The 72089-nt window shown below is 34.7% G+C and overlaps 5 protein-coding genes across 5 annotated transcripts; all 5 read right to left on the bottom strand.

Moving 5' to 3' along the window:
* Positions 1–19235: 19235 nt before the first annotated feature.
* LOC133184780 (uncharacterized) lies at positions 19236–21818 on the bottom strand. The gene is made up of 2 exons (XM_061319842.1): positions 19765–21818; positions 19236–19651 (listed from the first exon to the last, which is right to left on the bottom strand). Exons 1-2 carry the CDS (start codon positions 21778–21780, stop codon positions 19517–19519), a joined length of 2151 nt encoding a protein of 716 aa, XP_061175826.1. The 5' UTR covers positions 21781–21818; the 3' UTR covers positions 19236–19516.
* A 48-nt stretch (positions 21819–21866) lies between these two features.
* Positions 21867–30553, bottom strand: LOC133184854 (uncharacterized). Its single transcript, XM_061319929.1, has 7 exons — positions 30550–30553; positions 28620–28788; positions 27490–27649; positions 26954–27118; positions 26570–26801; positions 21997–22808; positions 21867–21872 (listed from the first exon to the last, which is right to left on the bottom strand). The coding sequence occupies exons 1-7, from the start codon at positions 30551–30553 to the stop codon at positions 21867–21869; spliced, it is 1548 nt and encodes a 515-aa protein (XP_061175913.1).
* An 886-nt stretch (positions 30554–31439) lies between these two features.
* On the bottom strand, positions 31440–32401 carry LOC133184853 (uncharacterized). The gene is made up of 2 exons (XM_061319928.1): positions 32184–32401; positions 31440–32094 (listed from the first exon to the last, which is right to left on the bottom strand). Exons 1-2 carry the CDS (start codon positions 32399–32401, stop codon positions 31440–31442), a joined length of 873 nt encoding a protein of 290 aa, XP_061175912.1.
* A 1925-nt stretch (positions 32402–34326) lies between these two features.
* On the bottom strand, positions 34327–36329 carry LOC133184852 (uncharacterized). The gene is made up of 3 exons (XM_061319927.1): positions 36174–36329; positions 35145–35797; positions 34327–34975 (listed from the first exon to the last, which is right to left on the bottom strand). Exons 1-3 carry the CDS (start codon positions 36327–36329, stop codon positions 34327–34329), a joined length of 1458 nt encoding a protein of 485 aa, XP_061175911.1.
* A 3026-nt stretch (positions 36330–39355) lies between these two features.
* Positions 39356–55468, bottom strand: LOC133184851 (TPR and ankyrin repeat-containing protein 1-like). The gene is made up of 8 exons (XM_061319926.1): positions 55255–55468; positions 54802–55151; positions 54183–54640; positions 53791–54040; positions 53545–53714; positions 47116–47323; positions 40625–40736; positions 39356–39579 (listed from the first exon to the last, which is right to left on the bottom strand). Exons 1-8 carry the CDS (start codon positions 55466–55468, stop codon positions 39356–39358), a joined length of 1986 nt encoding a protein of 661 aa, XP_061175910.1.
* Between the last annotated feature and the right edge of the window lie 16621 nt (positions 55469–72089).

Here is a 72089-nt window from a genome sequence, read left to right as displayed (position 1 = left end):
AGGAAATTTTGAATATTATCTACAGGTATAGAAAAAATTCGAATATAGAATGAATGTACATGTATGATTCAATTAAGACATTACAGTATTAAGAATTTACTCACCAATTTATTTCTTCTTTCGCGCCTATCACATCAACACTTTCAAAACAGTTTCAAATGGTTTATTGACAAGTCTTTTGAAGGATCATCACACTAAACTCGCAATGTAATAATCAGATCAAAAACAACAATATAATAGTCAGAAATGGGCGGAGGGATGTGAGCGACCAAACCTAAATCTTAAGAACTAAAAATTTTACTTAAAATGATAAACGTACTTAATTTAAACCCTTACGCAAATTTTTCATTGCCTAGATTAAAAAAAAATCTAAAAATTATATGATCCTTTAATAGAAAAATTTTCATTTTCTGATTGGGTGAAAAAGAGGATTTTTAAATAAAACCTTAACAATTACAAGAGCCACTTACAGAGATGTTCAGTTTCTGATAAGATGAAAGGATAGGTTAGGTTCTAGAGGCTTTTGAAACTCAGAAGTATTGAGCATAAAATTTACAATGTTTATTCAGAATGAATTTTATGTCCCATTACTTTTATTAATGTTTCCTTATTCATACAACAAGAATACAAAGAAACATTCTGTTAAAAGTAATGCTGTAAAAGGTGGTTAGAGATAGACAATAAGGATAAAACATGTATATAACATTCAAACTTCCTTTTTCTGTATGAATATTGCGTCTTTTTAATGGAAATCATCTTATTCATGTAACCAACTGATTTTTTTTTATATATATAATGAGCTTATAAGAAGGTATTTGCGTATTAGGTCAATAAGAATCGACAATTATATACAGTTGTAGTATAAAATTTATAGATTTTAACAATATTGATCACAGGTTTTTTAAAGTTAAAATAGTTTACACTGTTGTCATATTCTGTCAAACCAATATAGGGTCGCCTGCGTAGCGCAGTGGTTGGGGCATTTTCTCTAGAGTCGCGGAGTAAGGATTTGATCCTTACGTTGCGGGTCAAGATCTGAATCCCACCCCGGAACGTTTAGACAGGTCCTCCGGATGAGCCCGTATAAACTGAGGTCTCGTGTCGCATAGGTGTTGCCGCGAAAAAGATCCTTCACTGCTCAAACGCCTTTAGTGCCGAGTGCATGTCTAACTTTGCAGCCTTTCATTGGCAAGTAGCGGTGTCTCAATATGAATTAAAAATCTCGAAATGGACGTTAAACGAACAAAAATCAAACCAATGTAAGAGTACATGTAATCTGACACTGCTTTTTTCAACCGATTTCTTCTCTGATTAGAGGTCAGCTAAATTTGATACAGTGTCCTTGGATGAAGTACTTCAAGGTTATTGAAATAAAAACGTAGTACGTAGTACATTTAATAGCTACAGTTCTCCTGTTCTTTTTCTTTTTTTAGAAGAAATAAAAGAAATTAAAGAGTGAAATTAGTGCGTAAATTAGCCTATAATACTTTAATATTATAATACTATAATACTATTGTAATTATAGCGAGCGAAGCGAGCGGCGCGAAGCGCCGCTCGTCCCTGCAAGCTCTAACGACAACGCCTGGGCGAAGATAAAATTCGGACTACTGCACATTCATTCAATAGAATTTTTTTCCGCAGTATTTCTGGACCCACAATACATCGCTTGTTGTTCTCGCTGCAAACTTCATTCGCGAGGTAACAACAACTAAAATTTCACAGAAAATAAACTCACCTTAATTTAATGAATATTGCATACAGATAGTCGATTAAACGTTGCTAATATTTTTGCACTTTTCAGACTTCGTTTATGGAAATGCAGCTAACATACGACGTCATGTGACGTCACAGTCTAGACGTTCCAAATGCCGCGTGCGGTTTGAAGAGGCGGATCTTAAAACAATGTAAAATGAAGTGAACAATGCGCTCGACCCAACGGTCGCACCGTCAACATATTATATATATATATATATAGAGAGAGAGAGAGAGAGAGTACAAGAAATGTGTTTATGCTTAAGGAATGTATAGAAAACTTTCATGAAGTCAAGATGACAGCAACCCTAAGTTGATAATACGATGTTCATGAAATTAACCTCAATTAGTTTAAATCAACTTTATTCCTTACATAGCTGACATATGTGATGTTAATAGCAAGGATACAGAAAGCAGGAAATTTGTTGAAGGCTAAACAAGAAGGGGGAACCCCTGTGCAGGTGCATAGTTACGTAATGGTTAAGGGTTTGTTCGTTGTGTTACCTAATTATATAAGCATTTATTCATAACAATTTCAACATTCACTTGTCTTGAATGTAAGTGTCAGGAATATAATGTAAAAGCATAAAAAGCCACACCTTGGTACCTTTCTCTTTTATATAAATAGCAATAGGGAATATAAATGTTCTGGTCAGGTGCACACAGTGGAAAAGGGATCAGTGAATTGATGACAAAGAGAATTGAGATGGGGACCAGGAAGTTGTCCAGTTGGAGTAGACTAAATAGGAGTAGGACAATCCATTAAAAATAAACAGGGGGATAAATAACAACATTCTAATTTAACTTAAAAAAAGAAAAATAACATATAAAAACAGAAATACAGAGGAAAAAATCAGAAATCATTGATAGAGAAATACGAAAATGTAAAAGGTTGAGATATCGAACAGTGATCAATCTAATAACACCGATGATCAAAAGGAATCGAGAACAATGAAAAAAGAAGCACCTCTGGTAACAGAAGAGGTAGGGTCATGTGCCTAGGTGTAGTAAGCATTTCCTGTCGAACGATCACACCTACCGTGAGCCCTATGTATTGATCAGGTAGATGGAGTACTATGAAGTCAAATTAAGTATAAGAATAATGACCTAGCACATTGTATGACACATGGTAGACAAAAATGCCAACGATAGGTTGTATTTTCAAACATTGTTATTATAACGACCATAGAATTTGAGAAAAGCTGACTTGAAACGGGGTTCTTGAAATCTTTGTAAAGTCAACTTATTTGTCAATAGTTTGCCTCGGTTTAACATTTGATCGTACTCAGAGCACGTTATTGCGTATCGAAACAGTTGGGAGACAAAAACACCATATGCAGGTGATGCTGGGATATTGCAACCTAAGAGAAGATGACTATGGAAAAGCTGAAGCTTGTCATATATAGTTTGGTCATTGGGTGGGCATTATCGTCCACAGTCAGTAAAACATCGAAATATGAAACAGAGATGGCAGACCCTTTAATGTCTTTTATTTCGAGTTTACGGGGATCTATCGAGTCGACATATGAATGAAAGTTACTACATGTATTGTTAATTGATAAAACTTCGTCGATATATCGAAATGTTGAGTTGAAGGCGCCACAGCAAGACTCTATCTATTACATACAACTTGGAACTCTTTTTGTCTTTGCGATAATTATCAGCTGGTAAGATGCAATGTTAATGACAGTACATTTCACTTGTAATGTAATACACATGGAACTAAATACCTGTATCACAAAAGAGTTCGCTTTTTGTTCGGGAATTCTCATTGCTAGGGTGACTTAACTTAAGAACTCTAATTTTCTCAGAATTGAACTTACCTAAGAATTGTACTTAGAATTTATATGAATGACTTAAGAATTTTTTCAGTACTTAAGTACAACTTTTAATAAAAATCTAAGAGTGTTTATGAATCCCGCTCCTGGTCTCCAAAGACTACATAGATACAGTCAATGAGTAATTCCAGCATCTTTTTAATATCAACTACAGATTTAGAGTACTTGTATGTAGAATCGGAATGATTTTTAACAAAATAATTTTGTATATGACCGATATTTCCGAGTTCCATTTTCATTATGGAGCAGTTGTCTACGATATAAAAAAACCCCTGCTCTTTGATTATCTCGAGGAATGATTGTATAAAGCATTTGATATAAAATTGATTTGATATGGATAATGAATAAGGAATTGTATGTTGACATTTATGAAGATTTTTAATTCTTATGAGATTTGAAGAGATCCACAGTTTTGAATTCTGTCAGTTTGCTTTTATGTGAGAATTATAATAAAAAAAGAAAAAAAGAATTAAAAAAGGAAAACGGTCATATGATTTTATATTAAAAACTGTTGTACATGTGGTGGGGCGACAAAAAGAATATCGTTAATTTAAATGAGAATAGAGTTAACAAAAGACCTTGGGGCCATAAAGAATACAATGCACAAAAAATACTTTCATTTAGTATTGCTGAAGATAATTAAACAAACATTGTAAAATATGAAGAAAACACCTTAAAACAGAGTTCTATAAGCATCAAAATGATAGACATAGAGTTGTTAAACTATGACTTGTTTTCCGTCACTCTTCGGTGTTTTATTTTTGTCAGACCATCTGACCCGGAGGATACATCTCAAGCATGTGTTGATGAATGTCTGGATCTTGTTTGTAATTTTGACAGTTGACCTCCATGTTTCTGATCCATACAAAGGCACCGCCTTTATATTTCTCTTTAACAGTCTTAACTTTCGAGATGTTTTCGAATTGCAGGAATGCTACTATGGACATTCCGATTCTAGCTTTTCCGTCTACCTTCAATCCTCCTTTCTCAACACCCTAACAAAAATTACTATAATTAATAATGGTTTTCTACAGTTAACTTTAAATAGCATATTTTGATACGTTGATTTGCAATGAAACTATTCTCTAAACGTTTTCTGAGGTTTAGAAAATTAACTTCTCTCAAGTTACTTATAGATGATGTAATTTGTGGAAGTATTATGTAATTATACAGTCTGAGAAAATATTTAATTTTGATATAGAAAAGGTGTTTGTATGATATGGAAAAAATGAAATATAACAAAACTTTATTTATTATATATTATATTTATTATAGTAAAAACTTCGATTTACTATCGCTTTCAAAAAAAAAAAACCGTATGTATAAAAATTTTCTGTCTTTCTCAGTAACCTACAGCATTGCCACAGCAACCTACTGTATATATATACAGTATTACAGTATGTTACTGTATGCTTAGAGTTTTCTATAGTATTATTAGTTAGGACCACTATACTATCAAGGAATGTGAAATGTTCTACTTCTTCGATTCTCCCGCATTCTATATTTCACGTAGCATCTGATCTTGTGTTTCCTTCTAATATCTTTGTCTTCACTCCGTTGATTCTTCATCCTGCCTGTGCTGATATTTCTGCAACTGTGTCCACTATCTTAATTATATGGCCCTAGGAGTGTCAGATTGTCTACAAAGTCTTGGTTGTCTATTGTATTCCGTGCACCATATTATTTGTGGATGATTTCATTGTCGTCTTTTGCGAGCAGGAACAGGAAAGGTGATAATAGACATCCTTGACACACTCCAGTTTTAAAATCAAATGCTGCGTTAGATATCCTCAGTGTATGGTCCTGTATGCTAGGTGTTAATAGGAATTGCAAATAATATTTGCAAGTTTACTAGGTACTTCATTATGTCGCAGATTTTTTTCCATATTGTCTCCTAGTCAGTACCGGCAATTACCTTTTCATAGTCTATAAGGCTTACATGTGTAGGGAGGAATTCCATTCAGCACATTGTTCAAAAAATATGCGGAATGTTGCCATCTGGTTCGTACAATATCTTTTTTTTTTTACAAACACCACCTTGTTCGTCAAGTAGATTGATATACACTTCCTTTTTCATTGTTTTCAGTATTATTAAATTGAAAACATTCCCTGAACATGTAGCAGTGATATTCCTCTGTAGTTGGCACAGTTATTAACAATCGCCATTTTTAGGAATTTTGATATGGAACCTTCCTTTCATTCTTGTAGAATAGTTATTAAGTGCCATATTTTCTTAAAGAGCGGGAAGCTGAAATGCCATTAGACCCTGCCGACTTGCCGTTTCTCAGCTGTTTCAAGGCTGCCTTAATGACTAATCTAACCAGGATACGATATATAATGACAGTAAAGGTATTTGACTATGATACTTCTTAAGAGATACATCTTTTAATGAGGCAAGTCGTAGACGTATTTCTACCGGAATCTCACGGGGGAAAACTCGTATTGATATGCACAATTATCATCCAATAGTAACATTATGAAATACTATTTTTAAATAATATGTCTTATAAAAAAAAATGTATTTTAGTATTCGGTTTTATTGTTATTTTTACTTTGAGGGTTCATCTTTATCTATTCTTAAAAATATTTGTTCTTGTACCTCATCAATGACCAATGGAATTGCAGGATTATGATCATGTGGAAGTCACCTTTGTTTTTCACCCTGGGATGAGAAGGACGCTATTATGTAAACAGCAAGATTGATTGCGTGAAATGAACCCCACACCATCACCATCATACCCACCTTGATACATTTAGAATTGTCTTGTAATTGTGATGTAACTGCATGAGATGTTTGGTGTATGCCCCTTAAGTTTAACATTGATTTGCATTTGAATTTGTATATGCCACTTTATCTTGTCATTTTATACGCCAAATTTTTGTGAACATGTTTTGTACATACCACCTTAATTTTTACTCTGTTTTGCAAAATTTTTGTATATGCCACCTTAATTTTTACATTGCTTTGTTGTATTTTTTTTTCAAATCACAGAGAGATCCCCTGCCATTGTTGTGGACTAGTTTGTATATATATGTTACCTGGTGATCTCCCATCTTCTTAATGTACATTCATCAATGATAATCATGTCTTACTTAGACTTTAGGGAGATCCCGCTGCCTGTCTAGTGCTCAATAAGTCTCTTTACGTTTATCTGGGATCTCCCTAGTAGATAAGGTAGTTTATTTGTAATAAGTTGTTTATCTTAGTCATAAATAAATGACAATATTCATCAAAGCATGTCATGTAGTGTTTTATGGGAGAAAAACTTTACAAAGTTGCGGGACCAAGATGAAACTGGATTCCACTCATTCTTTACTGTACAGGCATTTGTCTAGCATAAGATAAATGGAGGGCATAAATTCACTTATGTGGTGGGACATATAAACATAAGTGAGGAATGTTTTTTCTCACATTATATACAGTTTCATCCCCTGAAAAAAAAACCAAACAAACAAACAAACAAACAAACAAAAAAAAAAAAAAACTGGCATAGTGCCTGTTTTTCATTCCAAAGATTTAGAGAGGTGAGAGAAGTACACGTAATGTCGACGTCCAAATTCAGTCTCGTCGAAAAAGCAACGTTGCGCAAGTGCGGTAGACATTGATTTCTGGGAAGCAAAATCTTTAAAATAAATGATTTATGTTGGCATTATCAAATGAGGATCTTTCCATATGTACATGTATAAATCCATTTATACAATATTATGCATTGAAATAAGCTGTTCATGGCATTGTAAAGTCATATAAACAAGACGGGTTTCAGTCATTACTTTATTCCGGGAATCTCATAAAGAAAAATGTATGTAGACAGAGGGAGCGAACATTAAAAATTAATGACGTTATCGGACGTCATGAAACACAACGGCGGGCGGTGACAGTATAATGTGTTTTTTTGGTTTTATTGATAATTTGACACATTATCAACATATCAAGCTAAAATTTTCAACACTTCTTAAATTTTGTTGTTTTATGTTCCATATCAATTTTGTAATCATCAACTACCTATTTTCAATTTTATCGCATCAGTCAACAAACTTTTTGATAACCCCATGTAAGCATACTTACACTGCATATAATAGTAAGAAAACTCATTTTTAATGTATCCAAAAATCGACCAGTGAATTTGACATTTGTATGTGGCCTTATGCACATCAATAAATATTAGGTCAGTAGCGTCGATCTTGGCAAAATTAAAACTTCTTAGTGTACTGCTGTACTATAAGAAGTAATTACCAGGGAGGATATAGAGCATATTCCAGTATAACTCCAAGAGAAGCCAAAATAATAAATTCTGTAATGATAGGAAGTGGAATCTAAGGTACAAACATACACCATTTACAGTGTTAAAACAAGGCCTTCAGGAAAATTACACTATATATTTCTCTTGTATCATAACATGTAAAGAGCAACTTTCATGTTAGCATTATACAAAAAAAATCACATTATTCTATTTTTTACTCTTTTATTTGATTAAAAATTCTAGTAAATTAATTCTAATCAACGAGTCGTCATCAGTCGGTAGGGCGTTCGCTCCGTGATGGGAAGTTCATGTGTTCGAATCACGGCTGCAACTGACCTAAGTCGATAAAAACAATAGGTAGCAATTGTTCCAAGCGCTCGGCACATTGAAGTGAAAGTTGTGGGTCCTTCGGAAGAGACCTTAAAAACCGAACGAGGCCCCGTGTTACAGTAGGCGTTAGCACGATAAAGAACCCTCACTGCTCAATGGCCCTAAGTGCCGAGTAAAGGTCTTCATTTGAAATTTGAATATGATGATGTCTTTATATGAGTGAAAAATTCTCGAACGGGAAGGCAATATACAAACCAATCAATCAATCAATCTAATCAACAAAATCGTCGAGAACCGCTATCATTTGTATGAATACCGTACGGAGTTTCTCAATAAAATGTATTTGCTCTCAAATCCATTCCTTAAAGCATAACAAGCATAAGCAACTATGGTTTCAAAGATCTTAAATAGATAAGGAAATATTTCTTGATAAAGATATGCTTCCTTGATAATTCTACAATTTTGGGATATGTTGGTGAAATCAATTAAACTACTTATCTTGCTAGACAATGTATAATTTATATCCTTCTATATCTTTTTTTTTTTTTTTTGTTATACAGATTTATGATGCATTATTTATTTACCGCGTCTCAATTTTGTGAAAGCTGATCTGAACACTTTGCCAAAAAAAAAAAAAAGAAAGAAAAGAGAAATTAAATCTTTACTGTGTTCTTTTTTACCAAATACTAAAAATTCTTGTTTACAAACGTTGAACAAGAAGAAAAGAAAGGTATAAGAATTGTTCAACTGAAAAGGAAAAGCCATGTTTTTGCATTTTGCTCAAAATCTGCAGTCACTGCAATGGAGAAAGTTATGTCAAGTTTCTTACCGTTCAAACACTTAAAAGTAAGTGTTTTCTATGAGGCGCTGTTTTGGTATTTATTGCCATTTAGTGATATCCTTACAAAAAATTTACTATAGTTAACTAAAGTTTACTATAGTTAACTATAGTGAAAACTTTGATACTTTGATTTACTATGGAACTTTGAGATTTCAAAGCTTAAAATTTCTAAAGTTCGATAACAATAATGTAAAATTTGGAAATAATGTGTGAAATACAAATGATATTTCAATTTAATATAAAGAATGTGCATGTATGAATTAAAGAACAAAAAATATAAGGATCTAAAATCCATAGTAAAAATACTTTGATTTACTACAGTGTATAGTTAACTATAGTCCTTTTTTGTAAGGGTATCGCCTATTTGAATAGGTGATATCACCTATACGAATAAGTGATATCATCTATTCGAATAAGTGATATCACTCATTCAAATTGAATAGGTGATATCACCTATTTGAATAGGTCACTTATTCAAATGGGTGATATCCTTTATTCGAAAAGGTGATATATCAAAATCAATATCACCTATTGAGAATGAATAGGTGATATCACCTACTTGCTTTTCTTACAACAATAAATAATGAATGTGCCCTTCCTCAAGACTTTCTCGATTTCCATTAGCATCAAGCAAATTCGGGCTGCCCCGTTTTCTCCTGTAATGGGACAATTTAAATACCTTATGTTATCGACCCCTGTAAAGTTATATAAATTTTATAAATTATACCAAGCTGGGGTACAACAGAGTGGCATACCTCTCTCTCTTTATTATGTAAAGTAGGGCATCTTCCATATGGAACAGTTAATATTTTTATGCGTTTTCAAGATTTTTCCTATAGTATATATGATAGATAAGTGTGATAGATATAATTTGTGAGCAAAACAAACTACAAATTCTACTGGGGTGCTTAAAAGTAAATGCAAAGAAGTAATTCATTGTCTCCAAGAACGGTAAGTTATAAAACGAAAGTGAAAGTAAATGAAAATTAAAGGCTATAGTCTTGGGAGCAGTTGTTATTTCATAAATAATTTGAATAGGTGATATCACCTATTCGAATAAGTGATACCACCTATTCAAAATGATTAAGTGATATCACCAATTTGAATGGGTGATATCACCTATTCGAATAAGTGATATCACCTATTTGAATAGGTGATATCACCAATTCAAATCAAATAGGTGATATCATCTATCTAAATAGGTGATATCACTTATTCTAATAGGTGATATCACCTATTCAGAAGCCGAGTAGGTGCTATCACTTATTCGAATATGTGATATCACCAATTGAATAGGTGATATCACCTATTCGAATAGGTGATACCACATTTTGGCAGTAAATACCAAAACGGCGCCTCATAGTTTTCGTTTTTGTAATTGGGGTAATTAATTTACATTAAATTAAGAATTCCTCAGATTCTACTGTGACAAATATTTTTCAAACCATAGGAGGTACTCTTTTTTTTCAACATCTTTTTGAATAGCGCATATTATATTGAATAGTGTACATTATATTTGGCATGATAGTAACTTTATGTGCTAGGCCGTGTTTTCTAATTAGTATTTTCTCTACTAAAGATAGAATCTTGTGTTCGTTATGGTTTCACATTTAACTGAAAGGCTCTTGATGAAATACATGTGTGTAAATGAATACATTGATATGTTTTTTTTTTAATATGGAGTAGGGGCGGATCTAGAGGGGATACCGACCCCCCCCCCCCCGGAATTTTCATAGATTTTAAATTTCAAATGTATATGTAATGGTAAAAATGACCTTAACGCCCCTCCCCAGAACAAGGACCCTAATTTAAAATCATGGAGGATTGTCATCAATCTAATTTGTTTAACATTTATTTTTTGCTTGTCAAAACAGTCTGACATTTATTACAATTTATTACAAGTGCATTTATTACAATTGATGTGGAACCCTTCCCAGGAAAAAAATCTTCGACCCGCCGCTGTCATTGCCTGTGGAGTACGATTTCTTTTCAAGTACAAGAAGCAAAATAAAACATTTATAGGAGTTAGGAATCATGCACACAGTATGAATGCACGAGACACTACTTTCATTTGTTCAGTTTTGAATGAATATAAAAATGACGACTTTATTTTTAAAAAAAAACAGAGTTTGGTCATATTCTATTTCGTTGATAGAAATATCCTATTTAGGTACCTCTCTAAAGCTTTAAGTACTAAGTAAAAATTGAATGACGTAAAATTCATAAAATTTAATAGTGAAATGAAAAAGCACTAGTTGATAACACAATATCAATAAATTACGTGTATGTACTTGTATCTTTTTTTTTCTATGCCATAAGTTAATGACAAAACCTTCAATTTAGTAAGTATTATATATTCCTTTTTTTACATTGTTCCAAAAAATAGATCAAGGGATTTCAAATTCATAAAACTGGGTATGTTTAGTTTAATCCCGCTTCAACAAATGTAAAAAATGGAGAAAGATTTCAAGTGTTGTTTAAGGAAGTTTCTCTGTCAGGTAAGCCTAAATCCCCAGTTACAAATGAAAATCAGTAGAATTAAGCTTTTTGAAACTTTTTTTTTATGAAACGGCCTCAGATAACTGTTGTATTTTGTTCAATAAGCAACCAAGATTGTACCCCAAATTTATTATGATAATTATTATTCTTTGCTGCTATATGTGTTGATTTCCGAGGGAAAAAGTCTTCCTCTGCATAAAATATCTTCAATCCCCAAAAGCCACTGGATGTCTAAACAAGATAGTGCATCACTTGGTGCAGCTAAGTTCATGATAATATCTTTTGAATTATGACCTGCGCTATTGAATTCACTCAATCGAAAAGGGCGTAATGTTCATATTTCGTATTAAGTAGATTTTAAGGCTGTCCCAGTCAACGCATAGTAACATAAAAATGAATTTACTGAATTTAGAGGAAAATCTATATACCGATTATATACACCTCTCTCTCTCTCTCTCTCTCTCTCTCTCTCTCTCTCTCTCTCTCTCTCGTAGATCATTTAAAACGTATATTTTGCCAAACAAACATTTTTAACGTTTTATTTTAACCAAATTTGATAAAGATGTTTTAAAAATAAGTCTAAATTATTCTAAAAACGAACAAAATTACAAAGAAAACACACTGCATGTCTTTTGCGAAAAATAACTTTCTCTTCTTCTGAATTTCTTTTCACCTCTTCAGAAAAATTAAAATCGTTTAAAATGTTAAAAATGCCTAAATTCGACGATCGGCAAACCAATTTAAAATGATCGCCAATTTTGCGACTTATAGGAAATGTTTAGGCGTCAATTAACGTTTTTCATACTAATTGTTAGGCCATTATTTATACATTGAATTGTCGACGGATTTATCTGTTATTTACCAATCATAACAAGGAACACAAGATGGGTATGATCGGTCGGCAGGGGATGCTCACTCCTCCATGGCACCTGATCCCACCTCTGATGTTCTTGCAGGTCCATATTTGCTCTGCTCCCGATCTGTATTGTTTTAATGGACTTGAAAACTGTTCGTTATATTCATATTTCATTATTTGGATCTGGAAACACAATGGCTTTTCAACAAATTACTGTGTACCCGTAGCTTATCTGGGACTGTCAATTCTGTAAACAATGAATTTATCATCGTGTGTGTGCTGTTTCATCATCATTGTACATGTATATGTCAAACTCAATTCTTAATATTTGATACCAGTTTTTTTTTTTTTTTTTTTTTTTTTTTTTTTTTTTTTTTACATTTTTATTTAATTCTCAGAACAAAGAAAATAATGTTTTATGTAGGAGAAAGGCCTCAAACTGTCCATTCTGTGAATTGACAGTTTTCGGCTTAGCTTAGATGCCAGATTATTATGTAATTGCTTTATTGACGTGAAACAAGTTTTAGAAGTTAGATAGTCCTCATTAAAAAGAGCACAAACAGTTGTTTTTGCAGTACGTCAAGGATCAGGGAGTAGCAATGCAATTTTTGTATTGGACTTTGGAAACCTCTAAAGCAAACTCTGAATATGGTGGAAAAACCATTAAATATATCAAAAGTCAGCTATGCATTTCTAAACATGTTATTAGTTTTTTGACAGTTTGTGAGGAAACATATTATAGATAAAAATCTAGTCAAAAGAGTTAGTAACGCCATTGAATGTGATATGCGTTTCACTGCTGCAGAACTTGTAAAAGCAGAGTAACTCAGTAAAGAATTTGATTGATAGATTGACTGTATGTTATTTTACGTCCGATTCGGGAATTTTTCGCTCTTATAGAGATGTCACCATATACCGCTGAAGGTCTTCTAATTTTGACCTTTACTCGGCACTAGGGGCCATTGAGCAGTGAGGGATCTTTATCGTGCCAACGCCTGCCGTGACACGGGGCCTCGGTTTTTAAGGTCTCATCCGAAGGCCCCGCAACTTTCACTTCAAAGTATCGAGTGCATGGCGAAGGAACAGTTGCTACCCATTTTTTTTATCGACTTAGGTAAGTCGCGGCCGAGATTCGAGCTCACCACCTCCCGATCACGAAGCGAGCGCTCTACCGACTGAGCTACCGTGAATGGTGTAAAGAATTTGATACTACTGACGAACTAACTTATGCTACACAAATTATTGTTTTTACATATGAAAATATGCCGATCTTAAATTTTGTACAAAGACACGATGAAGAGAGACATTGTCTACGTATTTTTCAATGATCCTCGTATAGATATGAAAGGACAAAAAACTAATTACACAGTTACGAAATAACTGATGAATAATGCTAAATACATGTATAAATGAAGCATAATATGTTTCTTGTTTTTGACAAAAACTGTGTTCAGTTTTGTGTCGTTTGTCCATGCTTTTCTTTCTTTTTTTCCCTTTTTTTTCTTTTTGGTAAGAGGAATATAAAATCCTTTTAAATTCAATGTTTTAACAAGAATGATTTTAATATAATATGCACATTTGCAATGTACACAATGTGACCAATTTTGCACTCAGGAACAATAGCAACAGAAAATCTCAGTAATTCTAAACATTAACAACATTTCCTATAGTGTTTATTAGCAGTAATAATCATCTGTATTTTTCAACAAGTACTTAAATTATCAATAACCGAATAAGATAGCAGAAACTGAGCACTGAACTCACAAAATGAAGCCCCGCTCCCATATGAGTATAATGGCAAATTCAATTTTTGCTATGGAAAACCAAAACATAAAGTACGAAGTGCACTTTGTTATTAAGATTCTGTGGAAGTTTCATTAAATTGTATCCCCGATATCATAGAAAGAATGGCAGTGTCTATGGTTTGCTATGGGAACCCCAAAATATGTGTCAGATGACAAAAACTGAAAAAGGAGATGACAATGGATGATGTAATAAAGATTATGTGAAAATTTCATTAAATTTTATTCAGTAGTATAGGAGGAGCTACGGATTAGAGATTGGTATCGCCCGATTTCAAAGAAAGAAGAATGGCATTGTCCATGTTTTCATATGGGAAAATTCAAATATGTGTCCGATTGCGATCAAAAAAGAAAGATGGAGGTCACAAAGGCCCTATGTCATAAAGATTCTGCAAAAAGACACATTAGATTTTATTGAGTGGTAAAGAAAAGTTGCAGATGAGATTTGGGTACCCCAAAGCGTAATAGACGGAGGGACAGATGAACAGACGGACCCCCCCCCCCACTTCGCATATCCCCAAACACTTTTCAAAGCAGGGGATATCAATATTAGTTCTTATTATCAACAACAGCACCAGCACATATCAGTACTATCAAACTTTCAACAATGAGCAGGGTTAAAAGAAAATTCCAAAATTGAACCAATCTTTGATATTATGAGATATATCAGCTTTGGTATATCAAGATAATTTGGGAGTAACAACATGAATTCTTCTGCATAATTACACCGTTTTTTCTTTGGAAATGCTTACTTTACTTGGTTATTATTTTCCAATAAATGCTTGCGGTGAAGAGAATTATATCATATAAAAGGGGCTTTCCCTTAAATTTCTAATGAATGTTAATTTCCGGTCAATGTCAAGGGTTTATGAAGCAGTAGACAGAGACTGAAAAGGAGTTATTAATGTGCATGTGATGTGTCCTATTCAATGCACTGTTACTAATATTAAACTAATCGTAGAATGAATACGGTGGCAGGGAAGTAATTTTACTTAGTCTCTGTTAAAAGATAACAAGTTGATGTGATACTCCTATAAAAAAAAAACATGATGGTGGAGATGTGTAGCTTATGAATTATTGGTTGGACAAGGCAAAATATATAACTTGTGCATTTGCTTTGTAAAGTAAAATGAGGTAAAGTTCAAGGGTTTTCCAGAAAGTTCAAGTAAATATGATGTGAAAATGCTAATGTTTCAGTTATGTAAACAGTTCCATTCATTCTAGAGATTTCCTCCCAATAAATCACTGCCATTGAATAACGTACTGGTGTATTTAGCATTCAAGCATTGATCTCAAACATTTTTAATGACAGGTTTAATCTAAACACTTCCCTGTTCTGCCTTAGATCATGGAGCATGCCTGACTCATCAAAAATTACTTTATGTTAGTGGATGTCTTACCTTAACCTTTATTCATTTGAACAGTACTAGTATTCATAATTGTAGAATACATGTATGTAAAAAGATCCTTATATTGACAGATTGCATCTATGATTGTTATAACTAATTTTTTTTTTCATTTCCAAATGTCGGCTCTCACAAATATAACTCCCCCCCCCCCCCTTCTGAATAAAGAAAAAAACACAGTTAACACAATAAAACAGCATGCAGATGGGTTTGAACAGTCGTCCATCTGAGAAGCCGTTGGAACTGTTGTACAATGTACCTTCAGTATATACTACGTACAGATCTTGAAGTGATAGCATATTAAACAAACCACTGGACATGTTTTTTTTTAATTTTCAGATCTAGAATTGATAACTGCATCATATGAATTTAGAAAAAGTAAATTCCGGGGGAGGGAGATTTTTATCCTAAAAGAAGTAAAACGTTCATAATGACATTATACTAGCAACTAGAATTATGGAAGAACGAGTAAATTTAGTTTTTTTTTTTACATGTTAAACATTTAAAGATGAAGGAAACATAATCTATACTCTGCATGTGTTGAGATATGCCTTTGAGTCTTGAGCCACTAGTCAGAGGTTATAGATCCAGAAAGACCTACTTGGAACGTGGGAACCTGAAGCGGTTGTCATGAATTCAAAAAAAATATCTGCACCTTGGCATAATGTAAGTAAACTCTTAATCATTTATTATTTATCTGGGGCTCGTAACGTAAAGCTCACTAAGAGTTTGGCTTAAGTAGGGTCATAAGTATGTTTTAGGTGCAATCTTAGGACCTGCCTAAGTACTACTTAAGTATGTCTTAAACCGTAACATAAAACGAACTAAGCCAGTCTTAGCTAAGTCAAACCTATGTACAAAATATTTCTTATGAATCACCCTAGTTTTTCACTTTATTTACGTATATTGTGAAAAAAAATTATTCATTTAGGCTTTGAATTATAATTTGAATTATATTAAAATATATATTAAATTTGACGTCCTCACTTAGTAACTTAGATTAGATTTCGTATTAATCAAATATATAATTCTGTTAAAAATTATCACAAAGTGGCAATAGTGGATCAATGTAAATGAAAGAGTTTTGTTTATCACTCGAGACTGCAATTTTTCAGTTTACCTTTTGTTGTTATTCTTTTGTTTTGGAAAAAATATTCACTCGCTTTGACATTGTCGCAGACCTGGCACGATAACTGAACATCTATCTACTTGAAATGAAAACTCTGTTAAAGAAGTGGAAACAATAGGGACTTTTTTGAATTTTTCCCCAAGATGTATCAGGAAATGTCGGCAAGGAAAGACTGTAGACGTTTTATGATATTTAAACACTTTATTCTTATCTTATTTTCAATTTAATCATTGATCGAAGAGAATTGATTTCAGATGATACTTTTTCATATGCCCTAACATAACATCTCTCTCTCTCTCTCTCTTTCTAGGAAGGTAATATGTCTGAATCCGCGATGTCGGTTCTACATTGAATCTTATTTACGAACACTCTTAATTAGTATTTTAGTCATCATCGTTGTCTCTTAAAGTTTACTTCAACTCATATTTTTACAGCTAACATACGATTTCAAGATTTTCTTTGTCCAAGTTACATATAGTAAGTAGTGTTTATAACCTATTCGATTTTTGAAACTATCCCCAAAAATATAGTTTTTCAAGGACATAATAAGCCATGTTTGGAGTGATATTGGAATCAGTGATCAATAAATCTGCCCCCCCCCCCCCCCCGGCAATAAATCTCCAATTCACATACCAGTATTACGCTACGATAAATTATTTCTTTAATGCATAATTAGAATAGAAGAATTTTTAACGTCGAGATTCAACATTTAATAGTTCTAAATTTGTGTATAAGATAGAAAAGACATACTTAAGTCACCTCCACAGGCCGCCTAAGTTTTGCTAAGATTGTCAAATCGCAGCACGCTTCTAGTTACGGTCTTAGGTCTGAGACTGTACTTAAGTCCTACTTCAGCATGGTCTTAGACTTAAGTACCTTTTATGTTACGACCCTCTGGTTCCTACAAAAACATTTAAAGATGAATTTACGATATACTACTAAAAATATAAAAGTAACAAGTTTGGCTTTCCCGAAATACTAAAAGTCATCTTTTTGGTTTCGTACATGTCACAGAATAAACAATAGAATATAAGATTTTTCCAGCTAGACAGTAGTATCGTTTATGAAAAGAGGGGCGGGGCATAAAAAAAATTCGACAACTTATTAAGAATCTTTAACAAAAGGGTGGAGTGTGTCCAAACTCGAAAATCCTATTTTATGGAGGGGGGTTTAAATTTTTTCAACAAATAAATACATTTTCAAGGACGATTTGACTATAAATCGACAAAAAGTTTAGGTGAGGTCTCCGGGGGAGGGGGGGGGGGCGTTTCAATGAACTTTTTCAATAGTAAAAGGTTATCATGGTTGTGGTTAAAAGGCATTCCAAAATTAAAATAGAAAATTTCCTTTTCATTTTGCCCTCGGGTATTGACAAAATATAACGAAATGCAAAGTTTTATAACATGTTTAATTGCAAGATTGTGAAAAATCAGCATTTTTCCATTATAAAGACGATCATGGATCACAAATAAAACGAAATTAAAACATTTAGAGGAAATACTGACAACACTTATTTACAACACAAGGGAAGTTTTCATCTTGATGATAGCAAGGCTCTACAAGGTAAATTTACCCCTCAAAGAAAATCAGTTAGAGTGTAAATTATTCGCAACAAAAGCAGGATAAATTTCCTCTAAAATGTGAAATTGATACTGTTAATATATACATGTAGTAATTCAAAGCAAAAGAAACCATCTACATGATAGAAGACTTTAGGAGATAAATTTCTCCTCAGAGAATATCATGGTACAGTATCAATGATTAGCAACATGTGGAAGATAGCAAAAATCTACAAGGTATTTTCCTCTCAAAAATGACCTTGAAGCAATTTATATAATGTAATTCAAAGCAAAAGCAACAATTTTTCTGAGAGCAAGACTTTACGAGGGACCCCCCCCCCCCAAAAAAAAAAAAAGGAAAAGAAAAGAAGAATCGGTGATACAATATTCACAATACATAGAAAAAGCAAACATTACACTTTAAAAAAAGCAGAATTGTGCAGTGTAAAATTTTCTCTCAAAAATGACATTGATATAATCTTTATATACAGTAATTCAAAGCAAAAGCGACCATCTTGATGATAGCAAGACTTTACGGGGTAAATTTTCCCCCAAAGAATATCACTGATACAGAAATTAAGATTCACAACATCTTTTAGATAACAAAAATCTACGGGGTGATTTTTTTCTCAAAGACGTTTACTAATACAGTGTAAATTATTCGCAGAAAAAAAAAACAAACAAACATTACACTTTGAAAATAACAAATACCATAAACACAATCTCTTACTTTAAGATGGTGAATGAGGGTATATGATAGGGACACGGACAAAATCACCAGTTTTCACAAAGAAATTAAAATAAACACAATCAACAGTTTTCACACAGAAATTAAAATAAACACATAAATAAGTGAACACAGATTGTTGATGTTAACTACTAGCATCAATCTGTTAAGTGAATAAAATAAATTGTGTGTGTGTGTGTGTGTGTGTATATATATATATATATATATATATATATATATATATATAGTCTTCGTAATCACAAATAATTAATTTTATTAAAAGTGAAGGGAAATATGCAGATGATGGTAAAGTCCATAAACACTATACTCATGTGCACTACATTGTAAAATTCGATAAAACTCCATGTGATATAATTTCATAAGACATAATCCTTATCACAAATAAGAAACACTTTATACATGTATGCAAAACATAAAATGAATTCCCCTGTTGAACAGAAAAATAAAATGTACATGTGTTTAAACTTGAATACATGTCACCTATTGAACTTGCAATTTTAAAATGATTACAGGTTTTAAAATGCAGATGAAGACCTTGAGAAAGTAAATTTTTGCAAGACTTTTAACTTCTTTTTCTTTTTATGAGGCTGGCCATCGTCCTTTTCTCTGTTGTTTTCGACGCCTCTTTGGTTTCGCAGCTCCTCCGCTTTCTATAAAAAAAACATTGAATATTCTACTTATAAATACTACAGACTTGCAATAATTGCAGTTCCGTTTTATTAACTTCAATACACCTTCTGATATGTACATGTACAATACATACCTTTTTTTCTTTCTCTGTTATCAATTTTACAGGTTCTTTCACAACCTCATAATTATGACGAACTCTTTCGAGAACTTCAGCAATAAGGCTGTTGCACCAATCTTTTTCCTCCGCAATATGATTTACTAATTCATTAAGCTGTCCAACATTTTTGCATAGACTGTTCGTGTAGAATGATATGCTTTCAAAACGATCGCTAAATTCTTCGTTATGTATCTGGTGAATTTTTATAAACCGTTCAACTTCATAAATAGTGTCATATATTTCGTTGCAGTACATAAGTTTAAAAGCTTCATATTCGGCTTCCTTTTTACGATGTTCAATGCTTTCTGTATGTTCTGTCAAGTTTTCTTGAGGTCTTGACTCTTTTGTGCGATCACCCCGAAATAAAAGTTCAAATGGATTATCAAGCTTTTCTAGATCGGAAGATGTCTGAAATACCTCAAATGAATCATAAACTTTGCTTTCTTCATTGACGGTTGTATCGATCGTTGTTTTTCCATTAGTTTGTTCCTCATCTGAATACGAAGAAGCAATCGCAGAATCTCTTCTTGCTGAAAGTTCTTTATGCCTATAGAGAGGACATCCACATGCGAGACATTCATTACTATTGTAACTTGAACAGCCAAGCAATGAATCTATTGCTTTTATTTTTTTCTTTAAAAGTTTTTCTTTCAACAATTTACTAATTTGAGGCACTCTTTTGTGTAGCAACACGTTACGAAAAAAATGTACGATGGTATTTGCACTCTTTTCTACAATATCTATAAGGTTTTCGTTTGAATTATGCTGTTTTATGTCAACTTTAGGATCCCGTTCATATAAAACTGTTTCTTGTTTGTTTCCTTCTAAGTTGCTTAAACTTTCACTTTCTAGGCTTCCTGTTCTTAAAGCTTTTGTACAAGGCAATGTTTTTAAGGTACCCACTTTGGATTTTGTTCTTAAACTACTCTGTGTACTTCTTATCTTTGCCTCTGTATTAGATGATAAAAACCGTTTTTGTTCACTTATTCCTATATCATTAAGTGGCATTTGAAAGTTGCCCGAACTCCATGTGTGCTCTTCCAGTTCATCGTTACATTCTTGATAAATAAAAATCAACAAAGCCTCTTGGAAATCCCGTGGCCGTGTGAACTGAATATTTTGAAAATATTCAGCGGTTTTAGTTTTCTTTCTTAATGAAGACTTCATGCTGTTATTCAAATAGCATAATTTGCAAGCCAGCATCTCTTCGATATCCGCTGCAGAATGAAACACATTTCTTATGTTACAAATCAGAAGCAGACACAACTTTAGTAATCTCTGTAAAAGTGCATACTTTGGATTGTTTTGTGTTTGTTTTCCTTCCGATTTCAAATATGAAACTGGTCTGTCATTCAATCTTTCTAATAATTGCACAATACATTCTGGAGATTTCAGGAGATCGCTACCATATTTTTTGAGATATTTCTTTTTGCACAGATCTGGAATTAAAGTGTTTTTATTGTTCCATGTCATATAAATGGACACGGCATTCACATGATATGATCTTGGAAGAACAAATTTTTGACATTCCATTGATTTGAAGATGCCAATATAGGCTGTTGTTGAAAAAAGTGCAAGACAACTAAAAAATTCCAGCCAGTACATGAGATGGGAAGAGTTTGGAAGTGGACTTATATCCTGTTGACAAAGCAAATTACAAAATTTAGAAAATTCTAATAGAGCCTCAATAGGCTTCCCGGATTTTAAAAGTATTTGACAAGACGACATATATCGACAAAGTGATGAAATGTTCATTCCATGTTCTTGATCGTAACTTATTTCAAAGCCATGAGATATCCTCCAACCTGGAGTTGTACTACATATTTCATTCATATAAGCTTCTTCTATGTCAATCAGAATTGTATCAGGATTTTCGCTTGTACGAAGATCAAAAACTTCTCTGATAAACAGGAAACTAACAAAGTATAGAATGTGATTATGTTTTACGTCACATTTCATTTTCTCGGCCATGTCATCTACAATTGATCTCATAGCTTGTCGAAAGTAGCCTTTGTGAAACTTTCGAATGCATTTTAATACTTGTATAATTCCTTCAGGTTTAAAATTTGCAAAACTTATTATACCTTCATCAGGAAACAAATCTAGCATGATATCTTTACATTTGTCAAATGATGACATGTCAAGCTTTTCTAGACTCACATTGTAGTCGATACTTCGTCTTTTAAAACTCTTGCAGCCAACTCTTACATGTGCTTCAAGTTCAACCAAATGTATATCCATTTGTATCAAATCAAGGAAGAGGTTTGTATCGGTCAGGTTTGAATCGACAAATTTTGAAAAAAGGTCATCTTTTTGTCTTGTTAGAATGTCTTCTAATATCTGCATCCATTTCTCTCCCTGCTGAATGAGATAGCGACAAATATCATTCTTCGCAGTTTCTAATTTCACTTTACATATATGATTAGATTTTTCAATTTTTGGTGAAATCTTTAGCGCAGTGGGTTTTTGTGACGGATACACAAAAAAATTTCTGTCATCATAAGTCTTATGGTAACCATAATACTCCAAAATATCCATCAATCGTTGCCTTTCGCTTTCATTTATTGGCAAAATTAAAATAGTCAATGCCTTGAAAAGAGTTTCCATACCCAGTATGCACTTAACTTGGTTTCCCTTATCCGCAAGATCTGAGTGATATATCATCCAATCCATACATTCTTGTTGTCCTGCTAAATTAGGATAAGGTCTGCAATGATTAAACTCACCAAATGCTTTATGCACATATTCTTGATTTTTTGAAACTTTTCCAATTAGTAAAGCTACTTTTCCAGCTAAAACTTTGTCTTTTGAATCATGCATAGCGTGGAAAACTCCGATTAACTTCTTACACATTTCGCTTTGAATGTTTTCAAAGTAAATTCCTTTACAAAATTGAAAATAACAATCTGCAAAAAGGCATTTGTTTCTCAATTCTCCGTCCCCAATGTTTTCTGCATATTTTAGAGCATTCTCAGTTTGACCACACTTTAAATAGAAGTCAATGAGAAGTCTTTCATGTCCTGAAATAATAAAGGTATAATGACATTCATTTTTGTTCGGTGCAAACTATATATGTAAAGAAAAAGAAAAATAAATCGAGAGTTGATCCAATTTTTGTAAAATGTCTTATTATTTTATTTAATTATTAAACGAAGTTATTGAAAATTAAAAATGGAAATATAAATGCTTCACAAGTTTTTAAATGACAATAAAAAGAATAAATATTAATAATAATAACAGTTTTGCAGTTTTCATAGAAACCGATGTTTGGGAATTCGAAAGATACATTTATTCGTACATCATTTCAATTCCTAAAACTACATGTAGTACTCACTGTAATAGAAAAAAAAACGCGTTAAGTGGCATATGAAAAGAAAATAATGTAATAATTACGATTGCATGACCTCTTATAAACCTTTGCGTGAAAGTTTTATCGATTTTACTAGGTTTTTAATTTTTCTACAGATGATTTGTTGTTTATCATAAAATCATTTGTCCATGTAAATAGATAATTATACTGACCTTTTGTTCCAATTAGTTAATTTTATGAACATTATTTTGAGTAAGTAATTGTTATAAAGGAGAAGACGTTCTAAGTGTTAAGAACTTATGTTCGATCCTTTTGTTTTAACATCTAAACAATAAAATATTTTCAACCCATCGTTAAACAACGTTGAAATTCGGTCATGTAATAATTTTTGTGAAAAGATTGAGAACTACCCGACTTGAACGCATATACTAATGACAGAGGCAAGACAATAGCTGTGAACAACTGGTTTTAAAGTAAATTGAGAAGAAATTTATGGAAAATAGAACATCCGTGGAGGAGGATGAAAGGTCTAGTTGCCGGTCGGAAAGTTGAGTTTTTTTCGTAGACAAAATGAAATCTTTAATGGACGTGGACCACTGTACTTGACATTACAATTGAAATTGAAACATCACACAGAACAAAGGAGCGTATTTTGAAAAATGATTGTAATATGGAGAAAGTGGGCGCAAGGTGAATAACTAGGCTTTTCTCGAGAGCACAAACGGAGTAAATAATACAGTGTTCCGTAGAATTTCTTAGTCGATTTGAATGTGTGTAAGATGTTCCTAGAATGTGATATATATATATATATATATATATATATATATCAACTCTAACTTATCAAATATCTCTTTTGAATTGTCATTGAAATTTTACAAACAATAACATATTCAAAAGTCTTTATATTTTATTGAATTTAAGCAGAATGGTCAAAGTTATCTTACATATACAAACAAAAGGCCCATGGGCCACATCGCTAACCTGAGCACACTGGCTAGGAAGATACAGAAATCAGTTCAGTATTGAAAAGTTTAAAGGGGGGGGGGGGGGTACACTTCAATTTACACAACCTCAGGATGCTTCTATATCAACTAACCATGGCTTCGCTGTTCTTAAACAGAAGATTTCTAAAGATCTTTCCCTATGTAAAACTCTGATTGCTCATTGTGGCCCACCCTACCCATCGTAAATTTTAACGAAGTTGAATCTACACTACCTGAGGATGCTTCTTTAATAATGTGACTAATCATGGCTTTGCTGTTCTTGAGCAGAAGATTTTTCATGAGGATTCCTATGTATTCATATGAAAAATTTTGACCTTCTGTTGTGCCCCCAAACCCTGGGGGTCATAATTTGAACGAACTTGATTCTACAATACCTTATGTTGCTTCTGTATAAATATGACTAATAATGGTTTAATTGACCTTGAGAAGAAGATTTCAAAGATATTTCCTTTGCAACGTGTATGATCAGATTCTTACAAGGGATATATCGGTTGTCCTTTTACTCTGTCTGAGTTAATGATTGGAATGATTATTAAGATAGCTCTGTCTGAGGGTGTATCACACACATATCTCTTCTCTAGAGATGGGGACTGGGTAAGGTACAACTTGCACCGTGTTTCTCCCCTAGGTCCCATTGATAGATAAGAACCAGTTGTCCCAGTATCCTTCAGATTTACTACACTCAGAGCTTAACATCAATTCCCTAGGATACTTGCCACTGGTGTTTATAACTTTTATTCTTTTATTTTGCTCTAACCCTTACATAATGTTTTCCATCCTCTAGCCTTAAATGTCCATCACATACATAATACTCTGATATTGATTTAAAGCAGTTTACAGTAGATAATGACGTACAAAGAGAAAGTTTCAAAATGGTAATTAACTAAGCTTTAAGTACTTAGTAAAGATTGCATTGAAGTTTGTGGATCAATCTTTTAAAAATGAAAATTCAATTAATAAGAATATCAATTAATAATGTAGTGGAAATATGCACTAATATACATTGGAAAAAGAATGACAATTGAAAAAGTTTTTTTTTTTTACCAGACAAGTTTCTTTTAATTGATTTTTTTATTATTTAAAAACTCTTAAAAAAAATTCAAGGTCATAAATTAGGACACATCCCACCCTTACATGCTATAGGTAATAAATGGGAATTATGTCTAAACATACTGAGTATTCAACACCTACACATCTGCTATGTATTCAATTTCATTGAATCTTTTTGCTATCAGGATGGAATATCTTGACTACTTTACTGCTGATTCATCATCTTATACAACTTCTTCCCTTAGTCTAATCAATTCCAAGGGTTGCCAGGTCATTCCACTATTTCAATGCTTTTACTCAAATGCCCCTTAACCATTACACCTATATATTTCTATGTAAACCTTGACCCACTTTTGTGGCCCCATCCTACCCCCAGAGATCATGATTTAAACAAACTTGAATCTACACTACTTCAGGATACTTCTGTATTAATATGTCTTGAAATGGCTCAGAGAAGACGAATTGTAAGGATATTTCCTACATATTCCTATGGTAAATTTTGAACCCCCCCCCCCCCCCTTGTGGCCCTGTCTTACCCCCCGAGGTCAGGATTGGAACAAACTTGAATCTACACTACCTGATGATACTTCTTTTATAATATGACTAATCATGGTTTTGCTGTTCTCGAGAAGAGAATTATTTCCTCTACATCCCTATGTAAAACTTCGCCCCCCCCCCTCTTATGGCCCCACCCTACCCGGGGGTTATGATATGAACAAACTTGAATCTAGAGAAGGTAATGAAGACTTCAAACAAGTCTTTCTCTTGCCCAGTGGTTCTTAATAAGAAGATTTTTAAAAGATGCCACAAAATTTTCACGATTTCTTAATTACCTCCCCTTGAAAGAAGGCGTAGCACTTCCACAGACTACAGACGACAGTCAGACGCCGGACACTCTTTGAGCAGAAAAGCTCACTTGAGCCTTCGGCTCAGGTGAGCTGAAAAGCAAATAAAAGATAATATTCTATAATATACTTTATTTAGATTTTTACTAAAAAACGCTATGTTTAGACTACAATTTGACTACTTTCAAAATATATTTACCTCATTTGTCTAAATATGGTGTGAGAATTTATTAATATTTTATAAAATTTGGAAACAGCAAAACTATCTCTCTATAAAAAAAAATAGTTCCTAGTGAAGCATGGAAAATATGAATCCAAACTTAGTAGCACTAGTACTGTAAATACTTCAAAAGAAAAAAAGACCATTATTCTTCTTTTAAAAAAGAATTCTTCTGCCACAAAATATAGTTACTCATTTTTTTAACATAATCTTGAGTTATGAATTATGAATGTTTTTATTAACATTGTAAAATTCTAATTTATTGTAAGAAGTAAAATATAGAGCAGAGTTTTAGAAGGAGAGTTTCAAAAAAAAATCTGCTCGAAAACTCATGATCAATATTTAAATGTACCTGGTGATTGTAGTAAAGATATTGCTTCTTCGGTACGATTCCTCTCTGCCAGAAAATCTACTCTATCTTCAAGCTCTGGAATTTGTTGAAGGAATGACAACATTTTGTCAACTTTCCCCTGTAAGTGGTACTTATCAGCAGCCATCTGACTTAATTGAATTATTGTTTGAACAGGAGTTGGTGAATTTTCTCGAAGCTTGTTCGGCAATGGCTCGTTTTTCTTTTCGTAATTCTTAAATTAACAGAAAATAATGAATCAAATTTAAAAAAAAAAAAAAAAAAAAAAAAAAAACATTAAATATGTTATCAAAATTTCAAATTTCTAAAAAAAAATTGAAAGTCCTAAACTCGATTTACCTCTTTGAACTAAAGAGGTTTTTATACCTGTTTTAGGTACAGATATCTATGAAGACACTCAATTGCAACTTCGAATTGCTTCTTAGCGCAAAGGAGATCTATTGCTTGTCTAAATTTTCCAACTTCTTCAAGGCATCTGCTGGCTTTTAATGGATCTCCCTTTGTTTCATATACTTCAGCTGCTTTTTCGAGCTTAAAAACATATTTGTTTTTAATATTATTTTATTGCATAGCCTTGTAAATCACAAAAGTCATGCATCAATATCGTATATACTGAAAAGAAAGGTTTTCCAAAAAATAATTTTGAAGTGACTGCACATGTATTACGTAATGTTGGTAAACTTTTCCTTTAAATCTGAAGGACAACATCCTGTATCGCTTTGAAATCATACTGTTCCTTTGGAATTTATTCATTAACAGTCTGAAATCTTACCGTAGGTATTCTTATAATTACCATAATTACTTTCATTTGCTCCAAAATATCATTTTTAAATAAGACAGAAAAATACAAGAATGATTTTAATAATGTTATTTGACAAATGTTGTAGGACAAAGGAATATACTTGATTCGTATTCTCGAAAAGAGTCGCAAGTAAAGAATGTTCCTTTGCGAATTCAAGATACTTCGCCGCTTGAGACGGCATTTCACACTCCAGAAAGTCGTATGCAGCAGAAAGAAACATATCCTTCATTTTTTTAGTTGTGGAAGATTTGCCTCGCAACCTGGAAGAAAACATGAAAATTAAAATTGGATCCCTGATTTAAGCTCAACCCAAGGTCAATTTGAGAAAAGTTTAGTTTGCTTAACATTGAAATTTAAATAGCAATACAGTTTAGTGTTTCTTGGGAAGAAATAACAATTTCTTTTCAATATTCCTTCTGTAAAAAAATTCTCTTATTGTCGTCCGACCTCCCCCCCCCCCCCCTTCCCCCAAATCAAAATATTAATTGTATTTTGATCAATAACTCTATACTTTTTATGCTGAATATTTACAATTTGTTATTTACTTACAGGTTTTTTTTTTTATATTTTCTGATTCCATTTTAATAAAGTGACCGTCTTGTCATAAACTCGAATAGCTGCAGAAGTGTAGCGTTATGATTTTACATGTATATTTTAGTCTGAACATAACGCTTCAGATCCCGTAATGCAAATATTGTGCGATGTGAATATTGTGAATTTCATGCCATCTGACAACAAATTCAAAATAAGTGAGTTTATTGGTCTGCAATGACGACTAGAAAGGGTTAGGAGATGGATAAAATATACATTTTGGTTATAGAATATGTTTAGAATTAGGGAATGAAAGGTCGTTGATTGACCAATGCTGGAAAGTGCCGAAATTCATCCCCAAAGTGCGCAGAAAATCTTGCGCTGTAAATTGCACAATATTTGTATTAGGGGATCTGTAGTGTTATGGTCAAGGACTTAAATATAAAACCATAACGCTACAGTTCTGCAGCTAAAACTCGAACCAACAGCCTTGTTGTCGTTGATTCCATATTAAGACCATCACACAAGTCTGTTATATGTCTTAGGTTCGACGCGGCGCGGCGAATGAAAATTGAACCCCGGCCTCCCGATCACGAAGCAAGCGCCATACCACCAGACCGGTTCCTTGTTTAAATTCGTATTGATATTGAAAAATTTGCAAATAATAAACCGTGGTTGTACATGCATATAATCAATTACATCAAAGCTTCCTGTGCTTTTTGATGAGCATTTGCGATTTTAGCCATTTTCATATCATTTCCTCGACTGAAGCAGATTGCTGCAATCTTGTACACTGATTTTTTCATGAACTCCATTCCCCGATCTAGCCAATCTTCTTGAGTTGAATCTTCAGCATGCATAAGAACACCTAAAAAGGACATAGTAATTTTAAACACACAATGTTTCAAATGATTTTATCCTTTTAAATGAGATATTTTCCCGACTTCTGTAAAGTGTTGATTATATAAATAGTACATTTTAATATAAAAAAAACCCTCCCCCCTTTTTTTTATGTTAACAAAAGATCAATTATACACTGTACAATTGTCATTGATTGGAAGAGAAAATTCTGGTAAGTACAACAATACAGTTTTCAACTATATATTTACAAAATTAGTTTCAGTTGATTAAATTATCTTAAAACCTGTAAATGAAAAAAAAAATCACTTCAGCAGTTTTGACTCATAATCTATATTGAAATCTATAATCAATTCAATACATTATTACGATACACGCACGATGTTTTGCTCACAAAGCCAAGCAATTTTAGAAAAAAGAATAATATTAGAATAAGATATAGAAACACGTATTTGAATTTTTTATTTGTATATTGCACAATGTCCGCCATATTTGTTTGTCCGTAGAGTAGCGATTCGCAATATTGCACTTGTATGGGTTACGTTTATAATTTTAATAACTCAGGTGTGTGTAATTGTGTTATCTGAGATGTCTTCCTTATCTATAAATTTCATGATTTGTAATTTTCTACATTAGCTTGTTAGTAAAACTTTTCTACGTGTATGCGGAAGTAGGTTCCATTCATTCCTCCAAAGCTCAAGAATAGTATTGAAGCCATCCAGTGCCTTCAACCCGTTTCAAATATCAAAATCTTAAGAACTTTATAAGATATCTTCCGGAAACTAAAGTGTTACACACAAACAGAATGACAGAGAAATAAACAGACAGGGCCAAATTAATACCTCCTGTTTTCAGTGAAAAAGAATGGCAGGCATTATTGATGAAAATAGATCAGCATGCCAAGCTAATATCAAACTCCTTATAATCACCTGAAATTCGCGTAATATGCTTATTAACCCCGTTATGATACCATTTTTCATCGTGACTAAATTCATGTTGGATTAGCTTTTCACTTGGCAAATGTTTGATATGCAATCAGTTTTAAGTGTAAGGTATTCACCCCCCCCCCCTTCTTGACAAATATTTCGTTATTAAATCTTCAGATAATGAAAAAAAATATGATTAAAAACTTTCATTTTTTGCATTAAAAATGGAAATAAAAATTCAATCAAGTTCACGTCATTTAAGGTTACAATGAAGTCATTTTGTATCGCTGCCAAGTCATAATATCTGGATGTAACCTAAAACATATCCTTTCTCTCTCTCTCTCTCTCTCTCTCTCTATATATATATATATATATATGTATATATGTATGTATGTATGTATTGTATATTTTTCGTTTAATTAGATCCTAAACGTTGGTGTAATTTGAAAGCGGCAGAATATTAAATATTCGTTAATTGATCAAATGCTGAAAAAAAGTGTCATGAAGCTTTCGATAAGAATTTTTTTTTTCTAATTGACTCATATTTATAGTATATGTAGAGGATATCTATATTATATGATTTCATATTTGCTTTATCCAACGATGTGAAATGATAAACTGCGTATATTAGCGAGGATTGTCGAGCGAATATAAACAATTTCAACATGCTGAATAAAGAAAATAACAAATCACACAATTAAAGATGTTCTATTTATCACAGACATTTCTCATTTTTAACAAAAACTTTGAGATAACCCGTGAAATTATGTTGATTGATTTCTACCCAAATCGATGACGCGTAAATTGATAATATAGCGTTTCTCTACTATATTCTATTACTATACCCATGGTGATGGCGGAACAAAGAAAACACTATGATAAAAATAATCCGCGATTTTTAGTGCCCGCTGTATACTATATAAATGTACAAATACAATAATGACAGAGCTGACAGAGACACGTCTGTACCCTGCAGCAGATGCAAGAGAAACACGTCTGTACCCTGCAACAGAAAAGGAGAGCGAGGATAGGTACACGTCACGGCAGGTGCGTGTCGTGTACCACGCGTGCGTGGTCGGAGGTAGCAGGGCAATCCGTGCCCAGCACCTCAGAGACCACTACGCTCCTCCCCATTTTGAAAAAAGGCGTCCCAGCCCGTTACAATGGGACAAACTATAATGTACATAAAATATAACAATTAAATCCTAGCAGGGCCTAACGCATTAAAAACAATTATACATAATCAATTACACATTAATGTCCATAATAAAACTATAAAATTAATAAAAATTAACAGTTAATAATATCACAGTTCACAGGATACATCACGTCAGTCTGATCCTGGGCATCCCTCTTCCGAGTCCACTCGGGTCCACCTCTGGGTCCATCGTTGTCTCCCTCATTAGGTGGTCCTCCGGTGACATCCTCGGTCGGCACTTCTTGATCCGGACATCCGAGCCCAGGACAGACATGATATCTAGCGTGATATCACGTCCGCGACTCCGTCGCGAACGACCTATCCTGGAACTGGCTCCAATTCATCGTCCCTGGAACATCGGGCTACATAAATCTCAGGAACATCATGATAAATGGATCTATCATCAGATCAGGGCAATATCCCTTTATAATTAAAAAGATCTGCTTTCCTAGCAGTAAGAACAAACATATATACAATCACGCTAGCAAACAGCTACACATGCTTCCGCACCCTTGCGGGATCCTAACCTAGGGATTGCTAACACTGATGGGACTGCAATTCGGGGCAAGTATATTGAGGTACTGATTTAGCATAATCCTCACTTATACCCACACACCTGTGATGAAACCAGTCCCGGCAACTGTCGCACTGGACCATCAAACCTTTAGGGTTGGATTGTAAGCATAAACAATACTGTCGGGTCTTAGCCCCCTTAGTGGCTCTACGTCGTTTGGGCGATTTGGGTTTTTCTGGTTGTTCTGACCTTTCCCTTACCCGTTTCCGGGTATCCAGATATGGACCTACTGTTTTCGCTGGTTTAGGGCTGACTTTAGACTTACCTCCACTGCCCGGGTCCCCAGGACTTGACCCTGAGTCCGCAGTTCCCATCGGTCTAACCACGTCGCGCACAAGGGAACTATTCCCACCTCGGCCTACTGACTGTCCGGGCAACTTGCTCTGATCAGTAACTAACCACTTGGGAAGTTGCCTGGCCTCACACTTCTTAAGCTTGTCATGGTGCATGACCTTGACATCGCGCCGAGATTTGACGACAAATATTGTGTCGGATTTGGCTTCGGTTATGATACCTGGATCCTTCCAGATAGACTCGACTTTCTTTCCCGCATTGCGGCGCCAATACACCAAATCTCCGACCTTGAACTTGTGGGTACGGATCTTAACGTCGTGCGACCTTTTTTCATTGCCTTTTGCGCGACCTTCAATTTCTTGCGGGCAATGTCATGCGCGCTCTGCACGTTCTGTTCCAGATCACGTACATACCTGTCAACCTCACCCTCCTCCCCATTTTGAAAAGATTCCGAAAGGGGTGGGGAAAACATCAAGGTTGCTGGTATGTTAACTTCCCTACCCAGCATTAGACGATTTGGCGTATATCCGGTGTGGCGATTCACCGCCGACCGCAATGCCCCAGCCAGTGGACCCAAAAACCTATCCCATGTCTTGGGCTGACCATCAATGTAGCAGCAGACCGCATCCATTACGGTGCGGTTACCGTTCTACTTGGCCATTCCCGGAAGGTCTGTATGGCGTTATGAATACCTAACATTGCACAGATTTTACAGAAAAGCTCACTTTCAAAATTACGGCCTTGATCTGTAAAAATTTCATAAGGGTAGCCAAATCGCGAAAAGAAATCGTTTATGGCTGACTTAGCCGTAACCTCCGCTGTTTGAGATGGGAGCGGAATGCACTCAACCCACTGGGTAAAGTTATCTACCATCATGAGTATATACTCATTTCGGTTTTTTGTTCGGGGTAGCGGCCCAAGAAAGTCTAAGTGCACTCTCTCCATCGGACTTCCGACCTGGAAGCTTTTCATTTCCGATTTATTCGGCAAACAACCCCTCTTATTCCGGACACAAATGTCGCATGTCCTGACATATAACTTAATGTCCTTGACCATCCGCCACCAATAGAGCTATTGTTTAAGTCTCTCTTTAGTTCTTTGTATACCCTGGTGACCGGACGACGGAATGTCATGACATAAGTGCATGACCTCAGACCTAAGACTCTTCGGAACTAACAATCTACGAGGCATATCCGAGTCTTCCGGTTCTCGCCAAATAACACCTGTCTCGTCCACTGTAAAACAGTCTCTTTCCAGAAGATAACATTTCTCTTCCGGACTACAGATTATCATGTCACTTTCGGTAGGTAAACTCCCAGACTCTAAGTACTGTCTCGGGTAAACCATGGCCTCATCTGATTTCTGTTTATGAGCCATATCTGCGGGGCTGTATAAGGATAGGGAAATTCCCACAGTGTCACCTTGAGTTAGCTGATAAACTTAAGGTTTCACTTCCTCAATCTCGGGACTTAAACTCGACACCCCATTGACAGCCATTTCAAAACTCGGAAGTTCAGGGGTACCTGCTGTCAACGGAACATCTTCCCAAGTACTTGTCACAATAGCCTGACCGAGAGTGGGATCTAACATCTCATAATTACCCCCCTCAGCTGACTGAGTCTCCGCTGTCAAAGGCGATTCCTCAAAGAGCTGGTGGAATTACATCGTCAATTTCGGTATTAAAGTCATGCCAGCGCTCATGTGCTCGGCGGCAATACCTGCATCCGCCACATGGCAAATCTTCTACTCTGATTTTAGTCGAGTAATTCTGGCAAGTGTCTGGTATGTCTCTGGACAGCGCATCGGCATTCACATGCTTCTTGCCTGGGCGATGGACTATCCGCATATTGTACTGGGTCAGCTCTTCTAACCAGCGAGCAATCTGATTCTGCGGATGCTTAAAGTTCATCAGTCAGACCAGGCTATGGTGGTTTGTCAGGACTGTGAACTCCCTGCCCAGCAGGTAATGGAGGAATTGTCTAGTAAACTTGACTATTCCTTTCTAGTAGTGCATTACTTACGCTGTTCTGATGACAGCACTGCGCTGCCATGCCCAATGGTTCACTTCCATTCTGGACTTGGTTAAGTTCCCCGCCTACGGCATGATACGAGGCGTCAGTATCCAGAATGAAGTGACCTGTACTGTTCGAAATAGCAGGTATTGGGGGTTTGGTCATTAACTGGATGAGTTCCCCGAAGGCACTTTGTTGTTCAGCCCCCCATCGGAAACCACTCTTTCCGGTAACCGCGTACAGCGGAGCCGATATTCTCGAGAACTGGGGAATGAAACTACGGTGATAGCTGGCGAAGCCTAGGAAACGCTCAACGCCCTTCACGTAGCAAGAAACAGGCCAGTCACGTACTGCCTCAATGTACTGGTCCCCCATCTCGACTCCGTGCTCGCTCACGGTTCTACCTAGGAGCTCAACTTTAGTTTTAAATAGCTCACACTTCCGAGGCTCGGTCCATAGGCTCGGAATCGCTCAAACATTTGTCTCAGATTATCATGGTGAGCATGTGCTGAAGCCCCCAGCAATAATGCATCATCGAGAAAAGCTAATGCAATTTTCCAGTTAAGTCTGTGCAATACCTGATTGATGGCCCTAGCGAAGGTCGGGTTCGAAGACCAAACCCCATTCTTGTGAATTCAAATAGTCCGTATTTGATAATAAAGGCTGTCTTTTTCCGGTCTTCCGGGGCTATTTTAATTTGCCAATAGGCCGCATTGGCATCCAGTTTTGAAATCCAGCGGTTTCCCGCTAGCTTGTCCATGCACTCTTCGATGAGTGGTAGAGGGTACGTGTCCTTGACTGTCACCTTATTCAGGGCTCTGTAGTCCACGCACCAGCGGACACTACCATCCTTCTTCCTGACTAGGAGCGGGGCAGACGCCCAATCTGAGGAAGATGGCTGGATAACTCCGGCCTCTAACATTTTGTCTAGATGACCCTCTTCCTCCCCCTGGAACACAGCAGGAGTGCGGCGCATCCGCTGTTTAACGGGAAGTGCATTGCCAGTATCTATACGATGCTCTATCTCGGAAAAGTTTCCGAGGTCAAGGTCTTCTACAGCAAAGACATCAGCAAATTCTTTAACTAGCTCTACAGCCTGAGACTTCACCCCCACAGGCGCACTCTTCCCTAACTGATCTAGGAGTGGGGTTATATGTTGATAACTAATTCCCCCTCCGCTGACATGCGGCGCACTGTGGGATCGGTACTCTTAACAGACATAGCAGGAGCAGCTTCCCCTACTTTAGTACCAGTCTTGATTATATGTCGGTCAGGTTTAGGATACATAGCTTGGCCTTATTTCCTGCGGCATTGTATGTCCGCGAAGCTACTATACCAGGCGGAAATATACTGGCGGGTTACAGCATAAATTCTGGCATATCGGAACTAAGGGTGCACTCGATAACTTGGGCAGTGTGCGGAGGAACCCGCACTATGCGGACTGAAACCGCATCGAGTACTGCCACTGTCTTATCAGCACTTAGGGCGAAAATCTTATCAATGCCCTTGACCTTTAATGTGCCGGCTTCACAGGAAACTTCTGCACCGTGTGCACGCAGGAAGTCAATTCCCAAAAGCATTTCGTCTTGTAAGGGGCCAACATAAATCGGGTGAACAAAATCATAATCCCCGATGCGAAGATTTAAACTTCCGAGGTACTGGGCGGTCATACCAGCCCCCTCGCCTGCCAGCCTGACATAAGTGTCCCTAACAATATCGGACTGCGGCCTCAATGACTTGTACACCTCCCCCGAGATTATCGTGATGTCAGCTGCAGTATCAATAGTCGCCATAATTTGCTGGCCTCCTATCTGTATAGGGATACGCCACGCACCAGAGCCTATACTTTGACTACCTGACATTATAGAGGGAATAACATAAGTGGCCTTGACATTTGGAGTTTCAGAAAAGGTCACCCTATTAGCACTAGACGAACGCTCCCTAAACCTAGTCTCGGCAGATTTTTGCAGACACGAGCACAGGGACTCTGGGTTGCTCCTATACGGACAATTCCGCTGTATGTGTCCCGGTTCTTTGCATTCATAACAACCTACTGTCCCTGAACTCTTTGAGCGCCCTTGACTCACTGATTTTTCCCCTCACGGTCTACGAGTGAGGCTACGGCCCCTACTACTCCCCCTAGAGTAGCGAGTGGAACCACTTTCCAGTCATCTGACTTATCTCGGCACTCGGAGTCCGAGAGCTTACGTCGGTGAGCAGGAGGCGAGCGAGAATCTTCCCGCCCTTCACGGTCCCGCTCTGAGGAAACGGACCTTACGGCACGTGGACGACGAACCTCTGCTCGGTGGCTGAACTGGTAAGTTTTTACTCTTTTTATTGCCTCCGCCAGAGTACATGGGGGGTTATTGATCAACTGTAGACCCGCCTTACCATCACTGCAGCCAAGAGCAAATCTAACAATGAGCAGCTCCTGGCATATTTCTGGCGAGGTTCCGCCACCAAAGGCTTCTGGGCAGTGTCCATGACTCTATCTGCCCACTGTTCCATCGTTTCTTCTGGCTTTTGGGCTATCGAGCTGAATTCCATCTGTGAGGCTTCCCTCCATCCGGACGACAACTTCTCGGAAACTTAACAGGGCTTTAACTTAACTGCGACGCAGGATATTGAAGTATTTGAGCGCTGCCCGCTCCAATGTCAAACTTAGGGCAAACAGACGATCGGGGTCACCCCACTGATGGTATTCAGCGATTTGAATAGAATGGTCCCCACTCTACATCCCCACTGTACTTCATCCACTTTATTTCAGCTGGAATATCCCTGCTCACGCTACTCCGAGTACCAGGAGGAATTAAACTCGGAAATTGGGATGTATCAGCAGTAGTCATTAAAGTGTGACCATGAGGTACCCAAGACCAACCGCCAATTCCAGGTACAAATGACTGTCCTCCCCCTTGTGCCACCGACTGCCCTACCAACCCACCATAGTAGCCAGAACCCTGACTACCTAAGTTAGCTGCACTAGAATACACAGATGCAGTGGGTGCTGTAACTGGCATGCCCATAACCCCAGCAACATGACCAAGGACGGGTGGGACCATGCTGGGATGTATAAGATTACCCCCCCCCCCCACTCATCGTGTCCCCTGATAAGAACGACCCAAATGTAATAGTACTCGGCAAGCCAAAGCCTAGGCTAGTGTAGCTATTGAAGAAAGTGGCTGTCCTTGAGATGCGGAAACAGACGTGACCTCGGAATTATAGATAGAAACTGGTCCGGGATTCGATAAACTAGCTACGGGCTGCTCAACGGGAAGGCACTGCTCTGGCAATGAGCTAGGAACCCAGGGACTCCCCTGGCTAGTAGTCATTACAGACGGACTGGCAGTGACCTTGAGCTCCTGCGGTTTAGATACTGACTGCGATTTATCAGATTTCATCATTCCCGCAAGCATTTGAGTTATTTCACTTAACTGAGTCCCCATATTTGATTCCATAGAACCCATTTGAGACGTCACGTCGGTTTTCAGGGTTTCCCATCTGAGATATCACATCGGTTCTAAGAGTCCCCATCTGAGATGTCACATCGGTTCTAAGAGTCCCCATCTGAGATGTAACATTGGCTTCTAATGAGCCTATATCGCCCCGCAGATCTCCTACATCCTGACCAAGGCTATCTTCTCTGCTATTAACCTCACCAAGGTCACACTGAACTTGTGTAATATTTCCTTGAATCTGACCCATTTCCCCTTGAATTCGGTCAACGACCCCCTCCGGAATAGTCTGTCGTTCCTGGAGCAGGGAATAAAACTGCTGGAAACCGGGCGTCTCCAAAGACCCATCAGAATCAGCCCCCCGTGTAAGCGACATGTCTCCGCCCCCATACCGGGTGACATCCGGGGCACCCTTCCCCTAGGGCATCGGTGTGCTACACACACCCCGAGCAAACCTAACGCTTCCGGAAGGCGGGACTTCCCGCGGACTGCGCCCTCCCGGGGTCTTCTCCAGACCCTCTTGGTCATTTCCCCCAACACGAGCGTCCCAGTCCCCACTAGGCCTCAAAGTCCCCCTCCCCAAACCAGACCCTCTTGGTCATTTCCCCCAACACGAGCGTCCCAGTCCCCACTAGGCCTCAAAGTCCCCCTCCCCAAACCAAAGGAACTGAAATCACGATCCATCTCGCCCGGCACCCTCAAAACGGCACAAATATAAATTTACATGAGGCGGTTAATCCGCTAAACAAGAGACGCAAGTATAAACGTATATACAAAATAAAATAAAACAAATACTGCTGCCTTACGTCTCGGAAAATATACAAGATGGCGACGGGCACTTACACGTGCAGGCCAGGTATTACCCCGCAGTTAAACTAAAATACCCTGGAACGCCGCGCCAATATAGCGTTTCTCTACTATATTCTATTACTATACCCAAGTACGGTGATGGCGGAACAGAGAAAACACTATGATAAAAATAATCCGCGATTTATTAGTGCCCGCTATATACTATATAAATGTACAAATACAATAACGACGGAGCTGACAGAGACACGTCTGTACCCTGCAGCAGATAACAGAAAAAGAGAGCGAGGATAAGTACACGTCACGGCAGGTGCGTGTCGTGTACCACGTGGTCGGAGGTAGCAGGGCAATCCGTGCCCAGCACCTCCGAGACCACTACAATAACGTCGCACTGTTGACGTCGACATGCCGAAAAAAAGTTATTTATAGATCAAAATATTAAATCTTGGAACGATATCTGTTGCGTCTTTTGAAACATATGTAACAATCTTTAGAAGATTCACATTATACAAACTTTTGACTGGATATTGCCGAGGAATAATGAACCCTACTCTGAAATCATTCTGTGTACGGCGACAGTGTTACTTGTAGTACCATAGTAAGTTTTATAGTTTAATGTAAGAAAGCATTGTTGAAAGTGGCGACACTTTCCTGCATAGTCAAATGAATCTTGCACTACCAACTTCACTATGAAAACGATTGGGGGATAACATTCGTTATCGCATTGGCCAGTAAAAAATGGCATTTCATTGAGGTAAAACGAGTCTCTTTTTTGTTGTAATTGTTGTTTTTAAGAGATTTTTTTTTCTTCATTGGCATTCATTTGACAACAGAAGAATTTCACAAATATAAGTTCCCATCAACGTAAAAGCGAGGATTTGTGTTTTAACTGGAAGTGCTAGTGATGATGCAAATCCGTGGATAAAACATAGTTAATCTTATGGGTATAGTATCCACCACACGTTTGAGATGAATAAATAAAGATACAGAAATTCTTCATTTACACAAACTGGACACTATATTGAAGATGATAATTCTATATATTTCGCTACATCTCAAAGCCCTAACTTATTTTTACAAATACAACTTATCAATGTTTATTAAAACATCAATCTGATGGTAATTCATCCTTTGTAAAGTATAAAATTACTTATCATAACAAATAGAATATAAACTATATACAAGAAAAGATGTGGTAAGAGTATGCATGAAGAATTCGCATATGTTTGACCTGTTCGTGACGTACATATACATGATTCAATTTAATATAGTAAATGTTTTAATACATAATTTTGTTACTAGGGATAATATGATTTAAATACCTGCTTCTTTACTATCTGTTATATTTTTAGCCACCTTCCGAGTTCTGAAATATTCAAACATTGGGGCTCGTTGCTCCTGGTCTGCGTCAAATATCCAGACACGGACTCTAGCTCTTGTGACAGCTGTGTACAAGTGTTTCAGTTCTGTATTCAGCACCTTATGCTTAATTGGGTCAAACTGCAAAGGTCTAGACCGCGTTTGCTTTTCTTTGAAGGCTTTAATATATATACAAAAAAATAGATTGTATTTAAATATAGACAAAAAAATCCGCAAAGGGCCGGACACATTTGCATTAGAATAGAATTTATAGAATAGTTAGGAATTTTAATTCACATCATAACTTTCAGTTAAACGAAATGAACTTATATGAAAATTTTGAAGACTCAATGATAACGACATTCTTCGTCATATCAAGCACGAACTCTATACTATGTATACGTTTTACCGTTTTCTCCGGTGTGCTCGTTTTGTTAACTCTGCACATATCGCTGAGCATGGACTGACAGTACTGGTGAGCTGAGTTTCTAAGATTTCTGTTCTAAATTTTCTGGATCGTAGTCAATCCACACAACAAATTTTCCGTTTTCTTAAATATAATTATAAAATCAACTTCATGAGGTGCAAGGATGAAATATGGATATAACAAACCGGATACAAGTTCAAAAGTCCATCGAACAGTACAAATTAGGAGCAGAGCAAACACGGACTTCTAAAACATCAGAGGTGGGATCAGGTGCCATGGAGGAGTAAGAATCCCCTGCCGACCGGTTACACCCAGCATGTGCTCCTTGTCATGATGGGGAAAAACAGAAGAATCAGTCGACATTTAAGTGTCTTAATAATGGCCTTACAATCAGTATGAAAAACGTCAGTCAGCGTTTGACTTAATTATATATTGTATCTGCTGACAAGGTTATTGCATCGACCATAGAACTTGCAAAATGATGACCTTGATCAAATTGTTGATATTCTTGCTTCATCAACTTTTTTCTCAATAGTTTTCCTCGTTTTAGAAATTGTTCGTTTGTAGTGCGTGTCTGTCAATCAAACGCGGCCTCGAAATTCATAGCCAAATAACTTTTATATAAAAGATGTTCCCAAACATTTTTAATAATATTTCAATGTAAAATGCTCTAGCAGCAAATAAATAATGAAATTATACTAAAAATTATGGGTATAGAAAAATTTGCTTTCTGTGTCCGAGCCCAATTAAACATATCAGATTAAAAAAAATATTATAAAAAGGGGGGATCAATATACCACCAAAGTCTATTTCAACAAAGCTTTCAACTTCATCTTGAGATGTTGATTCATTCTCTTCAGATGTTAGTTTTTCCAAAAAACTGCTCACAACTCTCCATTCCTTACCAGCCTTTAAAATAAAACATGTAGTTTTGTTTCTAGTTTCTACTCTATCATATTGTTTGTCAAGATATATATATATATATATATATATCTATCTATCTATCTATCTATCTATCTATCTATCTATATATATATATATATATATATATATATATATATATATATATATATATATATATATATATATATATATGTAAAATTTTTTCCCCAGATTATATAACATGAAGCCCAAGGGTTTAACGATCACCTGAGTATAATACAACAATTAGGAGGATCCACAGAGAGTATAAAATAAACTAGAAATATTTCCATAGGACATAAATGCCCCGCCGAGGGTATATTAGTAATGCAACATGAAAATTTGCATTAGTTAATGAAATTTGATGAGAATACCTTGAATAGTTTCTTAAAAATTGCAATTGATATCTAAAAAGTTGGATACAGATGATAAATTCTCACCAAATTATGTATAAGTGCATAAGCTTACATAAATATATCTTAAATGGTTTCTTTAAAATTAAGCAAAATGCAAATTTAAGAAAAGTGAGGTGAAGGTCACAGGAAAGTTAAAGGTCAAACGTTTTTGATGCAGTTGAATAGTTCTCATAAATACGTATAAGCATATTATGTTTGATAAAAATAATTTGAATGGTTCATTTAAAACTGAGCTAAACACTTATCTTAAATAAATGAAGTTAAGGTCAAAGGAAAGGTCAAGGTCAAAAAATGTTGATGCAGTTGAAAAGGTCACATCAGTATGTATTAGCATATGAAGTTTGATAAAAATATTAATGGTTTCTTTTACGCTGCGTTAAACACAGAAAAGTGAGTTCAAGGTCAAAGGAAAGGCTAAGGTCAAAAACTATTGATGCAGTTGAATAGCTCTCATCAGTATGTATTAGCATTTGAAGTTTGATAAAAATATCTTGAATGATTTCATAAAAACTGAGCTAAACACTAATCTAAGAAAAGTGAGGTTAAGGTCAAGGGAAAGAAAGGTCAAGGTCAAAAAATGTCGATGCATTTGAATAGCTTACATCAGTATGTATCAACATATGAAGTTTGATTTCACTCTTGAATGATATCTTTGAAACTGAGCTGAACTCTTATTTAAGAAAAGTGAGGTCAAGGTCAAAGGAAAGGTCAAGGTCAGAAAATTTTGATGCAGTTGAATAGCTTACATTAGAATGTATCCACACATAAAGTTTGACAACAATATCTTGTATGGTTTCTTTGAAACTAAGCTTTGAACTGAGCTATACGCAAAGCGTGACGGAAGGACGGAAGACGGACATGACAAACACTATATGCCCCGGCCATATTCATGGCGGGGCATAACAAATAGATGTAACTTTTTTTTTACCCAAAACCAAGAGAAATAGGATGATCAGGATCAACGAAATAATAAGTCTAGTATTCAGTAACAACCCATAAATTAAATTCCAATCTGTTCCCTATATATTTATCACCATCGCCATGCAGACTATGAACAAACTATTATAACTTCTGTACTATTATTTACTCAATAATTAAACCTCTCATATTGTCTTCTCAAGACCTTTGAAGAACATTTAATAAGATAAATTATTTTCTCTTATTTTTATTTATCTATTCTTTACAGGTCTACCTGACTTCTAAACCAAAGAAAGTACTTTTTAGATTATACGATAAAAATTCTTGCATATTTTCTCTTATTCCATTAACCTTTTAAATGCATTATTTACATTTATTATTGAATGCTGTTCGTTATCTTCATATTTTATTACATCACTGAAGAGAAATAATTTGTCGAAATGCGCATTTGGGGAATCACAATTGGTACTTTATTTCAAAATTAAAGATTATACCCTTTATACATAGTTCTGATCCCTCGACGTGTTTTGCTCCAGTCCTTGACCCCCTCCTCCCCCCCCTTTCAGCTTTTCAAAGTTTTTAATTTAGATATCTTGGGTTTCCAGCGTTTCGGCATGAGCATCACTGAAGAGACATAATTTGTCGAAATGCGTATCTGGTGAATCAAAATTAGTACCGCCAGAAGAATTAAAGTTTTAAAAAAATTGTAAGAAACATCCTTGTTCATCTTGACCATGCGCTTCGCTTATCTGCTCAACACTAAGGAGCAAACATGATTATTAAATAAAATTAATGCATTTCCACTTTATTATCAATAGAGCCCCACCCTTATACGAGAACATCTGACCAAGGAGATATGAAGTCCAAAACCTGGAGCAGAGAAGAAGATATTATCAAAGAATTAATGCATTATCACTATATAATCAATAGAACCCCGCCCTTATACCACAACTTTTGACCCAGATACACCCTGCTTCTCAAAATCATGCACACAGTTTTAGTTCAGCTGAGTCGAAGGCTCAAGTGAGCTTTTCTGATCGAAATTTGTCCGTTGTCTGTCGTCGTCATTGTCGTAAACTTTTCACATTTTCATCTTCTTCTCAAGAACTACTTGGCCAATTTCAACTAAACTTGCCACAAGGTATCCTTGGGAAAAGGGGATTCAAGTTTGTTCAAATGAAGGGTCATGCCTTCATCCAAGGGGAGATAATTATGAATTCGTGAAAAATGAATGGGATCATTCATTGAGGTAGTGTAGATTCAAATTTGTTCAAAATCATGACCCCCGGGGGTAGGGTGGGGCCATAATGGGCAATCAAAGTTTTTCCATATGAAATATCGGAAACATCTTTAAAAATCTTTCTCTCAAGAACAGCAAAATCATGACTGGTCATATTTATATGGAAGCATCCTCAGGTAGTGTAGATTCAAGTTCGTTCAAATCATGACCCCCGGGGATAGGGTTGGGCCACAGTGGGCAATCAAATTTTACATAGGAATATATAGGAAAAATCTTTAAAAATTTTTTTTCTCAAGAACAGCAAAGTAGTGATTGGTCATATTTATATGGAAGCATCCTCAGGTAGTGTAGATTCAAGTTTGTTCAAATAATGACCCCAAGGGGTAGGGTGGGGCCACAATGGGCTATGAAAGTTTTACGTAGGAATGTATAGGAACAATGTTTTAAAATCTTCATTTCATGAACAGCAAAGTGCGATTGATCGTATTTATATGGAATCATACTCAGGTAGTGTAGATTCAAGTTTGTTCAAATAATGACCCCAAGGAGCTAGGGTGGGGCCACAATGGCGAAGAAAGTTTTACATAGGAATACATAGGAACAATCTTTAAACTTTTTTTTCAAGAACAGCAAAGCCATGTTTAGTCATATTTAAATGGAAGCATCCTCAGATAATATAGATTCAAATTTGTTCAAATCATGACACCCCCGGCCCCCAGGAGAATAGAGGGGATACAAGAGGGGATCATGGTTATACAAAGGATATATCAATAAAAATTTTCTTAAGAACAGCAAATTTATTTTTTGTTATATTAATTGAAAAGCATCCCTATGAAGTATTGATTCAAGTTAGTTCAAATAAACACTCCCCCTCCCCCAATCACTTTTATATTTAAACTTTTCAAGACTGAACTGATTTCTGTTTTTCCCTAGCCAGAGTGCTCAGGTTAGTGATGTGGCCCTTGGCCTTTTGTTTAAAATAATACCCATGAGCAGAGAAGATTTTCAGCGAGTTAACGAGTTTATGAATTTTCGCTATATTATCAATAGATCCCCGCCCTTACAACCGAACCTCTAACCCAGAGACCATAAAATTCTCAATTTTGAAAAGGCAGCCTTGGTTATCATAACTATGTACTTAGTTTTTTTCAATACCAAGGAGAAATGAAGAAGATTTTCAACGAAAAAATGCATTTTCACTATACAACCAATGTAGCCCCGCCCTTACACCAGGACCTCTAACCCAGGCTCCATGAAATTCACAATATCGAAACAGACACCCTTGTTCATCATAACTATATACTTAGTTTGTTTAATACCCAGGAGAAGAGAAGAAGATTTTCAACGAATTAATGCATTTTCAATATACAATCAATAGAGCCCCGCCCTAACACTAGAATCCCTAACCCAGGGGCCATGAATTTCAACATTTTGGATGAGAAACCCTTGCTCTTCATAACTATGTACTTAGTTTGTTTAATAGCAAGGAGCAGGAAAAAGAGTTCAAAGAATTAATGTATTTTCACTATAAAATCAAAAGAGCCCCACTTTGAAGTGAACATTGCGTGTCTTTCGGATGAGACCTTAAAAACTGAGGCCCCGTGTCACGGTAGGCGATGACACAATAAGGAACCCTCACTGCTCAGTGACCCTGAGTGGCGAGTAAAGGTCTAAATTTGAAGCCTCGCTCTCCGGTATATGGTGAAGTTTCTATCTGAGTGAAAAATTCTCGAATGGGACGTAAAACAACATACAATCTATCATTCAAAACTCGAGAACTATAAGAGGTATGGATTTTGATATTTTGCACATATATTGCTTGGAACTATGGCTTTTGTAAATTACAGTGGTTACTGCCCTTGTGATCCTAGATCTTACCCTTTGAACTACTTTTCAAAATAGGTCATAGTGCCGATTTACAGCATATTTTTGAAATTTAAAGATAAATTTTTGCTATTTAGCATGTGCACTTTTTGTCTTAAGATAATATGAGAAATACCAGCATTACAATTCACTTGACCTTGACCTTTGACTACTTTGCAAAAAATACCCTTGCAGTTTAATCTAACTCATGCCTTTTGAAATTTGAGAGGCAGGATTGTGTTAATTAGAATTTATAAATGTTTATAAGCTGGTGATACTGTAATTTGAAACTGTATGATATACAAGATACTACAGAGTCTGACACATCTGTTTCATATTTGGATATTTTACTAGCATATTTTACTAACAAAGCTTTATGATAAACTTCATGACTTTAACTTTTCAATCGTCAACTCCCTTACTTATGGAGCAATAAACCTTTATCACCTGCATACGGGATTTATATCTCTCAGTAGATTCGATACACAAGAGCTTGCTCTACGTATGACCAATTTCTAAAACGAGGTCAGTTATTGACAAAGAAGTTAATGAAACAATATCAGCAGTCTCGTTTAAAGTCATCATTTTGTAAGATCTATGGTCGATACAATGACCTTGTCAGCAAATACAATCTATCATTAAGTCATAGCTGACTGACATTTTTCATTCTTATTACTCATGTTTCTTATACTAATGTTAGGGCATTATTTAAACACTGAATTGTAGACGGATTTTCCCGTTATTTCCCGATCATGACACAGAGCACACGACGGGTGTAACCGGTCGGCAGGGTATGCTCACTCCTCCAAGGCACCTGATCCCACCTCTTATGTTTTAGAGGTCTGTGTTTGCTCTGCTCCTGATCTGTATTGTTTAATGGACTTTTGAGCTTGAATACTGTTCGTTATGCCCATATCTTTCATTTAGTTACCACACGATCTTATTTTTAAATACCATGAAAATACATCGGGATCGGTATTCCACAATGGATCGTGTAGACTGACAATTGCAGTAAACAGAGACTGAAGTCTCTTTTGGAGGATTGTTGGAAATATATATTAATAAAATGATAAATAGTTATTTCTAATAATTTCAATTTAAATATTCATTTGAGGGTTAGAGTACCATATTCTCTTTGATTTTCAGATTCTATCGAAGTCAAATACTATTTATGAGTGCCAATTTTACTGTGCAGGCAAATGCAATTGAACTATCATTACTACGTATCTTTTTACATGCCGCCCTAGCCAAATTCTCGTTAAACATGAACAATTCTCAAGCTCCTTGTTAAACAGTTATGACGTCATCGGCTGGAGATTTTAATTCATGTGACAGATACAGCATAACAAAATAAAAAAACATTTTATTTTTGTTAATATGTGCAATTTTCTATTCATTGTCAGGAGTTAAATTATATCTCTAATAACCACATTCAGAAAACTTGTGTTCTTAAATTGACGTCATCTTGCTTACCCTGACGCCATATTGTATCACTGATTTAGTCAAGTCAGATTATTTAAGTGCTTATTTAACACACCTGCTTGTAGTCTCATTAATTACTTTTTGAAGTTATTGACCCCATCCCTGGTCCATGGAGGAATTAGCATCCTCTCTCGACTGTTCATACATGTAGTAAACTCCTTGTCATAATTGAAAAAAAACCGGAAAATCCGTAGAAAATTCATTATGTAAATAATGGCCTAATAATGAGTATTAAAAAACATCAGTCAGCATTCGACTTAATGATAGATTGTACGTATATGATGACACGATCATTGTACTGACAAGAGAATTTGCGAAAGGACGACTTTAAACGAGACTAATGATGTTTTTTTTTCATCAACTTCTTTGTCAATAGCTTGCCTCAGTTAAGAAATTGTCCCTACATAGAGCAACATGAATGAAGGTGGTTCTAATAAAATACACATACCTGTGAATCTTTGAAAAAGTTGTATAAAAGGATGTCGTCAAACTCAAGACCCTTTGCTTCGTAAATCGTGAGTACGATTCCATGTTGCAATTCTTCGGGTAAAGAATCCCTAGCCTCCTCATTTACCACTAAGATCGCTTGATGAGCACCAAACTCAAAGTTTGATATCGCTTGTTTCTTTTCTGTTGCAAGCATCGTAGCTATATCCCTTAAAAATGCATTTCAATTAATATTATGGATTTTTTCTTCAAATTGATATAACAGATTAATTTTGTATCGAATAGCTGATTTAAAATCTTACCCAAAATGAAAAGAATGAGCACATAAAGAGTTGCAAAGCACTTAAAGATAAATATTGGATATATGCCGAATACAGTTCAATATGGTGGCCATATGGTGGCTGCCTGGCGCAGTGGTTAGAGCGTCTGTTCTAGAGTCGCCAAGTAAGGAGCTGATCCTTACAGCGCGGGTTCGAATCAACTGCAGGACGTAGAGACTGGTCCTTCGGATGAGACCGTATAAACCTTGTCGCAGTAGGTGTTGGCACGAAAAAAATCCGTCACTGCTCAATGGCTTTGAGTTCCGAATATAGGTATAAATTTTCAGCCCTCGACCGGCAATGGATGAGTTCTCGAGAGGGACATTAAACAACAAGCAAACTAACTAACAGTTCAATATGAAACAAAATAGGAGAAAATCGGAGAGACTTCCTGTATAATTCCTAAGAAGTAAAAGCTGAAAACTGTAAGCTTCTGAATTTTTTTTACACAGAATTATATGAGAGATATATCGTCTTTAAATCTCATTTGTTGATTCATCGATGATAGTCAATTGTTATAACGAAAGATTAACGTGTTTAATGCAGACCTGAATGAAAACTACCTAAGTGGTTAGATCAGATTGAAATGGAGATTAGGTATGATGTTAACACGTGGACCTGGATGCAATACAGCCGACTACATTACAAAAAAGAGCAGATCAGGGCTTTTATTTAAATTTTGCGAAGTTTATTATTTTCTTATACTGTCACTGAAAATAGCTATATAAAATATTTCATCATTCTGTAATGTTTCTAAATTTGCTTAAGTGAAAGTTTATTTCAAAACGTCTTTTTATAATTCGTTACTATAAACTATTCTATTTTAAAACAAACATTGCAGAATGCACATATTAGGTTAATTTGAGAATGTTAAAAATGTAAATTTTCTTTATTTAATCAATTAATAATTAATTATTCAATCTTTGAAAAATATTATTAAAGGCAAATATTCCTTCTCAGGTATCTTCATTCGGGCAATTTTTTTTACTGTACTTCTAGTTTAAAAAGGCTTTTCCTGATATTCCCAAGTTAAACATATTTATAAATTATCAATTATTTTGAAACTTTCAGCATCATAATTATATATTTGAACATGCTTTTTGCATATTTTTATAAAACTATTATAAATAATACTATTTATTAAAAAAAATGTTCGATTTTTTATATTAGCAAATATTCCTTTTTAATTATATCTAACATCTTTAAAAATATGGCAACCTATACATTTTTGCAATTATTAGTTCATTTAAACTATATTCAGTGAAAATAAATGTTGTTGTTGTTTTTTTTTTTTACTTTGAACAAATAAAATTGAGGGATGGACATGACAAAATTTTTTTCTTCAAAGACTGGATTGGATTAAAAGTGGAATTTATAAATAAAGGACCTGTTTGACAAAAACGCATTCCGAAGTTTAAATAATATAAATTATTTTATACTTTTCTTGTAGACAAATTAATTTCAATTTAGGGGAAAACACGGCACATATAATTTTTATTAAAATTACTAACATCAAAGACAAACAATTAGCAGCAAGGCTTTTCAAATATATTATTTACTATAGCATATATTTGAATATTTTGATATAAATAGTATGTTCTTATTCGGTAATATTGCATATGCATATTTATATACAATATACGTGATATATATGAGTAATTAATGATACCCCGCCCAATGGGTCTCTGACAACAAAGATGTAGATGAAGATCAGACTGAAAAAACCTAGGATATTCCAGTATCAGTTGTGTGATTTGTAAAGAATTCCGTCACAAAAATTTACTATCGTTAACTATAATTTACAAAAGTAAATACTTTGTTACTTTGATATACTATGAAACTTTACTCTAGAACTTTTTTTTTAAGATTTAGAGCCTTAATGTTCCTTAAAATACATACCATACCAATGATGTAATTTTTGGAATAATATGTAAATTGACAAATAATATTTTCTTTTAATAAAAGAAAATTTCTTCTAGGAATATAAAAAAATAACGATCTGAAGTTCATAGTAAAAATACTTTGATTACCTATCAATAGTAAAAACTTTGATTTATTACAGTGAAAACTTTGATACTATACTAAACTATAGTTAACTAGGGCTTACTATAGTACTTATTTGTTGGGGATTTTTTTTTTGGGGGGGGGGGGCGTGGTTATATAGAGTACATTATTATGTATTTGATTATGATGTATTGCTACATAAAAGAGAAAATTGTCAAATAGTACAAATTGTATTTGTCAGTTTAACAAGAAAGGTACCTTCAATTTACTCAACCGATGTTTCGGAAGAACAGAGTGCTTCCATTGAAAGATCTGACAAGGCATAAAACTGAAATATTTATTCAACTTCTTTGCAAGAATCACTGGGCCATTTATTTTTTTTTTACCAAAGTTGGTACGAAGCATCCTTGAGTGAAGGAAAGTTTAAATTATTAAAATGAAGGATCAAGCCCCCTTTTAAGAAGAGATAATCAAGAAAAGAAATAGGTTGGGTCAATAAAAACCTTCTTCTCAAGAACCACTGGACCTAAAGAGGTGAAATTTATGTGGAAATTTCCTGAGGTTTGTTTGTTTGTTTGTTTATTGTTTGACGTCCCTCTCCAGAATTTTTCATTCATACATGTATGGAGACGCCACCACTTGCCAGTGGAGAGCTGCAAATTTTGACCTATACTCGACATTCAGAGCCATTGAGCAGTGAGGGATCATTTTCGTGCCAGCATCTACTGCGACACGGGACCTCGGTTTATAAGGTCTCATCCGAAGGACCGGTCTCCACGTCCCACAGTGGGATTCGAACCCGCCACGTAAGGATCTACTCCTTACTCTGCAACTCTAGATCAAACGCTCTAACCACTGCACCACGCAGGCGACTTCATGAGGTAGTGTAGATTCTAAATTGTTCAAATCATGGCCCCGGGGCTGGGTGGTCCCACAATAGGGATTCAGATTTCCATTGAAATAATTTGGAAAAATTTTAAATGTCTTCAAAAACCACTGGGCCAGAAAAAGTGAAAATATTTGGAAGCTTTCTGAGGTAGTGTAGATTTCAAATTGTTCAAATCATAGCCCCAAGGGAGTAAGGTGGGGCCACAATAGGAAACCGAAGTTTTACATTGAAATGTAAAGGAAAAATATTTAAAATCTCCTGCTCAAGCGCCACTGGGCCAAAAGAGGTAAAACGTACGTTGAAGTTTCCTGAGATAGTGTTGATTCTATTTTTTTTTTTCACATCATGGCCCCCGGAGCATGGTGGGGCAACAATAGGGAATCAAGGTTTAACATTGAAATATATAAGGAAAATGTTTCAATATCTTCTTCTCAAGAACCACTGGGCTAAAAAAAAAAAACTTCATACCATAATTTTCATTTTTAATTGATTAAATCATGTCCCCTAGGGGTAGGGTGAAGCCATAATAGGAAATCAAAGTATTAAAAGGGGAAAAATCTTATAATAAAACGCCAAAGTGACTAAGATGAGCATTGTGACCCATGTCCCTCTTGTAATCTTTAAAACATCATTTACGTGGCAACCTACATGTACGAGGGGTGATCAAAAAGTTTGCCAACTATCTCTATATTTAAAAAAACCCACAATTCAGATCAGAATGAAATTTTGCACACATATAGTCATACACATGTTCTATAAATAGCAGATATTAAATAATGTTTTGCTCCGTGTTTGTGACGTCACAATGTGAAAATGTCGTCAGTATGTAGGTTACTTGTGACAAGACTGGTTGACTCAGTCGTACTCGAGCAACGAACGGCTGTAAAGTTTAACGTATATCTCGGAAATTCCTTTGCAGTAGAATATGATAATTTGTACAAGGTTTATGAAGACAAAAAACTTACCAGAAGTTCAATCATTAATTGGATTGAATGTTTAAGTGAAGGCAGGGAGATGGTTAAAAATGACGTTTGTTCTGTTGACCAGCGAAAGCAAGCCGGTAAAAAGATTGTCCTTAGTTGAGCAATTTGTTTTGAAAGATCGCCAAATTACAGTAAGAAAAATAGTTGAATGTCTGAGCAATAATATAATCATTAAATCCCTACATCATCGTTTACTTTAGACTTTAAACATATGAGATATGAAAAAAAAGAAGGCGCCCATACTTTTTCCACATTGGATAATCGACGCTCCCGAGACAGAGAACTCGGGTTGTGATGGTCACCATGATAATTCTGGGAAGGGATATCCTTATCCACCCATCCTATTGCCGACATTTGGCCATTTCTGACAGATGGACTGTTCTTGTTGTAAAAAAAATTACTTGCATGGTAAGAAATATAAGACTCGGAAAAATCTCTTAGCTTCTGTGAACATACCGCTACGAAGCATGTCACGTGACCGCCAGCTGGATCACGTGATTCGCGCATGTGCAAAACAATGGCAGATGTGCATTAAAATCGTAGAGGACTATTTTAAAAAATAATGAACACTGAAACCTCACTTTATTTCTTTTAAGGAAGTTATTCAATTAGTTCGCGAACTTTTTGATCACCCCTTGTACATGATTAATAAAGAATATTTAGAATTATCTCCTTTAAATTGAGAATAATTTTCTACGGAGATCATTTATTTTCATATAGTGTATCAGGAATATTTAAGGTGATAACACATTTTTTTTTATCTACCAAGGTCCATTTTTGTGCCTAAAATAATGTCCAAATCCTTTCAAATTATAATCCAAGGTCATTATTTTATTTGAGTCGTTGTCTTAACAGTGTTAAAACTTCAAACTGCAAGACCAAAGATCGTGCACCAAAAACTACTTTAAATCAGGTTAAAAGCATAATCTGTTTAACACGACAAAAAGCGTCATATGTGATACAGGGAATAGTCTTTATAGAAAATAATATTTTATTATTTTTTATGATAATATGGCATTCATAGTTATAAATACTAATCAAGTAAAAGTATTAACCTTCATTATGTCAGTGTTTTATAACCTCTATTGAAGATACATCCATGTGCCTTAAAACATTGTTATAACAATAATGAATCCTAACTACATGGGAATACTTGGGTATGTTGACAAATTGAAGCCCTTTATTTTTTTAAAGGAAATGTTTAATTATCGTTTCTTTGTACTACTATGACAAAATTTATTACCCCTGTAAAACATCCTTATTCCTACTCAAGTATCCTTGTTTTTAAAGAAATTTGCATATGAATATGAATATCACATAGAAAGGATTGCCTCTAAGAGTGACAAAATATTGTGTTGTTTGCAAGATGGTTTTTCTTAATTTTTTTTCAAGCATTGCCTTTACAAAAAATGTCATAGTAAACTACAGTTTACTATAGCACCGAAGTTTTTATTTAAGTAAATCGAAATTTATACTATTCTAAAATCCAAAGTATTTTCACTATGAATTTCAAATTGACAACTTCCTTTCATGTTCTTTGTTTCTTGCATGCATTTTTTTAACATTCAAAAGAATTATTACTTGTACATGCATATTCAAATATAAATACATGTACCAAAACTTGCATCATTGGTATTGAAATTCAGAAATAATAACCTTTTAAATCTCTATAAAAAAAGAGAAGTAAAATTTTCTAGCAAAATAATAGCTATAGTCAACTACAGTTAAATATAGTAATTTTTGTTACCTTTTATTTGGGTTCTTGATGACAATTATCCCAATTATCCAAATATGGTGCACAATTTTTAACGATTTAGTCCATTCACTTACTTTTTACTCTTGGACATGTTTGTGGTCACATATGAAATCCAATAGTGACATTTATACAAATCTGAATTTTTACCTTAGATTTAGAAGTTACTAAAAGTTTCTGCAATTTCTAGCTTGGTTGTGCCAAGGAAAAAAAATTAAACTAACATTTACACCTTCACTGCCCTTTCTTAAATTCTCCCTTCCGGGAATTAGGTCTCTCTCATTAATTAAACAAACGAAATCTCCATCTCCAAAGTATAGATTATGGGATCTTTTGTAAAAATTAGCTCAGTTGCTCAAAACAGCAAATGACAGACAATAGAGAATTGACACTGCACAACACTAATTTACAGACCAGACAGAAACAGAAAATAAATGGTCACTTGAGTGACCCACGTGATCTTAAACAATAAAATACATACTGGATACTGCAAGATTCTAGAAGAATGGGAGCAGGTCCTGGAAATAATCCCTTGTCGTTTTCTAGAATATCAAAGGAATCTGGATAATATTCCCTGAGAATGTCTAAAATGCTAGATGCTAGACTAAGTATCCCATTGTGAGATCGGTAGTTGTGAGTAAGTTGATGAACCTATAAAAAAGGTTTCATGTATTAAAATCAAATTAAAACGGTAACAATAACAGATCAAAGCAGGGTGTTTTTTTACCTTTTCTGGAATGATAATGTTTTCAAAATCTTTCCTTGAATCTTTGGCATGGTAAAAGAGAGAGCAAAGATCTTTGAATCGAAAGCAAATCCCTCTCATGATACTTTGAGCTGTGTCTCCTGTCAAAAATATATCATTCGGATTGCGACACAAGTTTAAGAGCAAATACAGTTCTGCTTGAGTGAAATCCTGGGTTTCGTCGACATATATTTGTTGAATGTTCCACAAATCTCTATCAGCTCTTTTCATTCTACAGGAAAGAAACAATTTTTTTTTTCAAAATAAGAACACGTTCAATTCTTATTTTATTTAAGAACACGTTTAATTCTTATTCTGAATGCAAATGTAGTGTATGGTATTTTTAAATTCATTTCAATATCTTGTCTTTTTACCTTTTGAAAATGTGTCTCACTACATCCGTCTCATCAAACATAAAATGCTGCTTCAGATAATGTCTGTATCTCAAAAATATTTCATAAACTGTCTCTCGTTCTCCGGTAAAGTTCGGGGCTTTTTTCTTGCCTTGATCAAAATAGTCTCTCTTACTGAGATGTCCCTGTTTAGCAGAGAGGGCCTCAAAAGACCCCTTTATGAATGATATAATTTCCATCCATATGAGGGAGGGATGATAATGGTCCATACCTCTATTAATTTTTGGCCACACAAGATTTGCAAAAATCTCGTAAGTAACTTCCCTTCGAACATCACTCATCCTATTTACTTCTATATTTTCATTGTCATAATTTTGTTCTTGGTTGATGGATTCATCTAACTCTATATCAGAATCATCATCTATTGAAGCCAAAAATTCGAGCGATTCATTATCATTCGTCCAGCCAGGTACATCAGCCTACATTATGTATGTAAATATGTTATAAATACAGAATCGCACTCACTAGGACCAAAAAACAAACAAAGCAGATTTACATTTACATTAATAACCGTGGTGATTTCTTTGCAAACAGTAAGTAATTTGGAAAATACAACATTTCAATGCATTTATTTAGTAACCTTTATATTGCCTTGTTCGTCCCGACGAAAGAATGGGTTAGGTAGAGAGGCATCAATCATAAGCAAGAGCTTTCTGGATGTTGTGAAGATGGGAAAGTGAACATTCTGAAGGTCCTGAAATCTTGATGGTAAAGTTATATCCACCCTTGAAGTGTGACCGGATTCAAAAGAACTTGCGTTTTGGATTCCACAAAAGGTTTTCCGGACTTCGTTGCAAAGTACAAGATTTTTGGTAATAAATACCTGTCGAATAAGACCATATTCAACAGGATTCCGAACATCATTATCTAGCTCGTTCCTGTTACTTTGAGAAGTTCCGACTGTCCTCTTGATAACATCTTCGCCATCAGCTTAAAAAAGAAGATGTTTACAATTCGCTTTAATACATATTATTCATTGAAATTCCCAATTGGCAAATTAAAAGCAGAATGGAAACACCGAGAAAAAATTTACCTTGATCTTCTTCATGTTTGATAACATTTTTTTTATGTTGATCATATTGACTCCGAAGACGATTGATACAGCAGGTCGTTTTCCCTGTGCCACTTCTCCCCAACAACAACAGAGGACCAGCAGAAGACAAATTTATCATGGCATGTTCTATCTCTGTAACTTTGAATGGGAAATCTTTCGCATTTTCCTTAGTGTGTAGAGCAGAAACAGCCATGTCGGTTGAAAAGGAATAGAACTTAAGAACATGATACTCTTTTGCAAAATGACTTGCTGGTAGCAATAATTTCTCTATCGTTGTATTTGTTTTCAATTCCTGTGATTTATATCGAATAAATCTTCTAGGGATCCTCCTTCCTTTGTCATATTTACGATCAAGTGTTTCAGAGCAAGATAAGTATTTTTCGAGCAAACATTCTTCGCCTCTTAGACAAGAGATTTCAATTCTCTTAAGGGATTCCTCTTTTTCCCTTTCGTCAGCAAATATATCCCATATCCTAATCAACTCGGTATATAAGACGTTGTTTAAAGTACAGCTACTTTCGGTTAGTCTCTGAGAAAAACAAATTGCTATTTCCCATAATATTGGACCAGTTTCAAATATCTCTACTGTTTTTTTAAAAGACTGCAATTTTATTTTCTGGCAAATACTACCAAAGAGTTCTCCGCAAGCCAGTTTCTTTAGTCTTCGAATAATATCTATTTTGAAAGATCGTGGTGTTGTCCTGCAATTCAGCTTCTTCCATACATTGACTGTGCATTCTAACTCCCATTCTTGTGTTTCAAAAAAATTAGGTTCAATCTGTTTAAAATAAGTTTAAAATTTATCTCGTATGGATAAATCAAACGGATGGAAAAAAATATATTCATAATTGTAGCATTCTTTATACTCTTAACTTACATATTCATTCTCTGCCTCGTGTTCCGTCTTATCAATACTTGAGAAATCTTTTGTTTTCTCGATATGGTCCGACATAACCTTAATCATAATGGAAAAGAATAAACGCATTATGAATCTGTGCACTTTATTCAATATGAATATATCATTATTTCCCTTCAAACCAATGCAAAAGGCAAAAAGGTCTTCAGTTTCTTATTTTTGTCTGGTTCCTGTCATGAAATCTTCTCTTATTATTGTCTATTTCTTTTGAAAACCCTGAGATGAAAAAAGCACCTCTACTTGGTCGAAAGAACAAAGGCCGATGTGCCATACGGCCCCCTGGTAAACTGACAAAAATATCTGTATTTGAATTTTTCCCTATATTTTGAATGCATTTGGTTTAATCAGTGATATGTGAACCCTCAAAGAATACCTCTTTTCTCGAAAAAAGAAACACCATTTGGCAGATATATACATCTTCATTTTGGGTAGGGTTATTATTTTTATATCGTATTCCCGCTGAATTTGTCAATCTCCACTCTTATATAAGCGCAAGTATGTAGATTTGTCTAGTCACTGTATTTTAATGAAATCTTCCAACCGTCACTGTAAATGTAACTCTTAGGTTAATTCCTTTAATGTTTATTATATTTTCTCAGATGTAATCATGACAATAAATATAACCTTATTTTACGTAAAATTATTTGAATAATATGTATCGTTGAATAAATCATGCAAATTAATGGGTATAAATTATTGTGTGATCTTTTTGCACTAAAAAGTATTATATTTGGGGTATTAAAAATCTAAATTGGAAATGAAACATTTTCTTGTATCAAGCTTTTTATGCCTTTAGTACTGATCGGTTGGAAGTACCGTGTAGTTTAAAATAATGAAAGAAAAAGTTGGGGTCAGTGATGTAAATTTTGAGATATTTGTCAAAATATGCAATTTTCAGGCAAATATCAGTGTAAATCTTATCTTTACTTCTTTAATATATTTTTATTTCTTGGCAAAGTCTGTTGAGTGAATGTGTAAATTTTGTTGTAAAAATAAACATCGAAACCTACATGTATATTTAAATCTTCCTAGCATATAATAACGGAAGAAAATATTCTATGAGTAAAAATATGTGGGGCTAAAGTTCCAAAATATTAAATGTAACAAATGTATAGATTTGTTTGTTTGTTTGTATGTTGTTTAACGTCCCTCTCGAGATTTTTCACTCATATGGAGACGCCACCACTTGCCGGTGGAGAGCTGCAAATTCTGTCCTATACTCGGCACTTACGGCCATTGAGCAGTGAGGGATCTTTTTTGTGCCAGCACCTACTGCGACACGGGACCTCTGTTTATACGGTCTCATCCGAAGGACCGGTCTCCACGTCCCACAGTGGGATTCGAACCCGCGACGTAAGGATCAGCTCCTTACACCGCGACTCTAGAGCAGAGGCTCTAACCACTGCGTGTATAGATTTGAAGAATTTTCTTCTAAATATCCTTCCACCAAAAGGAATAGTCCTCCATAAATGTTGTTTCTTTATGATTTCGTGAGCAGTTTTTATATTGAATATTGTATAATTTGCATTGTTTAATTCAAACATATTATAAAAATTGAATTGTAATGAATAGTTTTGAAGTAAGAGGTTCTGACCAAACTTTTCTTAAAAGCTGACGAGTGACATACCTTAAGTCAAACTCTGACTGACATTTTTCATACTTATTATTAGGCCATTATTTACACACTGAATTGTCGACAGATTTTTTCGTTATTTTCGATCACGACAAGGAGCACACGGCAGGTGTGACCGGTTGGCAGAGGATGCTCACTCCTCCATGGCACCTGATCCCATCTCTGATGTTTAGAGGTCAGTGATTACTCCGCTCAAAAATTTGTATTGTTTAATGGACTTTCGAGCTTGAATACTGTTCGTTATCTCCACATATTTCAATTCTAAAAGGTACGTTCTAAAGACATTATTCAAAATATTTACTTTTCCTGTAACTGTCAAGGTTGCTCAATCGGTAGAGCACTCGCTCAGAAGATCGGAAGGTCGTGGGTTCAAACCCTGGCTGCGACTGACCTAAGTAAAAAATAGGTAGCAATTGTTCCTTTGTCAAGCGCTCCATACTTTGAAGTGAAAGTTTAGGGTCTTCCGAATGAGACCTTTAAACCAAGCCCCGTGTCATGGCAAGGGTTGGCACGATAAGGATCCATCATTGCTCAATGGCCCTGACTGAAGTTATCAATTAGGTAAGTTATGAAAATCTGCAATTTTAAAAATAATCACAACATAAAGTAGGCAGAAACTGGCTTTTTTATCAGTAAGCAATCGGGCAATGGTTTCACGTCGAGAACAATGTAAAAAAAAGAGATATCTTCAGATTTTAAGAAAAATCTGGAATTGAACTTGCTTGTCAATCTACCCTAGTACATGTAAAACTTGCTTGACAGTTAAAACCCTTTATAAAGTTCATGTGCAGACGAAATATAAACGACCAAAATGAGAATAACACTCACATAAAGCAAAACTTAGTCTAATGTCCTTTTTATTATCTTATTTTTATAACCTACATAACTTTTGTTTATTTATGTTCTATCCTTTGTTTTCAATTGTACTAAATTCTATGTAGTTTTGTTAGTTGTAAATAAAATACGCAACGCGGCTAGGATAAGGCATATAGGATAAGGGATATAAGATAATGACATATAGGATTTTTTAGCGTTGTTGTTTTATTCAAGTGTCTAAATTTTTCTTTAAGCTTACGTGTGCTGATATGATGTTGAACATTTGCAATTTAATATTGTTATTCATTTAACTTGTCCGATATACTTATATTCGAACAATAACAAAAAATTGAATGTGAAACGCTCCCCCTTACACGTCCATGATAGAATAAGAATTTATAAATCGTGTATATATTTGACTGGCACAAGTGATTAATAAGGATAAAATGAAGATATTCTTTGTGAATCTACTAGTGAAGTAAGTCCTATAACTGAGTTTTGCTGGGGGATTGTATGTAATTTATCCTATTTTGTATAAATTGCGATAAAGAATGGAAAATGTCCCCTTGTACGTGGGTAAGTTGAATTTCTCGTGGAATATTTTCACAAGAAGTAAAATTCAGACTTGTCCCTCAATAATGTTGTATTGCACTTGTGCAGATGCGATTTCTGTGCAACGTTTAGGAATTTATAACTGTCCGTCACTTGATCAACAAAGTCATGCGACATCACAAAAATGCATTATTATAATACCTGATTACACTCTCATCACAAGTTGACTGCAAATTCATACATAGATTATTGAAATATCTTGAAATAATTTAAATTAAAATCTAGCTCAAAACTAATTGTATCTTTTAATGCATATTAAGCCTTCGGACAGCCTTAACACAGCAGCGAAAACACGTGCTTCTCCCTTGCCATTCCCGGCATTAACCAATGGCAATCGAAGTTTTAATACTGACAAACGTCATCAGGGTTCTCCACATTTAAAAATCTAACCATGGAGAAAACTGTGCGAAAGCGAAATATGATCGAAAGGACGAACACCTGTTCGATCCTCTAAGCTTCATTAATCAATGATTGATTTCACAAAACTTAATCATTCAAAGAAATTAAATTAAATACACCTCCCAAACAAAATAAATAAAAATTAAACAATAATATGTACTTTACAAAAGTACCAAATTCGGACCAAAATTGTTACAGCGTTTTAAAAGAGTTTCATTTTTTTATTTTAATATAGTAATCATTGCAACAATGTTCGTCGAATTTAATATCCAGAATTGATCTTGCCTGTTTTATTTTAATAGTACAAAAACTGATGAAGAAGTAGTATTTTGAAAAATGAAGTTTATAGACACACAAACGAACACACGAACGAACACCGATGTCTTAACATCGCCCGAGCTTTTAACTACATGGTCTTTGAAAACTTATTGATGGTATAAGTATCAAAACCTAATATAACCAGGGGCATAACTTTGACATAACTGTAAAATTGCTTTCTCTGTTCTGTTCTTTTTAAACGTTTTTTACATGGCTTTCCTATATTGTTTACTTCTCCCCATTGGCTCCAGTCCTAAAAATAGCGCCATGCCAGTTTTATAAACACGGGAAGTACATGTAACTCTAATTATAAAACTTAGACTGTAATGGTGTTCATGCCCATTTCATCAGAAAGATAATAGAATTAATATTTAAAAATGGAGCAAGAAGAAATCATTCAACACAAGGGAATAGTGAAATGTGAAAGGGTGAAATCTGTTTGGCCACAGAAACTTTATTCGAATACTTGTCGATTATTAGAAATTGTTACGTTACTGTGTCTTTTCATTTGTAAATCTGTTATTATATAGAGAACACGTTGGAGTTCCCCAAAATTACATATGTACAAGAAAATTAACTCTCAAGATATTGATCATCAGCTCATCAACTCTCAATTGTCGCGCTTCACGGTATATTCGCAGATCAACGACCGTGTTTGTTTAGCACGGTCCGCTTTCTCTCGAGGTGCACATTATGTCAATCGTAGTATAAACACAATTAACTACTCAGATCATTAAAAATTAAGTGCCAATACTGAAATGCAATAAAACTCATGGCGGCCGCCGATTTTAACTATGGCGCAGTTTATTTAACCAGGCGCACATAAATTTAACCATGGCGGGCCGCCATGGTAAAACCCCTTGTGGAGAACCCTGCACCATGCAAATGTGTATAATGAAAATTAGTTTGGTTTATGAAGTTGACATTAAATTCATTGGAAAAATGAACAGAAAAATATCTCCGTAGTCAAAGTGATGAAAGTAAGGAAACTAGAATTATATCTGTATGATTTCAGTTCATGATAGAAAGTGCTTTTCCAAAACGTTGCAACAAAACATCAAAACACCAACAACAAATTATGTTAAACTTGGGGCAGCGGTTTACGAGAGGAAGATAAAAAAAAAGTTTAGTGGACTATGCATGAGGACAACAAAAAGTTATATCAATGTAAGTATGAATAAATGCTTTTTATTATTTACAAGTTTTGCATCTTTCTATATATTTCTCTCGTACGATTAAGCATATGTACTATTAGTATGACTAACCATTTGTTGTTTTCTAGAAGGAGACACTTCAAGAAATCCTAACTATATCCCCGTGTAAAAATTTGCTCCCCTGTTGTTAATTTGTTTGATTAAGGTCCCTTCAAGAATTTTTCACATACTGCAACACGGGACCTCGTTTTATGGTGACGTCTCTATAAGGCTATCTTTAAAAAATTGTTTGCCCTCTCCCGACCGACTTACTAAAAACGGCTCAAAACTTTTTTTGACTCTCAGAAAACAATATTTTTCATCCATAAATAACTATTCTAACTTCACATTTGCAGGTAATTTTTATTTAAAAGAAAAATGTTTTGCCCCTATCTACATGCCCAGTTTTTTTATCCTGAGTCGGAAGAGCGCAAGCAAACATGTTTTTAAAGAAGGCCTAAGAGTGAAATTTTTTGAATGGGAATAAAACAGCATATAATCATCCAATCACCCAATCAATCTAATCACATTTTGCTTGCTGATCTTTTGATTTACAATTACCTCATGATCTTGTTCTTCTTTCCTTTTGTTACTTTGTTGCTCTTCTGAAAAAAACTTCCTTCTCTTACTCTTCAACATTGTCTCTTCATTGTACAAACTTATATCCTTTAAATTATCTATCATCTCTTTGATTGCATCTTTTAATTTTTGTTTCCCAACAGGTGCAGCAGAATAATTTTCAGTTGCCCATTCTCTGTCGAATTGCAGAGTTCTCTGTGTCTTTTTCATTTCTTTTTTGGAATAGCTCTCTACCCCACTGCTTTCTTTTGCATCCAGTCTAGACAATTTAGATGCTAATTTGAAATACTGAAAAAATATAATTTAAAACTTAAAATTTTAAAAAGTTTCGCTTTTTCGCTTTTTACATTTCATAAATGATTAATTAATAATGTCAAAACAGCTATAAAATGTCTGACACAGCTAGCATGTTAATTAACAACATGAACATTTTAAAGGATTGGCAATAGTTATTTAGAATTTTCTATTTTAATAGCTTTTAAAAAATTTTAAGCACCATGAAATATTTAATAAATATAGCAAATGCATATACACGTATACGATATTTAGCCATCTTTTACATATTTGTAAAGTGCGATGCATATGTTTACTTGATGAAGAACGCGTGTAATAGACTAAAAAGTACCTGCGTTGCATATTCCTGTTCCCTTTATTAAAACATTACTTGTGATAAATGTTCTGGTATAAAGTATTTACTTTATATATAAAATATATCGAATGATTGTGGACTTGCTTATGTATGGCAACAAAACTTTGTTTATAAAAGATGGTTTAAGACAAAGGTGCGAAATGTTCCTGTTGATCAATTCAAACAATTGTGGTTTAGTGACTTGACTATAATTCACAAAAAGTGTTTATTATAGATTGTTTAAAAAATCATTAACTTTTGAGAAATTCTTGTTGAATTTATGTTCTAAACTTTCTATGAAATATCGTATTTTTAGAACTGGAAATGCTAAATTTCCAATTGAGATGAAGATGGTATAATATATATTACAAGAGAAAACAGAATTTGTCACTTGTGTCCATCTAAGGAAATAGGAGATGAATTTCATTATTTATTTAAATGCACTGACCCATACATTAAGAATTCTAGACTTAAATGTTTGCCCAAGAATTATTATACAAATCCTATTGTTTAAGTTCGAATAATTATTTAATTTAAACAGCAAATATCAACTGCATGATTAAACTGTGTAAGTTTATTGTGATTATATTTGAGAGATTTGGCTCTCTTTGAGAGAGTTTGACAATGTCGTTTTTCAATGTTTTTCTTTTTCTCATGCATGCTTTATTGTAAATGTTTCATGTTTGTAAAATTCTGTCTATACTGTTGTTACTGTTTATGAGAATAAACTACTGTCTATTGAGAAAAAATAGGATATTTACATGTACATTTCAGTGTTTTATAATTAATGTTATTCTACTCTGATCCTCATTTGTGTAAAAGCTGAGTTTTTTTCCTGTAAGACATTCCTTGTGATACTCAGTTCTATTGAAATGTTTGATAAGACGCGATTTAAGGTGATGCTACAGTACCGACCAGACACAACCTAACAGAAAGCGAACCCAGAGCAGACCCCGGGTTCGCTCTCTGGGTTCGCTTCGGGTTCGCTTGGGGTCCACTAGTGCTGACCCCAAGCGAACCCGGACCGCATCCGTAGCGGACCCCGAGCGAACCCAGGAAGCTCTAGTGTTAGGTTGTGTCCGGTCGGTACTGTATGTTTATCTTGTGAAGTGCACGTGGAGTGAATGTAATACCCCATTCTTGTCCATGGAAGATTAAATTAATTAAGTTTATTAAGTTCACCTATTATCTTGATTTCATTTATCAAGCCATATGATGTCGTTACTGGCAAGGATACGTGAATTTCTAATTTTGGGTAGCGTATACCCTGTTCATTTTCAATGATCAATTAGAGCAGCATTCATTTTTTTTCTCTAGACATTTAGGAGACATGTCTGCATGCAATAAAGTGTAGGTTTATCGCCAATCTTCGGGTTCCAACAAGGCAATGATCATAGGGATAACATTAAATTTTTGCTCACCCAGAATGGTTTCAAGTTCAAATCGTATATTTTTAAGGATACATAGCACTAGTTAATTGCAAGCCAGCTGATGAGATAAAAGTGACAAAAATCACACAAACCCGTTATGTTAAGGAAGATATCTCGTGACAGCTAAGCTTTTGCAGGCATAAAATATTGAATTAAAACGTTTCACTATTCAATTCATAATGTGTCAGAGACAATGAAAAGGCGGACAGACGAGGATTGAAAGTGTTGCTAAAAAATACTTATCAAGTACGTAAATATGGTTTATTGTTTTGTATCAAAAATGCTGAATTACTCGTTATGTACGTTCAGCTTTCAGTTGAAAGAATATGAAAAAAATAATTAATCCTCAAAAGCTTTTTGTTCTTTTCGAATTGATACTCTCAATAGTCGCTTTCAATAATAACATTTGTTTCATCGCGAATTAAACAGTAATACATACCTGCAAGCGGTTGTCATCAATCTTTAGATAATCTTCTGGTAGTTTTCCATCTCTGTCTCTTATATATGACTCAGTACCTTTTTCACACAGGAACCTAGTTACTCGAAGCGAAGTCTCATTATACTTGGCCTTTGCCAGAACATGAAATAAACTCTCGCCGCGTGAATTTAATTCTAAGGGATTCAACACAGGGAAGCGACCAGCATCCTTTTTGACCATATCAAAAAACTTTTCAAGAATGGAAATATTACCTGTAATAAACACCTGAAGTTTTAACATATAGTCGTTATACAACTGTTATAAAGTTATAAAAAATAAATATAGTCAGTTTTAAAGCACACCCACGACTATATATATATATATATATATATATATATATATATATATATATATATATATATATATATATACCTTACCTTTGTCTCTGTACAATGCTATGTACAGTGCGGCATGCATAGGTGTGTCGTCATCTTCCATCGATAAATATATAGGATCAGCATTGAAATCGAATAATTTGCACAAAACCATGTATAGGTTATTTTGCATCGAAACAGCTATTGCATTTTTACCATCTGAAAAAGCAACAGATGTAATTAAAACTTAAAGTCAACATTAATTTAAAAAGACATGTTACTAGAGAGAAATTTTCAAAACAAAAGAATTTTTTTTTGCAATCTAAAGGAGACATACCTTCCGAAATCAAGGATCCACTTTGAAGCATATTTTCTATGATCTCAACTAACAAATTTTCTTGACTTTGTAAATCTTTGTTTTTTATAACCTGTTCAACAGAGAGTCCCTTAGCAAAATCTTGTAAAGTAGAAATCCCACGATGTTTACGATATTCAAGAGATACAATATGCATTTGCTTCCAATGTTCTTTTTCTCCGAGTCCATGCAATATTCTAGCATACAATTTTACTGGTATTTTGGTAAGCTGTTCGGGTACATCTGTAAATTAAATGATGTGCAATATAAGATTTAAAAAAAAAAGCAACTATGAAAGTAAATGACCCTTGATCATGGAATGACAAGTAAAACCTCCTAACCGGGTATAAATCGGGTACTCGATTGAGTGTCCAAGTATCAGTTATAAAAATACGAGCTCGGATATACAGGCATATGTATGTTCTTCAGCACATACTTTCATTTGAAAAAAAGTTATCTGAATAGAATATACATTGTACAATGTTTCATTTTTATATACTGCATGCAAAGAAAAGCAAAAAGGACTATCTTAATTCGTATTAAATGATAATCACAATTTCACACAGATGCAATATTAAAATAAAACTTTTAAAACAACGTATATCTGAATGAAATGTTGAATGTTATTTTTTAAACTTAAAAATATAATAATTAACCGCTAATCCCCTCCTACCCCTCCCCCGACCATTTCTTCTGCCATGCACATTTGCAGCTTAGTTTCTACAATGCAACATTCTGTAGATTTGAGCTTAATAGATTTTAATCAGCCTTTTCAAGTACCTGATTCTCATCAGTTGTTTAAGTTAAATTTCCTAGATCAACAGCATAGTAACAACTGAACTTCCAATCCACAGGCTGTTATTTAAATTAATGAGACATATGATCATGATGAGGGATGACAGAGAGCAATTTTATATCTGTAACACTCTTTCATTTTTACAATTTCTTAAATTTGCTTACATGGCTTAATTCAAAGGCCAGTCTCCACGTCACAGAAGGGATTCGAACCATGGATCAATTCCTTACATCGTGACTCTAGCGCAACCGCTCTAACAACTGGACCGTGCAGCGATGTGGAAATATTTTTAAAAAAAAAAACCTGAAGATTTACAATCGCTAAAACTGTAAGCTGTGCAAATCTGGCGTAAACTGGTTGGAGGGGGGGGGGGGTTAAAATAAACTTGCAATCAAGGCAACGACCCTTCCCCCTAAGAAAATTTCCTCTTTTGCTGGTGTAAATGAATTGATCAATTTTTCATTCATCATAAAAGTAAAAAATGAAATACATCGATGAACTTAAACAATTATTGAATATGGATATAACACTTTTTTTTATTTCCAGAGGAGTGTTGGGTGTGATATCTTTGTCGCATCGCTGGAGGATGACTGTCACTTTAATTTATATAATTTCCCTGTAACTAACCCGGGCCTATCCCGGAACTCTCTGACCATTTCTGTGAATTCTGATTAAAATGTTCCTTGATCAGCTCGCTTAAGACTGTATTGAGATTTTCCTGCTCTATCTCGCCTAAATTCTGCACAAAGATATTATCCGTCATCGATCTACCTCTAGCGTCCACTATTTCATTCTCCTGATGACAAGCCTTCTGTCTAGGTTGATTACGATGGATTTCAAACTTTGGAATTCTTTTTGCAAGTAATTGTTTTCCAATCTCAAAGTTTAAATTTCTTAAACATTGTTCTCGTGCTGTTGGCCAATATATTTATTGCCATCGTCTAAACCATATCGATACCTTAAATCCTGGTTCATGTTATTAAGAGATTGCTATAATATATTAATATGTCCAATTTACCGGTAAGTGTCCTAGGCTATCGTGGATAGCGTGCATCTGAATTGACAACACACCGACTTCTGACGACAGGGCAGCATTACTCTGTTAATTATTCTCATCCTTGCTAATTTATTTCTTAAGATGTTTAAACTTTTAACATGCATTCTCTGTAAGCACCAAAAATTCTTGAAAACGGCATTTCTCCGATTTTGACGAAATTTGCACCACAGGTGCACCTTGGATAAAAACTACGAAATATGGTGTCAGAAGTTCCACACGTGCATCCAGTTGCCATGGAGACGGATCAATTGAATTTGGCCAATTTTGGCCCTTTTTTGCTAAAAAAACCATGAAAATTGAGGAAATGTAAATGCCTTTTTATCTTTATGTTTTCAACTCAAGCATGAATCATTGTATCATAAGAAAACATCAACTTTTATGGTAAACAGGGCATATCATGTGTAATTCCAGAAATATTCCCACTCTAAGAAAAAGGTCCTGCAAAATGACATGATACTTTTTGAAAATGTGAAAAATGGAAAATCTGGAATTTTTTGAGAACTTTAAGGTTAAATTAAAAAATTATATACGGAATTTTTTCAAATCTTATGTGTTTACATACTTCAGTATAACTAATGTAATCTCATGAAAAAAAAAAAATTGGAGTTGGATCTCAATACTGTTTTTAGTAACATGTATCTATAATAGATGCATTTCAGAAAAATCTAAAAACTCCAATTTAGGCAGAGTTTGAGGTGCCATTGTTAGGTATTTAGGAAAAATACTGAAAAATCTATATGCTAATTACAGATACTAAACACCAATAACAACTTTGCATCTTATTTGAAGGGAGTTCTGTTTTCTATTTATAGCTACAAATGCCTAAAAATAGACATGTCTCAAAATATGTGGAAAAATTACTTTTTTCTATCATTTAGAACCTCCACTTAAACATAAGTGATAAACATACTGCTCTCACCAATATTACATCAATTAGAACAAGGTATACTACAATAATTCACACAATATTGAGGATAGCCTCTCATTTCTATAAATAGTACAAATGTCTAAAATGAGACGCATAGGAAATTATCAAGGAAATGCAGATTTTTGCACCATTTCTCACATTAGAGGCGCTCAATTTGCAGACTAATTGTTATTAACTGTTATTGATATAGTGACTGACATGTACAGGAGAGCATTAGCTGAAATGCAGAATATTCAGCGGAGGTTTTCTTTTCTATTTTATAATAACAAAGGTTTAAAAATAGACATACTGCAAATTATCGAGGAAATGTAGAATTTTGCACTCTCACATTACAGTTTGATAATTTGCAGACTAAGTATTATTGACATGAGATGAGCGACAAGTGCAGGCGAGCATTAACTGAAATGCAGAATAATAAGTGGAGGTTTCCAATTCTATTAATGGTAATAATTGTTTAAATATATATTATAAATTATCGAGTAAATGTAGAATTTTGCACTATTTCTCACATTAGGCATTTGCAGACTAACTGTTATTTTTCTGTTTTGACATAAGGCTACTGACCAGGGAGGTTTCCATTTCTCTTTATAGTAACAAATGTTTAAAAATAGACATAATGCAAATCATAGAGGGATTGTGGAATTTTGCACTATTTCTCATGAGGGATGGAAATCTGCAGACCTATTGTTATAAAGGTTATGTGATCGACAAGAAAAAGACAGCATTATCTGAAATTTAGAATAATCAGTGGAGGTTTCCCTTTTTAATTTAACCACCAAACGCTAAAAATGATACAATGGAAATATATGCATGAAGGACAAATATCTATATTTTCTATCATGTTAAAGCTCACAAAAATTGGACAAAAGTGCGTAGTGCTCTTATAATTATTTCATGGACAATACTAACACACAATATAATGGATGAGCACTTTCATAAATCATATTTTATAAGAAATAAACATATTTCATTTAATTAAGAAAATGCTAATAATATTGTAGATTATTTTTCGCGAGTACAAAATATCAAGAAAGGACTACAATACATTAAATCATACGAATATGAATTGGCCGTTGAACTCCCGCTCAACACATTTAACATTTATTTCAGCCTTATGAAAATAAAAGCGAATAATTTTTTTTGTGGTGCTTCTCATGAAGCTATGCGGTAATGAATTCCGCCCTTATATTTAGGAATCTTTAGTTTATATTATTTTGTAATCTTATAAAACTATGTGGCTCACTATTGCACTGTTAGGTTGATGACATAATAATGCCACGATGCAATAACGAAGACGCAATGCAGCGATGACAATGATGTAATAATACGATGACGATGGTGTGATAGAATAATGATGACGTGATAGTAAGTATCACTTCATCTTCATCGCATCATCACTATCATACATTCGCGTCATCGCCCTGTCGCTTCACTGTACCATCACATCATGGTTACCGTATTGTCACGTCATCGCATTATTGTCATTGATACACGGTCTTCTTTTCATTATTGGTCTTCGCACTATGGACCCGAACCTTTATGGTGCAATGACGCAATAGTGGACTTAATGTCTGGATTCCATAAACATACCCTGGATGTAAGGAATTTTACATCGAAAAAATAAGCAACACACTAAGAGCTCGGATATTTATGGAATCCAGATAGGGCCATGTAAATCACTATCGCACTATCGAAGATCAACTGTTGGGGCGATGGTGCGATGACGCGATGGTGGAATAATAATGATCTGATTGTCATTCAAATTCAAATATGCCATACTAAATTTTCAAAGATACTGATAAATTTTGTAAATTATTTTTGTTTATTGAATAATTTCAATTAACTGTGATTAATAATTGTAAGCCACATTATGTTTATGACACTCTGCAGATTTTCCATCTCTATATAATGTCTGAAATACTGTGCAAGTTCATCTTTTCAAAAAAAAAAATATCACAATATGTCTATTTTTAGACATACGTTTCTATAAAAAAAAAAAAGAAGAAGAAGGGAAATCCCATTCTCAATAATGTGTGAAATGTAGTGTAGATTGGTAGAACTGTAAATATTTTTTCTATGAATTTTCTGATTGGTATAAAATTGTTATTATTAGCTCTACTGGTCAGAGACCAGAAACATTTTTTTTATATGCGAAAGTAAGGTTTCTATCAGTAAACAATTTTTAAAACTGCTACTCCTCTAACAATTTCAATCGGGTGCTGCTAAAACGTGGAACGGAAAATGGATAATTGATATCATACTTTTAAACTGGCTTGGTTATAAATCAGACATACAAAGCATTATTCTTGATTTAAAAATTCATATCTAATTAAAACGTATAGTAAATATGTGATATATACTTGAATCCCCCCTCAGAACCTGCACATGTATACATGTACATATGATGGTCAATAAAATACATTCTAATATATAACTAGTCTCAAAGCCTGAGTCTCTATCTGAACGCCTCATTTATTACTCATGCAAATTCAGTTTAAAATAAAATTGCTTGTTCATCAAAAACAAAAAAAAACTATTGTTTTGAAATAGGTGGAGAGGAAAAATGAAATATAGATATATTTGTGTTAAAGACAATAATTACTGGTTTTGTCTTTCAAAATCATGAATATTGAGAAATTCAAACTATGAACGAGTGATGTTTGTGAAACACTTATCCCCCCCCCCCCCCAATAATTGGAATATTTTTAAGTCCAAGGGACATAATTCTGTCAAAAATTGCTCGAGCATACCCAAAACTTGACTTAGATATTCTCATGATAAATCTGTATACCAAATCTCAATTCAGTATGTGCAACCTCTGAGAAGAAAATGAACGTTAACTGCAAATGATTGGATTTTTTCTGAGTCCAAATGGCATAACTCTGTCAAAAATTGCTCGATCGTACCCAAAACAGAACTTGACTTAGATATTCTTATGATAAATCTGTATTCCAAATTTCATTTCAGTATGTGCAACCTCTGCGAAGAAAATGTTGGTGGACCAACAGACCGACCGATCGACCTACCGACCGACAGACAGCAGCAAAGCAATTTACCCTCCCTTCTTCGAAGGCGGGCATAATAACTGAAACTTAAAAAGATACTAATTTTCTTGCAATGGATTTAATAGCATGTAAACTTCGTCTTCAATCGCAACTTTTTCGGCCATTCCGACAAGCGGTGGAAAAAAGAACCTCGAATGTGTTACGTACAATGTAGGCATTCCTTAACACCCCCTTCCCTCTCCCCCTTTTCATAAAATTTGAAATAAATATAGGATGACCTGTTGTCGTTGGAGTATGGAGCTAAACTTCTTTGAATGGAAAGATACTACAGAAAGGACCTACAATTCCATCTATCCAGTAATTTAATAAACAGGATGCGACTCTAGTTTGTATAAAATTTTAACTAGTTAAAAACTTCAATGACGTCACCCATTGTTATTAGTCTACGTTTATTTTACCGGTTCCACCAGCACTAGGTTGGATATTTAAAGATCCAAATGACCCTCAGTTGGATATTCAAATATCTAACTTTTTATCGGTTGGATATTTAAATATCCAACTGTGCATAAAAAATATTAAGCAATGGACAAAAGAGATAAAAGAGTTTAAAATGTATTTCCAATGCACATGAAAATAATAATAACTTTGAATTTGTCACACTATTAGAATTTATTTCCAATGCACACGGAATCAATTATATAATTACTTAGTATTTTTAACACCATCAGAATCTTATTTAGATGTACTTCCAATCCTCACAAAAATAACAATTCCTCAGAATTTTGCACACTGTTAGACTCTTGTCGTCAATAAAATATCCAAAACTTATCTGATGATATTTTTACAGAAATGTTTCCGATCTTTTTGAAAGCATCACTTTTTGACAAGCTTATAAGTACTTTTTCACCTTGAACTTTAAACCTCATAAATTCCTATTGCTGAATCCTATTTCAGGGGTCTGTTATCAGCAAATCCCCTAAGATTATTCAAGGTTCATTTCTGTTCTCATATTTTTCCAGTGTACTTCCCAAAACATTTTAATTAATTGACACCCCATCTATTGTTGACACCGTTTTATTGCAGATCTTGATATGGAATATTTTTAAAGCAGGTTTCGCATAACACCAATAATCCTTTTCATCTGTTTTAGCACTTCCGAGGTATTGTCCAAGTGGAGCTCCATAAGATTTCATCACTTTCTCTCAACAAATCAACTTACATATAATGATAAATTTCCAACCTTTTATAAAAATTCTGTAGTTTTCTTCTGATTTCAGTTCAAAAGTATTCAAAACACTACATTTGTGCCTGAACCTCTCTAAATTTACTTGGATTTAAAAATATTTTTCGTCTTATT

Source organism: Saccostrea echinata, unplaced genomic scaffold (assembly GCF_033153115.1).
Source record: "Saccostrea echinata isolate AGI-Se365-2 ecotype Australia unplaced genomic scaffold, CSIRO_AGI_Sech_v1 ptg000011l, whole genome shotgun sequence".
NCBI classification, from domain to species: Eukaryota; Metazoa; Mollusca; class Bivalvia; order Ostreida; family Ostreidae; genus Saccostrea; species Saccostrea echinata.
Note: the sequence above shows the minus strand (reverse complement) of the source record. Positions and strands in the feature narration are given on the sequence as shown.

Bases quoted from the DNA above. Each gene is read 5' to 3' on its own strand.
- LOC133184851 (XM_061319926.1), bottom strand. From the start codon at position 55,468: ATGGCTGTTTCTGCTCTACACACTAAGGAAAATGCGAAAGATTTCCCA. The intron at 55,152-55,254 runs GTAAATTTTTTC...TTCTTTTTTAAG, and splicing joins CAAACATGAAGAAGATCAAG to CTGATGGCGAAGATGTTATC. The intron at 39,580-40,624 runs GTATATTGATCC...TATATATTAAAG, and splicing joins TGTTGAAATAGACTTTGGTG to CCTTCAAAGAAAAGCAAACG.
- LOC133184780 (XM_061319842.1), bottom strand. From the start codon at position 21,780: ATGAGATCAATTGTAGATGACATGGCCGAGAAAATGAAATGTGACGTA. The intron at 19,652-19,764 runs GTATGTATTGTA...TTTTTTTTATAG, and splicing joins TAACAGAGAAAGAAAAAAAG to AAAGCGGAGGAGCTGCGAAA.
- LOC133184853 (XM_061319928.1), bottom strand. From the start codon at position 32,401: ATGGATGCGGTCTGCTGCTACATTGATGGTCAGCCCAAGACATGGGAT. The intron at 32,095-32,183 runs GTATGTACGTGA...CAATGAAAAAAG, and splicing joins GAGGAGGGTGAGGTTGACAG to GTCGCACGACGTTAAGATCC.
- LOC133184854 (XM_061319929.1), bottom strand. The intron at 27,650-28,619 runs GTAATTGATTAT...GTTTTCTTCCAG, and splicing joins AAAGCACAGGAAGCTTTGAT to GTTGCGAGGCAAATCTTCCA. The intron at 27,119-27,489 runs GTATATTCCTTT...TATGTTTTTAAG, and splicing joins TTTTCGAGAATACGAATCAA to CTCGAAAAAGCAGCTGAAGT.
- LOC133184852 (XM_061319927.1), bottom strand. From the start codon at position 36,329: ATGGAATTCAGCTCGATAGCCCAAAAGCCAGAAGAAACGATGGAACAG. The intron at 35,798-36,173 runs GTAAGGCGGGTC...GGACACATACAG, and splicing joins TGCTCTTGGCTGCAGTGATG to CGGAATTGTCCGTATAGGAG. The intron at 34,976-35,144 runs GTAACCCGCCAG...CCGATCCCACAG, and splicing joins GATATGCCAGAATTTATGCT to TGCGCCGCATGTCAGCGGAG.